Source organism: Uranotaenia lowii, chromosome 3 (genome assembly GCF_029784155.1).
Source record: "Uranotaenia lowii strain MFRU-FL chromosome 3, ASM2978415v1, whole genome shotgun sequence".
Taxonomy (NCBI): Eukaryota; Metazoa; Arthropoda; class Insecta; order Diptera; family Culicidae; genus Uranotaenia; species Uranotaenia lowii.
In genome coordinates this window covers 242196963-242269051 of record NC_073693.1, presented here as the reverse complement: position 1 = coordinate 242269051, position 72089 = coordinate 242196963, and the positions used below count along the sequence as shown (strand labels likewise).

At 38.2% G+C, this 72089-nt stretch overlaps 4 protein-coding genes and 1 long non-coding RNA gene across 6 annotated transcripts; 2 read left to right on the top strand and 3 right to left on the bottom strand.

Moving 5' to 3' along the window:
* Window positions 1–3792: 3792 nt before the first annotated feature.
* Window positions 3793–5973, bottom strand: LOC129753238 (uncharacterized). Its single transcript, XM_055749035.1, has one exon. The coding sequence runs from the start codon at window positions 5971–5973 to the stop codon at window positions 3793–3795; it is 2181 nt and encodes a 726-aa protein (XP_055605010.1).
* Window positions 5974–5991: 18 nt separating this feature from the next.
* On the bottom strand, window positions 5992–6894 carry LOC129753236 (uncharacterized). The gene has a single exon (XM_055749034.1). It carries the CDS (start codon window positions 6892–6894, stop codon window positions 5992–5994), a length of 903 nt encoding a protein of 300 aa, XP_055605009.1.
* A 24960-nt stretch (window positions 6895–31854) lies between these two features.
* Window positions 31855–32433, top strand: LOC129753235 (uncharacterized). The gene has a single exon (XM_055749033.1). It carries the CDS (start codon window positions 31855–31857, stop codon window positions 32431–32433), a length of 579 nt encoding a protein of 192 aa, XP_055605008.1.
* A 2151-nt stretch (window positions 32434–34584) lies between these two features.
* LOC129751177 (probable fatty acid-binding protein) lies at window positions 34585–59355 on the top strand. Of its 2 annotated transcripts, none has more exons than XM_055746530.1 (3): window positions 34585–34730; window positions 34839–34948; window positions 58433–59355. In XM_055746530.1, exons 2-3 carry the CDS (start codon window positions 34876–34878, stop codon window positions 58756–58758), a joined length of 399 nt encoding a protein of 132 aa, XP_055602505.1. In that variant the 5' UTR covers window positions 34585–34730; window positions 34839–34875; the 3' UTR covers window positions 58759–59355. The 2 variants fall into 2 exon arrangements, with proteins under 2 accessions (XP_055602505.1, XP_055602506.1); XM_055746531.1 differs by having other exon boundaries at window positions 34689–34730; window positions 34804–34948.
* Window positions 40233–41052, bottom strand: LOC129751178 (uncharacterized). The gene is made up of 3 exons (XR_008738636.1): window positions 40900–41052; window positions 40529–40842; window positions 40233–40462 (listed from the first exon to the last, which is right to left on the bottom strand). It is a non-coding gene; the product is annotated as an uncharacterized LOC129751178 (long non-coding RNA).
* Window positions 59356–72089: the final 12734 nt, after the last annotated feature.

Below are 72089 nucleotides of genomic sequence, written 5' to 3'. Positions count from 1 at the left end.
GTCCTGATTTTTGACAAAACCACATGGCAACTCTGCTCGCAAGGCCCGCAGCTAACCCCACTATCTCGCAGGAGGACCGTCGTGATGTTGCTGTTTTGGGTCCCAAACACCACCAGGACGTTGTTGCACTCCGCACGCCGCCCCTGACATGGAGAACAGACGCGTACGAAGCCCCCTGACTCAGTCTGCATGCGACCAAAGCATCCACCGGGGTTGGGTACCCGATCTCCGCTAAGGTTGCTCGCACCCCAGCTAGCACCACGGGGAGGTAGAGAATCGGAGTTGCAGACAAGAGGTGATATGACCACTACCCGAGGGTTGGGTGTATGGGGTCTCGAGTTGCACATTGTCTACCGTTCGCTAGCCTTTACCTAGCTTTTACCAAAGTTATTTTTATTAATTCATGCATTGTTTGAGCAAAAAAGAATCAGTATCCAAAATATGGGGTAAAAATCAACACTTCTTGTGAGTGGGTGGAATTTTTTTCCCATCAGAAAATCGTATCAGATCTTATAGAGCATCAACTACTGAACGTAAAACTTTATCAGTGGTAAAACTTTCGAACAACATTTTGTCTCCATTTATATTGACGAGGGAGCCAATTGTTAAGACACGTCTCAAAACGATTTTTGTTTAGGTAACAGAAATATTAGTTTTGTTTATGATTGTTACTACAAAATATATAAAGTTAGGGTTGCAAGTTATTACTGTAACTTATCAATTCAATGATAGACTATCACATTTGATCAGTTTTGAGACCGACGTCTACGGCATTTGTTCGGAATGACGCCTTGTTCATTATTACCCCTCTTAGCCCTACTACTGCATTGTTCACATCAATTGACAGATGAAGGTGAGATGAAAAAATCCTCATAAATCTTCAAAAACAACCCAAATCAGACTGCTAAAATAAACGCCATTTTTCTGGTAATACTGTAGGTATAGCAAAGAAATTCTAATAAATAGGATAAGAAATAAATTTCTGATTGAAAATTCAGAATGAGGAATATGTACATGAGGTTTTCAAAACCATATTCAATGCTAAAAGTTTCTAATTTCAATTTTAAATAAGCCGTTTGGAGCTACAGATGTATAAATGAGGTTTGATCAATCGTACAGGAGGAAAACTTCAATACGCCTTACCTAAAGGTCTTTTATTGCATGGGCACTTAGGTCGCCAAAAACAAATTAATAAAACTAAATTTCTATTTCCGAACTAATAACAAAAAAATATTTCCTAACTGCAATTCGATGTTCATTCCATTCATGCAAATATCAATTATGTGGAATAAATCATCATCATATCAAATCCTCATCAGATACCTACCGGAAATCTACTAGTACCGAATAAATGCCAAAAATATTCTTATATGGGGGATGAGTGAATAGAATCGGAAAACGATGAAGCTCCGCATGACTAACTGACGATGAGCTATCCGAAAATTAGTGAGAAAACAATAATTCCCACGATGGCTATAAAATAAACTTGTCAGGAATCAATTTACTCGCCAATTTGCGATTACATCTCCTGCCAGAGTTCCAACAACAGCAGACAGAATGGAGCCTATGCTCGTAGCTAGGTTGGGAAATAGAGTAGATGTATGTTTATAAGTTCAAGCGCGGGAAAATCAAGTGCATTGCTCGGGTTGCATTTCGAAAGAGAGAGAAAATGCCACTCACGTGCCCATAAACGAGTGCTGCATCTGATAAACGATGTCCCAAGTTCCTCAAACTCTATTTTCGGATTTACTCTCCTTGAATGCATCTCTGAAAGCCGAATTCTTAATAGGGAATGGGAATTCTCCAGCACGTGTCTCCAAAGTTGCAACTCGTGACTCGGAAAAACGGGCACGATGTGGCTCCAGAGAGCGTTTTGCTCTCGCTCGAGTCTGCTTGCGTTTCCTGCCTTCTCAACTTACCTTCCATTTCGAATCCGCTCCCCTTTTGGGACAGGAGGAGTGCAGGACAGTAAACTCTCTCATCCTACCAACCACTCGAATACGGTGAATACGGTACCATTTGCAAAGGCTGCACTTTTGCCCTACATATACAACCGTAGAGCTCCGTCATCTCCGTCGTCTGCTCACTGGCGGCGGCGAATCTGTCTCTCATCCTCCATAAATTTTCCTGTTTACCTACATCCTCAGACTCAGAACGCCTCGACGACCGAAAACGAACGAGTGTGTGGGTTTGAGTTGGGTAGGAAGTGTGTAGTACTACAAGACAGGGCTGAATTTTCCGGGCAAAGGAAATTGGAACGGAAATTTAAAAAAAAAAACTTAAAACTTAGTTCAGAGTCATTCTCTGAATAATAAATCGAGATATTCAACAGTACAATTCACTTCATTCACATCCTTCGTCATCTTTGTTTCTGAGACCGGCATCCCTCTCATAGGTACTATTAGAAATCAGCAATTTCGATTCCAAAAAATCTCCTGTTGCGGGCAATATTATCGTGGACACACTAAAAACACATCACTTGGCACTCTCCAATATCCTGACGGATATCTTTATTGAAATAGTCGGAACCGAACTTTATCCCGACACATTGAAACTAGCCCGAGTATCTCCTATTTTCAAGTCTGGAGACAACTCAGACGTTTCAAATTACCGTCCAATCTCAACGCTCTCGGTCTTGAACAAAATTCTGGAAAAACTTCTCGTCACTAGAATAAGTGAGTACATATCGAGGTACGACGCATAAGGAATTCGAAAGGGATGCAGTACTTTAACAGCAACTACTGATCTCATGGAAGATGTATATGACGCGTAACTACGCTGGTGACCTGTTTTTGGACATGAACCACGCCTCGCTGTTGCAAAAATTGGAATGGTATGGTAAATGAGGTCAGCCTCATCGGTTAATTGAAAGCTACATACAATCTCGACAGTAATTCGTGTCTCTGAATGGATGCTCAAGTAGAAAAAGATTCAATACAACGGGAGTGCCGCAAGGAAGTAACCTAGGCCCGCTGATGTTTCTAGTTTTTATCAACGATCTTCCACAACTACATGACAAAATTCGGCTCTTTGTCGATGACAGCAACCCACTCCAGATAAAGGAATGGATTGGTAACGACCTATCAAAAACTTCGTATATGTTGTTCAATTCCAGTCGTCCCTTCATACCACAGCTGCCATTAATCCGTATAGGCTGTTGGCGGGTAGGGGGTCAACGACCTTTTTGTGGGCACCTTACCTTCTGGTCTTGATAGCTGGTGCCGCCGTTCCTCCTTCCAACATCGAAGGGGGGAGGGTGGGTTGGTGTGGATGATTTCCAATTTGATGGCTGCTCTTGATGGTTGGTCGTTTCCAGGCAGATTGGAGCTTTTCGGTTTGTTGGGCCTCTGGTTATCCAGACAAATAATTTAACACACGACTTTTAGTTAAAAACACACTCTTTCGAATAACTTAATTTATTACAACTTGACTACTTATTCTAGACTTATTCTAACAATTAACGGACTCTACGACACCCGTGATAATAACTCGACGGACTTAGACTAAGACTGATCGACGATCATCGGCTAACAACCAGCCAGCCGGTGTGTGGTGAATATAGCCTTTTGGAGAGGATCGTCTTCGCTTGGCTATTGTTTTCCGATCGTGGAAATCTTCTCCCAATGGCCCACCGCACCGACAATAGGAAGGATTGATGGGCTGAAATCAGTAGCGTGCCTAGGGTCACCATCGTACATCCTCACCCACCCAGAAATAGCTCGATTTCTGAAATTAGAAAAAAAGGAAAATCCTCTTTTTGGAAAGGGAGGGCAAAGGAAAAGGTTGGGATTTCTACTCTACGTTTGACTCAACAACAACATCAATTTCTGGTTGAACGGGTAACAGACAAAGACGTTCTACTGCTCTTGTTTTAAACCCTGTAGCAGTCTTGAGCGTAACGACCCGTATGATCCCATCTTTTCCTGGGTGCACTGCGTGAATCCGGCCCATCTTCCAGTGTATTGGCGGAGAATTATCATCGCAAATCACCACCAGTTTTCCGGCTTCAATATTTACAGGTTTGTTCCACCTCTTCGTTCTGGCCTGTAGTTGACAGAGATATTCATGCTTCCACCGAGACCATATCTGCTGCAGTTTTTGTTGCACAATTTGAGAATTGTTCAACCGGTTTGTGGACACATTTCTCAAATCACGTTCCGGTAGACCTTGCAGAGACGAACCAAGCCAGAAATGTGAAGGAGTGAGTGGCTCGAGATCATTAGGATCGTCTGTGAGCTGTGTAATCGGTCTTGGGTTCAGACAGCTCTCGACCTGGACTAACAAAGTAGACATATCTTCGAATGGTAACGGTTGATCACCTATCACTCTGAGGATGTGATGTTTTGCAGAGCGCACAGCTGCTTCCCAAAGCCAACCGAAATGTGGGGCACGGGGCGGATTCAAATGCCACTGAATTCCATCATCAGCGCAATGTTTGGAAACCTTCTCTTGATGTGGTTTTGAATTAAGCTGTTGGTAGAGTTCGTGTAAATAATTTTTGGCTCCTATAAAATTTGTCCCGTTGTCCGAGAAGATATCGGTGATTTTTCCCCATCTTCCAATAAATCTCCGAAATGCCTGGAGAAAACGATCAGTAGAAAGATCGGAAACCAACTCCAAGTGAACTGCCTTGGTTGAAAAGCAAACAAACAGAGCCACGTATGCCTTTGAAGCTGGTTTTCGAGGTCCGGGCCGAACGTAGATTGGACCAAAATAGTCAACGCCGGTTTTTGTGAATGGCCTAGACTCTGTCACTCTTTCTGCAGGCAGTTCTCCCATAAATTGCTCGATTGGGGTCGACTTCGCCTTGAAGCATTTCAGACAGCGGTGGACAATATGACGAACTCCACTTCTTCCTCCAAGTGCCCAAAATCGTTGCCTGATTGCGCTTAGCATCAAGGTCGGTTCACCATGAAGCAACCGTTCATGGTAATGTTGAAACAACAGTTTAGTGAAACAATGTTGCGCTGGGAGAACGAGAGGGCGTTTGAATGTTTCTGGTTCCATGGAATGTTTCAATCGTCCACCCAATTTTATCAGATCGTTTTCTAAGAATGGGTTGAACCATCGAAGTGGGGATCGACGTGACACGAATTCCTTGTTTGAAAGCGCCTGAAGCTCTTCAGGGAAACATTCCTTCTGAACAAGTCGTACCAAAACGTGTTCAGCTTCCGACAACTCCATTGTGGTAAGAAATCCGGTAGTAATACCCTTATTCGGTTTTTTAAGCACTCGACACAATCTCATCCAAATGGCTGTACAACGTATCAATTTTGTGTAGGAGGAAAAGTGAGAAAAATACCAACGGTTGAATTCTTGCTTCTCTGAACCTATCGCAACAATTGTAGAACGCCTTCGTTCGTTTTCTTCGTCCCCTTCCGGAAATGTTTTCGTAGTATTAGGCCAACTATCTGGATTCTCCGACAACCAACTTGGACCATTCCACCAAAATTGGCTCTCTACTATATCTTCCGGTGTTATTCCGCGGGATATAAGGTCAGCTGGATTTTCCCTTCCGGCAACGTGATTCCATTGACAGCCTTCCGTTAGAGTTTGGATTTTGCTGACTCGGTTTGCGACGAAAGTGGTCCAGGTTGACGGAATCAATTGAAGCCAACGCAGAACACAGGTAGAATCAGTCCAAAACACGGTTCGCAGACTCATTTTAACTGACCTTTTAATCTGCTCATTGAGCTCTGCGGCCACAAGGGCCCCGCAGAGCTCAAGCCTGGGGATACTCTGACATTTGAGTGGTGCTACTCGCGATTTCGAAGTGAGCAAGCTGACATTTACCTGACCCTCACGATTCTGACTGCGCACGTAGGCACACGCACCATAAGCCTTCTCTGACGCATCAGAAAAGAAGTGTAATTCAATCGAGATCGGCTGAGGTATGATGACACAACGGTGGAGTTTGATTTGGTTCAAAAGGGGAAGTTGTTGGTAATATTTCTTCCACTGCTCACCCACCATTTGAGGTACTGGCTGATCTCAATTAAGTTTTTCTCCATTTTCATCTTGCAACGTCCAAAGCAGTTGCATAAAGATCTTCGCGCTTGCAATTGTGGCTCCAAGTAGCCCCAGAGGTTCAAACAATGTAGCAATTATTGCTAGAATTCGACGTTTGGTTATAGGCTCGCTATCGTCTAAGGGTTGCAAGGAAAACTGAACACTAAATTCGTCCGACACAGGCATCCAAGTAAGGCCCAAAGTTTTAATCGATGGATTGGGATCAAGTGATATTCCTTCCGAACAAGGAATCGCCAAGTTTTCTTGGGGTATATTGGCTAAGATCTCCAAGCAATTAGACGCGTATTTCCTCAAGCGAAAGCCTCCGCTTGACATTAAACCATCCAGTTGACTTCGTAAGATTCTGGCTTCTGAGGCGTCATCTGTTCCTGTGATTACGTCATCCATATACGTATCTTCGAGAACAGCCCTTGCTGCTAGTGGAAAATTGACCTTCTCATCCATAGCGAGTTGTCGAAGCGTGCGTGTGGCCAAAAAAGGTGCAGGTTTTGTTCCGTAGGTCACCGTGCAAAGTTCGTAGATCGAAATCTCATCGGTAGGCGAAGATCTCCATAGAATCGACTGAAGAGATTGATCGGATGGGTGAACTTCAATCTGACGAAACATTTTTTTCACATCAGCGACTATTATGAACTGTTTGGTGCGGCAACGTAGGAGATCTTTTTGAACAACCGGACCGACAAGCAAAGAATCGTTAAGGGATATTCCGGAAGATGTTTTGCAAGAAGCATCAAATACCACTCTCACCTTCGTGGTGGTGCTGGCCTCTTTAACCACCGGGTGATGGGGCAAATAACAGCGTCTGACTGATTTATGACCTTCTGACAAACTTCTAGCATTGTTTACTGATGCATTCACTGACATTGATCTTACTGGCTCATCAACTGACTTATGAACTGGCTTCTTAACAGACTCATTTACAGACTCATTCACAAACATTTCAGCAGACCGTCCTGCTGACTCTTCAACAGACTCATAAACTGACTCACTGACTGACTGACAACTGATTTAATGTCTGACTCATGAACCGACTTGGATGCTGACCCGCAATCTGACTCATGAACTTTACGCATATGACCCAAACTGACATATTATTCCATAAATGCGATGTATTGGTTCCTCAGGTTCTCATCTCTGGCTAATCTTCGTTCCGTGGCTAGAAAACGCCGCAATGCGATCTCCTTAGATTCGCCAAGTTGCGCCAAAACGTTTTCATTTTTGGGTAAAGTGACTGTATAACGTCCACCAGGCTGCCGCTGCACGGTATAGGAAAACAGGGTTTCGCAGCGAGCTTCTTCAGGAGAAAATACGACCGGGGACTCGACCTCCTCTAGGGACCAAAATCGAGTCATCAAGGATTCTAGGGATTCTTCTGCCGAAATGGAATTATTTGCCACGGAGATAGAGCTTCTAGATTGAGAAATCCCACCACAAGCCACCCATCCAAATACGGAGTAATTTAATGTCGGTAATCCAGGCCCAAGATGAATTTTCTTGCCACTATCAAAGTACTCAAAGAACGCTTCAATACCCAAAACGATATCTACTTCACCAGAATCCGAAAAGGAAGGATCAGCAAGGTCAATTCCCATTGGAATCTCCCATCCCTTGGTGTTTATAGAAGCGACAGGCAAGTTAGCAGTTGCCTTAGGCAAAACGAGGAAACTCATCAACCGTTCGAACTCAGAAACGCGTGATCTGACCGTTGCTTGAATTCTCTGCTTAACTCTGGTGGATGCTTGCCCCATTCCAATCACCGAAATGTCCACCCTTTCCCTGGAAACCTTCAGGCGTTGGCTCATGCGCTCCGTGAGTAGGTTGCTCTCGGACCCCGAGTCCAAAAGAGCTCGTGCTGGATACCGATTACCGTAATCGTCCTCTAGAACCACCACTGCGGTTGCCAGTAGAATTTGCGCCGAGCATTGAGAAGCATTCGATGATTTCGTGACCGTTGTTGCTGCGTTGATGACTTGTGTGGCGCTGGGTTCAGAATCCGTCCGTGCTGGCTTACTTCTGCGTTGATCTGTACTTGTTGACGCTGTCCTTTCCTGTTTAAAGCAGACCAAACTATGGTGTCGACCCTTGCAATGTCGGCAAGAGTATTTCGATCTGCATTCCACCGCCTTATGACCCTTGTTGAAACAATTTCGACACATTTGGTTTGTTCGCAAAAGCTTTTCCCTATCTGCTACTACCAGCTATTGGAAACTTGCGCATTGGTACAGAGGATGATCTGACGCACAAGCTACACAACGTTTACCGGATGTTTGAACTATATTATAGCTCCTTACGAATGGTTTTGACTTTGTCGAAGGTTGATGCTGAGGAGGTTTTTGTTCAACTGGTTTTGCTGGCAACGATTCCAAAACGCAAACTCGCCTCTGCAGGAATTCCGTTAACAACGCCAGTTGGCGCTAACACTGGACCATTGCCTGGTTTCTAACCCGTGTTTTAAATCTGGCTATGATTGTTCTTTCGTTTATCGGTTCACATCTTATGAGGGTCGCATGGGCTTGATAGGAAACCAACTCATCATTCACGAGTACCGTGTTCTCCTCGTATGGCGGAGTAAAGCACTTCTTAACCGGGCTAGGGTCAAAACATTTCAAGTTCCACTTCTAGTCCGTGTTTTCATGCTAAAAGTCGTTGCCAAAGTTCCAATTCGGTTATTTCTTGTCTCAATTTCCGTAACGATTAATTTATCAAGAGCAGTAGTCCCTACCCCGCGATGGGACTTACATAGTTGGTGGGAGCCACTCGCTGCGAGACAGACGTTGTTTGAGCCGCCCCTGCCCTGGAGAATAGACGCGTGCAGCCACCTTCTCAGCCTGCATGTGACCAAAGCATCCACCGGGGTTGGGTACCCGATCTCCACTTAGGCTACTTGCATCCTCGCCGGAGAGGTTGAGATAGGAGTTGTGAATAAAAGGTGATATGAGCCTTATTTAAATACTAACTGAAAAAACTATGACAAAGTATAGCAAAATTTAGCTCACCTACCTATCGTACACAAAAACTGGATTATTTTCGGTCGATCAGAGCATTAAGATACGTAGGTTGTGATTTCTTCCTACATAATGTAGCTAATCAAGATAAATTAATGATCGTTTTCATAATAATTATTTCTACTTTCCTCTTTCAAGGTAGCAATATAAACCTTATTCAAAAATGATACCATTACCAAATTTTCAAATGCATCGCTATCTAGGCTTAACCTTCCAACCGTACTCTTGCAATAGTGATGTGTTATCTAACCTTTGGAGAAAAAAAAGAACATAAACCTAGGCTGCTGACCACTGAAAACCACTCCTAAACCTTATCAGTTTCGCTATCTAAATCTAGCTTGCCTCTGCTATCTCAAAGAAGCGCCGGCCAGAGCCGATTTGCAAGTTTATAGATTTCGATAACGAACATGCAAGACGATTTAAGAAAACCTTTGACCGGAGTCCTTCCTAGATAAAAATGTTCTCCCAATATGCTTTTGCTTCGTGATGGCCGATTGCAAACTACCTTTGATAAATGAACCGAACTGGATTAATCTAGGCCCCTGCAGCAGCTTATCAGGCGGTGCATCATTTTGCTAGTCGTTTTCCAAGTTTTGGGACCATTTGAATGACGATGGGTCTATCATTCAAACTCTTAACGATGAATATCACGAGACCGTTAAAATCACAGTAAAACAAAAAAAAACATACAACATTTTGCTACAGCGCAAAAATATCTACTTGTGTACAAGGCTATGATCATTTAGTATCCGGGCAGTTAAAAACGATGGTATTTTAAAAACTATTCATTTGATCGAAAAACTTTCTATGGAGGAGATGAAGGTGTTAATATGACATTTAATATAAAAATATAAAAAAAATATATTTATCAATGATTTCAAGAAATATTCTAACTTTTTCATAAAATCTCTTTTTTATCTTTGCACACTTTTTTCAGTCATGTATTGATCCATTATTTTTACCACAGAGGCAAATCATGATGTTTTACACAAACCCACCTGGAAAGAGCAATTGGAATCTGGTTGGAACCTTTTCATTAGTAGGCATCTCGAAGAATGTGATCTCTTGAATCCGGTTTTAACATAAATTTCTTCGTCCATCAGGACACATCTGTCACATTGCGTAAAAACCAGTTGCACATGTTGCAATCTAAGCAACTGTTCACTATTAGTTATTTACTAGGTGTCTACTAGTCGAAAAAACCTTTTGCCTGACGGAAGTGGATTAATTGCATTATTTAAGGCCTGCATTCAGTTATTACCAATAACCATAGACTTTTTACCATATTTAAGATCAAGGGTTCCCTTCCAATGCTTGATTTGAACTTCGTGTGGATTCTAGAGTGGCTCCTTATACTTCTTAACGATTCGGTCCAAAAAAGAATCAGAAAAAAATCAACAGTTTATGAGTTTTCAAGTCAAAAATGAAGAGTTTCTGATGCGCAAAATGCGCAAAAGGCGCAAATTTGTGCAAAATTATTTTTACCATGTCTTTTTGCATCGTAAATATCTCAAACACACATTCACTTAAAAATCTGACAAAATAGGCAAGAAAGTCCTTTTCATAACCAACACAACGCTGCTAAAGTTTTGCATATCCGAGCTCTTTTAACGTAGCTATCACCGAAATAAAGTGCCCGGATACTAAATGATCATAGCCTGAAATCAAACCACTTCCGGCTACAAACCTAAATAATAGTTATTGTCAATACAAAAACTATGAAAAAATTCATCGAACGCCTCAGCAATTGGCAACCCTTTCTTTTGATTGGTTCCGGCATTTCGAAGATGTTTGATAGAGGTTCACGAAAAACTCCGGTTTGGGAATTCAGCGACTATATTTTATTGATGCATTGTTGCAAAAATTGAAGGGAAACATTTTATTATGTCAGAAATTTAAAAAACTTGTTGAAAAGTTAAAGTTAAACTAGTTATTTTTAATGAAATATGAGTGTATTTAATATTAAATCCTTTGGTTAATTGAAGAATAGTTGTACAAATGTGACAAGATTTTGTAAGTGTGTGTTTGTAGAATGATGCTTCTATTTGGCTTTCGACATTAGGTCTTAAGTTTTCAAAATGGCGTCCAAGCAGGAGGAGCTATGAATCAGAATTATGTACATGCGTCCTGAAAATCCAAACTAACGCACGCAGAATCATCTTCAACCGTGCATGAAGCTAAAAAACTATCCGAAACCCACGCCAAGGAAGACTTCAGACAGCTTCCGGGACAAGAGTTTTATACAGCGACCGGATGGGGAAAGGTGGCAGACATTTTCAAGCACATTAAACTAAATATCAATGTTCGCCAAGAAATATCTCGTTTGGGAAGCTATCTGTACTTGAGGCTTGTAAAGCGACATTTTCGTTGCAGCCGGGTCCGTCGATTGTCTGTGCTGTTTTGCTGGATTTGGCATCCTGCCATTATGAAAAAAGGCCATGGAGTGGTATGCCGCTAACAACATTCAGGTTGTGTCCATAGGGCAAGGACCCAAGAAGAGAGAGCAGAGCTTAGGCCAATCTTCACAAGCGCGATATCGGCCCTCCATATGGCCATCAACGCAAGCAAGAGGGCACGTTTCAAACAACTTTGCCGTGGCGCCAATGACTGTCCATGGAGTGATGCCTATCGGATAGTCATGGGCAAAACTAAAAGTGAGGGTACGCCACCTGAAACGTGCCCAGACAAATTTAGCGTCATCATCAACGAACTGTTCCTGTCACAACCATCCCGAGTGAAGCACCTTTCACTAATAACCACCTTGCCACTTGCCGTCAATCAGAATTTGAATCACGAAATGTGATCGAAGAAACCGCAGGTCTTTACAAACGAAAAAATCAAAAGCAGAGCAAGTGTGCTAGTGAATTGTGTGCCAAGGTAAAATTGTGAATCGTTTAAACGAATATTGTTAGTACATCCTAATTTTTCCTAATTTAGTGAGTTAGTAGCTACAAGCAGTTGTGAGTGGTAGGAACATAAAATTTATACAGTAGCATAGATAAATTGTAACCTAACCTAAACCAATCTTCCCAGCTCACGTGCTGCACGAAAGCATACAAAACACGTGCTACCAAAGTTGCGAGCATAGATTAGGCAGAAGGAAACTAAACGTAAGTCATTTATTTCACTTGACTATAAAAACGTTTATAGTGGCGTAATTAATGTAGGATTTTTCTTCGTAATTTTTCTTTGAAGGAATTTATTAACGCCACCGAATAAACGTAGATATTGTCAAATAAAGGTCGTTTTAAAAAATCAGAAAAATCTATTCTTCTGTGTGTCGCTTACGCAACAGTTCCCACAGCACGATGTTAACCGCTGGCCAACAGTCCCATACGACTGAGACACCAGCGTTGAAGAGAGGATAACGGTGGAAGAACTTCGCGAGATCGCCAATTCTCTCCAACCAAGGAAGGCTCACGGACTGGACGGCATTCCGAACGTCGTAATGAAGGCCGCGATCAGGGAGTTCCCCGAAATGTTTCAGATATCGTTACAACGATATGTGACGGAACGGGTGTTCCCCGACACGTGGAAGCGGCAGAAACTCGTCCTTCTGCCAAAACCGGGTAAGCCTCCAGGAGACCTATCAGCGTATCGGCCGGTCTGTCTACTGGACACAGCGGGTAAGGTCCTGGAGAAGGTGATTCAGAACCGACTTCAGAGGTACACTGAAAGTGAGGGCGACTGTTTGATTTCCATAGAGGACGCAGCACCGAGATGCCATCCACTATGTCATTGAGGTAGCGGACAGGGCCAGGCTAACAAAGAGGAGAGGGCTCCGCTTGTGCGCGGTGGTCACTCTGGACGTGAAGAACGCCTCCAACAGCGTCAGTTGGACAGCGATTGCGTCGTCGCTCATCCAAATGAGGATCCCGAAATACCGTCAAACGGGGCAACATGCAACAGCGGGGTTCGATGCAACATTTGTATAACGCTACATTAAATCAATTTTAGATTTATTGTATTGTAATAAAGTTATCTTTTAATGATAACAAAATGATGATGACATAATTTCTCGCATCTTAAGTTAGTTGTCTTAAGTTTTTTATTTTTATGTAAAATTTGAAAAATCGAGCAATAAATGTACAAGTTTTAACATTTTTTGATGCCGAAAAAAACTTTACCCAGTATGACGGATCAGCTTGATAAAATTACCTACAAACTTTTTACAGGTTTCCTCATGTTATACCAACATTGTTGGTGTAAAAATATTTTTCGAACAATCACCAAATTTTTTTACATGAATATTTTTAAAATTCAGTTAGGTGTCTGGGGTAAAATGCAACAAAATGCAAATCAAAGAAATACCTTGTAAATCTCGTTTCCATGTGCTGGAATATGAATGTTTTGCATCACACGTTTGTAAACATTTAAATTTCATTCATCCAAACATTTATTTTCATGATTTCAGCTTGTAGAATTTTTCGTAGTATTATTTAACCCCTAAATGTATGCAGCATCCTTATTTTCAGAAAAAATGTGAAAATTTGTTTTTACAGACCCGAAAACTACTGCAATTGGTATTGTCATGCGTAAAAGTCTTTAAGGCATCGCAAATATATTAAAAACTATGAATTTTCGTACGTGTTCATAAGATTTTTCATTAAAAACAAAGTTTGTTGCAAGTCACCCCATTTTCTAAGGAGTGTGAAAATCGCATGTTTTTAGAAAACTAAAAATAACTGAAGAAACCAATAATTTTTTTTAACTACGCCAATTTGATGCCCCAGCATCCTTAAAACTTTTGATGCATAAAGGATTCGATTAACTGTAAACATAAGTTTTTTAGAGGCCATTGAAGTTGAAAATTGTTGCATGTTGCCCCAGTTGACGGTATCTGTATAGGCTTGTGGAAAGTTACTTCCACATTCGCCACAATGACCGGCGAGGGTTTGCGAACACAAGAGATTTCGGCGAGTGTTCCACAGGGCCGGTTCTGTGGAACATCACTTACGACGAACTCCTACGAACGAGCCTCCCATCGTAGGATTTGCGGATGATATAGTCCTCTTGGCGAGAGGCTTCTCAACAGCGGAGGTACAGCTACTTGCCACAGTAGCTATCCAGGAAGTGGAAAGCTGGATGCACTCCAAGTGCCTGCTTCAAGCCCACCACAAAACCGAGATGGTGCTGATCACCAACCTGATCTCACCCCAAACAGGTACCATTGCAGTTGGATCGTGTGACATCGTGTCCAAACGCGCAATTAAGTACCTAGGGGTGATGATAGATGACAGATGACTCAGCTTTACGAGTCTTATCGACTACGTGTGTAAGAGAGTGGCAATGGCAACGGCCGCACTCATAAGGATGATGTCGAACTCCTCGGCAATCCGCAGTAGTAAAAGGAGGATACTGGCAAGCGTGACCACGTCAATCTTGCGGTACGGAGCAGTTGCCTGGAGGCAGGCCCTGTTTAGACGATGTAACCTGCAGAGACTTAGCAGCGTCAGCGGTTGATGAACCTGCAGGTTATCAGTGGATACCGGACCATGTCGTCCGAAGCTGCCTGCGTAGTGCTGGACGTCATGCACATCTTGATTTTTGCGACAACAGAGACACGCCCAACGTACTAGATCTCGCCAACGAGGACTCGATGTCCAACTGGCAGCAGCTGTGGGACAACTCAGCGAGAGGAATGTGGACCCATCGTCTGATCCCGCACATCGGGAGCTGGATCGGAAGAAGACAAGGTGAAGTGGACTTCATGGACGCTTCCTGAAGTACCACTACGGTTTGGATATGTGGCTTCGCCATATTGCCCACATTGTGGTGTTTACCTGTCCGAAGTTTGCGGCGGTACGTGCCAACATACTTGCCGCCTGCGGGTCCGACACGATAGCAGACAACGTGGTGCAGAGGATGTGTGCGGATTCCAACACTTGGCATGCGGTCAGCGATGGGTTCACCCGGATCATGACTGCCCTGCAGAGCAGCTGGAGTCAACGGCAGTCCGCGAACGGTGTAGGATGACTCTACCGGCGGGGAGCATCTGAGTAGTGTGCGTTCGATCCCTTGATCGAAGCTACAAAGATAAGGCATCATCTTCTGCGTAGGGTCATGGGTGCGCCGCAAATGTGTGTAGGATATCCCAATGTCGGGGGGTATCCATGTAGTGCCGCTGCGGGGATAAGACTTTACCTGCCTCGTAGCGGACTTCGCAGGAAGAGGGTTAACCACTGTCAAGGGATACCCACAGGTAGAGAGGCTCTCGATACCAGGCGAGCCTCTCGAGACGGTGTAAATGTCGTTAAGTCCCGCGCGTGTGCTGTCAGCTGTGACAGGCGCGAGTCTAGGATAAGCTGCTATCGATCGGCACACGACGGGCAAGGTGGCAAACCTCAAATCCTGGAGATAAGATGTCGGGCTTCGAGTCGTTAGAGGAAAAGTCGGGCTTCGAATCTTAAGGAGGAGAGGTTTGTGTGGTCGGTGATAAGGGGTCGGGTTTTGAGTCGTAAGAGGAGAGACCCTTAATCAACAAGAGGAGGGCATAAGTGATCACCTCGAATCATCACGAGGGGAAGTCAGATCTCGAGTCGCAAGAGGAGAGATCGGGCCTTGAATCATGCAAAGGAGAGGTCAACCTCGAGTCGATGCCAGGAGGGGTTGGATCTCGAGTCTTTTGAGGAGAGATCAGGCCTCGAGTCGATGCGAGAAGGGTTTGTGTGGGAATCTTGAGTCAGCGAGGAGATGTCGGTCCTCAAGTCGCTAGAGGAGAGTTCGAACGTCGAGTCGTAAGGATGAGAGGTTTTGCTGAAAGTGATCTCGTCAATGAGTATTGCCTTGGAGTGCACTAGCGCGAATAGACCTCCAACTATTAAAGAATAGTGTGTTAAACAGTTCGAGGTGGGAACCAGGTCTACGGCCCCAGGTGGAGTTTAGGAAGTACGAGGTATACACGGAGTAGATCATGAGTCTTCCCAGGGTAGCAAACTGGGTGGAAGCGGTGACTCGCAGTGCCTTCGAATACAATCTGTAACCGGAATTTACCACCTGTGGTTACCCACTAAAAAAAGGTTGTTCCCAACACACCAGAACTTCTCCCAATCGAAAAATATTGAACTTTAAGAAGACCCAAAAAACTGAAAGCGACGAGATGCAGATCAAAGGAAACTGGCGTTCTGCGCCGAAGAAAGTGGATAACGTGATTGTACAAAATCTGATGGCAAGCGTCAAATGAAAGTCTCGCCAATTTGGACTAGGTTGACCGAAATCTTAACAGATAATTTTTTCCGTCATACATTTCATACAGTTTGAACTTCAAAAAAAAAAAGAAACTTTGATTTTTTTATAAACAAATAATCGATTTTCACGCATTTTAGTTTGACCACTTTTTGATCCGAACACCCTAAGTACTATAAATTTTGTGTAAATCGGTTAAAAAACAAGAGATAAATAAGGACTGTATCCAAAAAAAATGCGAAACTTTAATTTAATAATAACTTTAGAACGGATGGATGAAAATTGATGAAATTTTCAGTGATACTACCTAATAATGAAATGTTTACATTTGCAAACTTTTGTGACGATCTATTGAGTGGTTTTTGAGATGGCGTCTGATTAATAAATTTATTGACCAAAATGTTTGGGTAACATATGCGCTATCTATATTGCACACTATGAAATAGTATTTATTTCTAAATCAAGGCTATTTTTGTTGACCAGGAAATTAATCTTGATCTTCAAAATAACTCAAATTTGCCTATCACTAATCACTAATCACTAATCGTACTTCCATAGCCAGAACTTATGTCTGAGTCCCAAAGAACAATGAATGAGTTATTGTTCTTCTTGTCTTTGTTCATGTTTTCAATCATTTTAACATAAAAACATTAAAATGATCAAAAACACAAAATGGTTGGGCCTACCATGGAGCAGAGAACGCAGAGACAACCGGAACACAGGAACAGGAAGAAACGTGGACCACCAGTACCATACGTTTCAAATGGGCAGTATCGTTGGGAGCATGCTAAGAAAAATGCTCCTTGATGAAGGAACCAATAAATAAGACCATTCTTCAACGGCTGGAAATGATTTATTTTGTACAAAGAAATCACAAAACTCAAGAATACAAAGCATTTTGAAGATGTTGATGTTATAAATAAAAGAAAACTGAAATTTTAAGTTTAATTTTTGATCGTTGAACTGTTTTGGATTTCAGTGTGCAATCATTTCAGGTCATCGACCAAGGATAAAGCGCCTTTACTCGCTCTTGAAAATAAAAAAGAGAGACAGAAAATATTAGAAGAACATAAAACCTTCCGAGGTCTGTTAAGAGCTCGAAAGGTTTTTTCCGAAAAATTTAAACGTATGATCACCCATTAGCGCATATCCAGAGGCTACATTTAATAAGATAAAGTGAATAAATACTTAGCTTTACTTCCAGATCCTGATTCAAATTCGGTAAATCCTACTATCGAAGCAAGCCGAAAAAAGCTGAATATCATGTCATTTCTTCAGCAGGTCAGCCAACATCAACCACTCGCCATGAACCTATCCAGATCACATTTTCTCATTTTTTTTTCTATTCCCCCAATTTTAACTGCATTTCTTCAGCTAATATCATTTGATATCGTTTTCAATCAAATTAGCCAATTTGTCACATAGCTTTGCTCAGTCAGCGCAGCCTTTTCTTTTTCACTCCAATGAACTAAGCTTAGTTGCAAATTTCTCACTGAAACTCTAATCATTGCCGAAACTAAGCCAATAAAGCTTCGAAAATTTCCACACTAAAAAGCTCAGCAAAACGCATGCATTTTTAAATATAAATAAAATTTCAGTAATACACTCGACACCAGCATTAGCACGTACACAACGAAATACACACACCATCCTCCCCCAAGCAATAAACAAATTCAATCAACCATTGAACAAAATACTTTTTCAATTGTTTGTTGCTCAACCGATTCAAGTTTGCTAATTTCCATTAGCGCAAACACCATCACGACCAGCAGGAACACACAAATTTACACCTTCTCTACCAAAAATCCTTATCGAAAAATAACGATGGCCATTTGTAAAAATTTCAATTTTTCAAATCTTCGATTTTTTTTTTTTGCACTGTTAACTTCCCGTTTGCTCTCTTCATATTAAAAGACTTCATCTCCAACTACAACAACGAGCGTTGCAAAAAAAAAGAATTCGACCGTCTTTTTATGAGGAACTTCTCATTCCTCTAAAGGAAAAATAATTTTCGAGGAATAACGAAGCAAAACGCGACCGTGGAAAATTAACGCGACCGCACTCGAGCAAGGCCAACTTAGTTCCCCAAAATAACTCAAATTTGCCTATTTTATCGAAGTTATGACAAGCTAAGAAGATTGTCATCCGTCTGCCAGAACACACATTATTGACTTTTTATCACTGCTCCACTGTTAATGCATGATGGCACGATTCCAGATCCTACAAAAACATGGTATTTAACTTTGAGAAACTTTCAAAGGGCTATGCAAGGAAAATGGTCGATTTTGTAGGCCTGTTTTTGTATATTTTGCCAATAATTGTGCCAAGCGTTATGTACAACTTATCGATTTGCATCTTCCACAGATCGTCAGAAAAATTTAGTATTAGATATACTTTTTTTTTAATTTTTCTTCTCTTTCTTCTCCAGAACATTCAGGGGGAGCTTGCAAATGAAAAATTTCTGACAAGAGATCGTCCAGGTGCCCGGTAGAAAGTTCGTATCGATCTCCTTTACGATTTTTCTTTCAAAATTTCACCCCTCTAAGGGGCCGTTCACATACCACGTGGACAACTTAGGGGGAGGGGGGGTGTATAGAAATGTCCACGCTTGTCCACGGAGAGGGGGGTAGGGGTTTGGGTCATGTCCACGTGGACGTCCACACTTCCAAAACATTTTCTAAAGGTGAATGAATATTCAGATGTTTAAATCAAAATCTTTAAATTGCAAAGCTTTCCAGTTTAAGTTTAAACATTTAGTAGTCACTTGAAAGCAAGTGATAAATATGATGATTAAAAAATTTAAATTATTTCATATCAAGGAATGCTTATTCGTTTTTATTTCTCAAAATTAGCCATTTCAATAACAAAAAGGCAAAAAGTAGTGTTTTCTAACTGTTAAATTAGATTTAGAAAAAATAATCAAATCTGTCCACGTGGACATCCGGGGAGGGGGGTAGGTGTTTGTGAAATGTCCACGCTTGTCCACGGAGGGGGAGGAGGGGGTCAAAAATCTCATTTTTCTGTCCACGTGGTATCTGAACGGCCCCTAACGAGTTTACCATTTGGCGCACCATTTCACCATCGTAGGTATTTTGATTATTTTATCATTAAGACACGATGCTTGATATGTTTTTTTGTCTCTTGGGCGAATCAGACAGAAAAGTTGATCTACTCCTTCTGCACTTCTCCAATTGAAAGGATCAGATTGCCCTTTATTCAACCCCTCGCTTCCCATACCATCATGGAATTGATCATTCTTACTTTCATTGTAGCTCAAGCTCATTGTAAGTCGATAGACTCTTAGAAATATTTTTCATTTCCATTTTTGTTTGGTCGCATAGTCAAATTCCAGCCGTTTTGGGGTCTCTCAATGGGACTTTCCAAATTTTTTTCACGATCGTGCCAAAAATTTCGTTTGATGAATTTATTTATTAGACGATATCTCAGAAACTACTCAACAAATCGCCACAAAATTTTGCACATTTAGACATTACATTACAAGGTAGTATCACTGGAAATTTCATCAATTTTCATCCATCCATTCAAAAGTTATTTACAAATGAAAGTGTTGTATTTTTTTTTTTTTTCGAACACTGTCCTTAGCGTCAGGAGTGTCCTTTCAAATTGACACTCCAGGTACTCTAACGGGTAAAATTTTTTGAGACGGATGAGGGTTGAAATAGGATTTGACGAAAAATAAAATCTTGAGTTTGACAAAAAGTTTATTACTCACTGTAGCTTGAAAATTTCACAGTTACAAATTTTCATCCATTTTCCAATCGAACATAAGGAATAAATGTTTTGATATTTTGAAGCTAAGTTAACACATTAATAATCCCGATATCATCTAAGCGAGAAAATCTAGAGTTAGTTTTGATTAAGTCGTATGAACCAATATAAACAAAATCAAGCTTTTGACTACAAACGATAGACAAACATGAATTCTATGTTAGGGAAAAACTTGGTTTCATTTGATCAATAAATTACTTCATGTCATATCTACCGATTTGGCAGCACGGCCATCTTCATCACTCCTTTTGCAACAACAAACAAGAAAGCCACGTTTATATTTTCACTCCGTTTGTTAGTTTAAAATAAAGTAGTAAATCGTCTTGTAAACCTTCGGATATCTTTACTTCCATCCGGAAACTGTTCTACTGACTCGGTCATAACAGTTTGGCGACGAGGACGGACGAAAACCTGCAGCTTACCGGAACCTTCTCCGAGATTAATAAAGCTAACCTCAAACTTTCGTCATGGGTCCCCCTACTGCCGGTACATCTTCTGCTGCTGCGGTGCCGGCAAGCTTTACATTCGAGCCGTTCAATGCCGCAACATCCAAATTCGATCGATGGTTGGAGCGGCTTGAGATTTCTTTCCGGATTTTCAAGGTGCAAGACAACGACCGGCGCGACTATTTGCTGCATTACATGGGAGCTGCTACCTACGACATCCTTTGTAGCAAGCTCAAAACCGAAGCTGCCGAAACGAAAAGCTACAAGCAGATTGGAGACCTGCTGAAACGCCATTTCAATCCGGAACCATTGGAAATTCTGGAAAATTTCAAGTTCAGCCGTCGGAATCAGCACGACCAGGAATCACTTAGTGACTTCCTGACGGACCTCGAGAAGCTGGCCCAAACTTGCAACTTTGGGGATCATCTGGATACTGCTCTTCGCAACCAGTTCGTTTTCGGGTTGTCCAACCGGGTAATCCAGTCACGTCTTCTGGAAGTCCGTGACCTTACGCTTGCCAAAGCTAAAGACATTGCTTTTGGCATGGAAATGTCCCAACGGGGAACCAACGAGATGAAGGGTTTGGTTCCAACTTCTGCTGTCCAACAAATCGAGCACGGGAAGAGGAAATTTAAAAAGTCAAATGTTCCTCGCCAGCCGGTTTCCCCAACAACATCCAAGGACAAACCGTCAGCCAGCCTAGAAGGAGGTGCCAAATGCTACCGTTGTGGCGATTCGGATCATTTCGCCAACACTTGCAAATATCTGTCCACCAAATGCAGAGCTTGCGGCAAGAAGGGACACTAGGCCAAGGTGTGTCAATCATCGAAGCAAAGTTCCAGTAGAACCAAGACGGATGCACACCACATCGAAGAAACTGTGTTGGTTAAAGATATTCTCCACCTGCGAAGTACTCTGGGTTTCGCTGATAAGTTTCTGCTGGATCTGCTGGTCAACGGGAGGAAGTTGACATTCGAGTTGGACACTGGTTCACCTGTTTCTTTGATTAGTGCCCGGGATAAGAGATGTTATTTCAAGGACGTGACGCTACAACCGACGGATACTAAATTGGTGAGTTATTGCGATTCCGATATTAATATTTTAGGAAAAATTGTTGTAAATACTTTTTCGAACGGTGATGAGCTCACACTACCCCTCCATGTTGCAAAATCAAATCGACATCCACTAATGGGCCGTGATTGGATTCTTAAATTGAATCTAGATTTAAACAGCATTTGCAAGTCCAATTTACATTCTGTATCCTATGCAGGCTTCCGAATAGTACTGCCGAACGACAGTATTCTTGCGAACGTCGCGCATACACCCCGATGAAAGCTTTCCGAATATTTCTTCCCCGACAGTTTTAAAAGGAGCGGTCGTACGATGTACAACGATGGCTTGTTTCTCTTCATGCGAAAGTTTTTTCGTGGGTATGAAAGCTTTTTAAGCTCCGTGACAGTTTTGGGAATATCTTCGTAACAGTTTTCAATGCGTTGAATTTTTCATGACAGTATTGCTTATTTCGTCCGACTGTAGCCGAGATTCGTTTCGGATAGTCATCCACGCTCGGACTGAGTTAATTTCGAATTAACGAACGTATGAGCTTTCCTTCTGCTTGAGCGTAAGCTAGCTACTGCGGCTGGCTATCCTTACGTTATTAGTTGGTCGACGCGCATTGATGCGTGTTGTTTTCCAACCTGAAATTGGGTTTCGTTTAAGAGCATTAAGTTCAAGATTTCAGATTGAAATATGAGATTTCAGATTTCAGATACAAATTCAGATTTCTGATTCCTATTTCAGGTCAAGATTTCAGATTTTAGATTCAAATTTGGATTTCAGATTCAGGTTAAGGCATTAAATTTCAAATTCAAATTCAAATTCAGATTTCAGACTCAGATTTCAGATTGAGATTTCAGATTCTGATTTAGGGATCATATTCGAGTCTCGGATTTCCGAATCAGATTTCTGATTCAGATTTCAGATTCAGACTTCAGATTCAGATTTCAGATTCAGATTTCAGATTCAGATTTCAGATTCAGATTTCAGATTCAGATTTCAGATTCAGATTTCAGATTCAGATTTCAGATTCAGATTTCAGATTCAGATTTCAGATTCAGATTTCAGATTCAGATTTCAGATTCAGATTTCAGATTCAGATTTCAGATTCAGATTTCAGATTCAGATTTCAGATTCAGATTTCAGATTCAGATTTCAGATTCAGATTTCAGATTCAGATTTCAGATTCAGATTTCAGATTCAGATTTCAGATTCAGATTTCAGATTCAGATTTCAGATTCAGATTTCAGATTCAGATTTCAGATTCAGATTTCAGATTCAGATTTCAGATTCAGATTTCAGATTCAGATTTCAGATTCAGATTTCAGATTCAGATTTCAGATTCAGATTTCAGATTCAGATTTCAGATTCAGATTTCAGATTCAGATTTCAGATTCAGATTTCAGATTCAGATTTCAGATTCAGATTTCAGATTCAGATTTCAGATTCAGATTTCAGATTCAGATTTCAGATTCAGATTTCAGATTCAGATTTCAGATTCAGATTTCAGATTCAGATTTCAGATTCAGATTTCAGATTCAGATTTCAGATTCAGATTTCAGATTCAGATTTCAGATTCAGATTTCAGATTCAGATTTCAGATTCAGATTTCAGATTCAGATTTCAGATTCAGATTTCAGATTCAGATTTCAGATTCAGATTTCAGATTCAGATTTCAGATTCAGATTTCAGATTCAGATTTCAGATTCAGATTTCAGATTCAGATTTCAGATTCAGATTCAGATTTCAGATTCAGATTTCAGATTCAGATTTCAGATTCAGATTTCAGATTCAGATTTCAGATTCAGATTTCAGATTCAGATTTCAGATTCAGATTTCAGATTCAGATTTCAGATTCAGATTTCAGATTCAGATTTCAGATTCAGATTTCAGATTCAGATTTCAGATTCAGATTTCAGATTCAGATTTCAGATTCAGATTTCAGATTCAGATTTCAGATTCAGATTTCAGATTCAGATTTCAGATTCAGATTTCAGATTCAGATTTCAGATTCAGATTTCAGATTCAGATTTCAGATTCAGATTTCAGATTCAGATTTCAGATTCAGATTTCAGATTCAGATTTCAGATTCAGATTTCAGATTCAGATTTCAGATTCAGATTTCAGATTCAGATTTCAGATTCAGATTTCAGATTCAGATTTCAGATTCAGATTTCAGATTCAGATTTCAGATTCAGATTTCAGATTCAGATTTCAGATTCAGATTTCAGATTCAGATTTCAGATTCAGATTTCAGATTCAGATTTCAGATTCAGATTTCAGATTCAGATTTCAGATTCAGATTTCAGATTCAGATTTCAGATTCAGATTTCAGATTCAGATTTCAGATTCAGATTTCAGATTCAGATTTCAGATTCAGATTTCAGATTCAGATTTCAGATTCAGATTTCAGATTCAGATTTCAGATTCAGATTTCAGATTCAGATTTCAGATTCAGATTTCAGATTCAGATTTCAGATTCAGATTTCAGATTCAGATTTCAGATTCAGATTTCAGATTCAGATTTCAGATTCAGATTTCAGATTCAGATTTCAGATTCAGATTTCAGATTCAGATTTCAGATTCAGATTTCAGATTCAGATTTAGATTTCAGATTCAGATTTCAAATTGAGATTTTAGATTAAAATCTTAGATGCAGAATTCAGATTCCGATTTCAGATTTTAGATTTCAGATTCTTATTTCAGATTCTGATTTCAGATTCAGGAATAGTTTCAAATTTCTTATCAAGAAATTATTTCTTTTTGAACCCATTTCCTACATGAATTTATTACTATATATTTTGATAAAACTTCAATCTGCGATTCTATAATTTTCCCTGCGAGAAAATTTTAATCAAAAGTTGATTTTCGTCTTTTTCATACCAAGGAGTCAAAAAATCATCGCCTTATGAGCTCAGTAAGAAATATCTTATTTTGAATAAATAAATGAAAGTACATTATACACTTGTTATGAGATTCAAGCTAACATAGGATAGAAATTCATTACATATATTTGAGCAATTATTGAAAAAAGACTGTACCATGTTCTTAATAGATAAATTTGAGCAATTATTGAAAAATGTCTGTACCATGTTCCAAAAAATGTGAGCTATTTGTTTCGTGGGCATAAATTACTGGTGTGATTCAAAAATTTAACTGCTTATTCTTGATCGAAATCTTATGTAGATCGAAACGTATCCTCGACTTGACTTTTAAAGAATTCAAAATGAAACCTTATGGAGAAGCATAATAGTTATATCGACGAATATTGAATACAATTTTTGATATTAAGGAATGTAGTGTTCATAAGCAAATAAAATAAATTACCATTACATACTAGCATCCACACTAAAATTTACCTCTCTGTTATGTGAAAAAATAATAAAAATAATCCATGTATTGCGTTGGTTTCATCTCTAGTGTTAAACTTTTATAAATTCAATCGATTTACATAAATTGTTTTGTTCGTTCAGCATATATTCTCGAAAGTTAATACTTCCATCCAACCAAAAAAAAAAAAAATAATAAATATGAAGATAAAATTCTGACAATCTGAAATTTACACCAGCTTGTTATCTGACCTGATACCTGATAGAAGTGTATCAAGAAATTTAGAATAGAAATTTTTAAAAGGTTATCTTAAAAAAGAAAAAAACAATTGAATCCCACAATTTGATACGTTACGTATATTATTGGAAAAATAATTGAAAAACAACAGTGTACATGTATGTTTTCAATTGGAACTTTATGGAAAGATCAAAAATTTAATTTCTTTTATCCTTTAAAATCCAATTCCGCCTTAAGACGTGGTTTATTAAATTCAGCATAAAACCAAAACCAACCATTAATTTAATTTCTTTTTGCGCAGAATATTTCAAATCATGTTAATTTAACAATCCATACTAATTGCGATTATTTGACAAGCAATGGTCAAAAACTACAGCTAAGTGGAATTCAAAATCATGAAAAACTGGAAATGAACCTATTTTCCGAAAAAACATAATTTTGAAAGCGTCAGAAATCTCTGGCCCACGTGTTTGACGGGGGTGGGGCTTTCCATAGGACCGCGCATGTTTCAGATTCATATTTAAGATTGAGATTTCAGATTCAGATTTCACATCGAGATCCCAGGTTCAAATTTTATGTCCAGGATTCAGATTCAGATTTCGGAGTAGGATTTTATATTCAGATTCAGATTCAAATTCTGCTTTCAGATTTCTTATTTTAGGTATCAGGTTTAGATTTAAATTTCAGATTGAGATTCAATACAGATTTAAGTTCAAATTAGGATTTCACTTTGAGATTTTCACCCTTAAATGATAACCTACCTAATTTTTTTTTTTGAATACTTATACAAATTTTAGAGAAAAATGATAACGATCAAGTCTCTTTTCAAATCGCACAAAAATAGGTTCTATTTAAACCCACGTTTCCCGCGAGTTTAATATTTCTAAGGCTATGATTCTTAGAAAAAAAGTTAAAGTAGTAAATTGTACGATTGGTTAAGACAATAACGATTTTCGCCTAACCTTCACCGGCACCACACATTGCGTTACGCCTAGTCGTATGCGGCTACTCAGTTCGAATAGATGGTTCGTTCGATCTATTCGAAGCGAGCAGCAGCATACGACCGGGCATGGGTACGGTATAAGCATGACAGTCATCCGTGACAGTCATGCCTGAAACTGTCACGCCCTACAGCCGACAGTTAAAATGAAATTATTTTAGAAACAGGAGGCATGAAGGAATAAAAACCGAACTGTCGATTCGGTACGCTACAGCTTTAAGCACAACATTTTCGGCAGCGCAAGCTTTGAGCCGATTGTTCAGATACAGTCTTCGTTCCCGAACGTGTGTGATGATGCCGAAGCTTTTTGATTCGATACCGACTGTACAGCAGCGAACCGAGCGGTTAAAGGAAACCGAGACAGTTTGTTCGGCGAAGAAAAAACTGTCATCGCAATGCAGTACTTTTGGGAAGCCTGATCCTATGCTTCTAGTTTCAAACAGCCATCTCTTACGGCATTGAAAAACTTACTCGAAAAGCACCAAGGTGTGTTCCAGGACGGTATCGGGAAAATAGTCGGAGTTCAAGCGTCGCTTAACATTCGTCCTGATTCGCGTGCAGTCTACATGAAGGCGCGTCCGGTTGCGTTCGCGGTACGTGATGCAATTGATCGAGAAATTGATAGGCTAGTAGCAGATGGGATTTGGGAGAAAGTTGAGCGTTCCGAGTGGGCAACACCTGTTGTACCTGTACTCAAAACAGGTGGTAGAGTTAGACTTTGCGGTGATTATAAAATCACAATTAATCCTTGCTTATTGGTCGACGACCATCCGTTACCAACAGTAGAAGAACTGTTTGCTTCTGTAGCCGGAGGAGAAAAGTTTTCTAAGTTAGATTTATCACAAGTATACTTGCAGTTGGAGGTTCGCCCCGAGGATCGGGAACTTCTTACTCTTTCTACTCATAGGGGTTTATTTCGCCCAACGCGTTTAATGTACGGTGTGGCCTCCGCGCCTGCTGTATTCCAAAGATTAATGGAGCAAATATTGCAAGGAATTCCGGGGGTGACCGTGTTTATTGATGATGTTCGCGTCAGTGGTCCTGATGACAAAACACATCTACTTAGATTGGGAGAAGTTCTTCAGCGTATTGAAAAGCATGGTATGCGTGTCAATCGTGACAAGTGCGATTTCTTTTCAGATAGGATTGAATATTGCGGTTATATGGTGGATAAGCACGGAGTGCATAAATTGCGTAAAAAGGTAGAGGCTATACAAAATATGCCAATTCCTAAGGACAAAGACCAAATTCGTAGTTTCGTAGGCCTAGTGGGATACTATGGCAGATTCTTTCCTAATTTGAGTACGGTTTTGTTTCCTTTAAATAATCTTTTGAAAAATGATGTTCCATTCGTATGGTCGAAGGAGTGCGATAAATCGTTTAATCTCGTGAAAAAAGAAATGCAATCGGATAGATTTCTTGTACACTACGATCCTTCATTACCGCTAGTTTTAGCTACTGATGCATCGCCATACGGGGTCGGTGCGGTTCTCAGTCATCAGTTTCCTGATGGGACTGAGCGACCACTGCAATACGCGTCACAAACACTTACGCAAACACAACAGCGATACTCTCAAGTGGACAAGGAGGCGTATGCTATTATATTTGGCATTCGTAAGTTTTATCAATACGTTTTCGGTCGGAAATTTACCCTTATCACAGACAATAAACCGGTTAGTCAGATATTTTCAGAGAATAAGGGTTTACCAACAATGGCCCTTATTCTGCGCCGCGCATGAGGTGACGATTGTCACCTCACCTCGAGTCACCGTGAGATTTGTCACCTTATTCCCGGAGTCGTTGTGGGTAAAGTGACAGAGGTTCACTCTAGGTGAGTGACCGAATGAACACATCTGTCAAAATGGTAGAATTTTGCTGGTGTTGTTTGGATTTTGCTCTCGCTTCGGATTTTCCGAAGTAAGTTTTTAGGATTTCGGGTTAGAATTTCGGTTCGAAAATGGCCATCCTCGGATGGTACGGTTACAGCAAGCTGCTTGAGGAAGAAAAACGGACGATTTGTGCGACGTAAGTGCAAATTTCGTTCATCAAAGCTAAGTTCGGATCTGGGTCATATTGCCGGGGAAAAAAAATCAGATGCCGACGGCTGCTGCTCCAAAAACCCAGCGCACAAAAAGGCGGTGTTTGTTAAACATTTCCAAAGGTTTATCAGGTATGTAAAATAATTTGTGTTTTGTACCTGAAACTGTTCGATCATCCAAGAGAAGTTAAGTTTTTTTTTTCGTTTTCAGTAATGGCGAATGCTGCCGGTATATATATTTTCCTCAACTGAAGTTACCCCCGTGGCATGCCGGAAGTTGTTATCGCCTGCCAGATAGGAGATCATGGAATGCCGAGCATTTATCGAAACCAACGAAACAGCAGCAGCAGCATCAGATTCAAACGACAAATTTCGGTTACATAAACCTAAATCCGGTTTCTTTGCATAGCATATTATTAAAAAGTGAAAATAAAATTAAAAGTATTGTAATATTTGAATTCCAAAGTTTTCGTTATTTCATCGTTTTGACGGTTCGAAAAACAAACTTCAATTAAATCTGAATTTTGGATTTCATTAGAAGATCATACTTTCCATTCAGTATTCCAATCCAAATTACATATTTGAGATAGCAATGAAAAAGTTTCAATATATTTAAAAATCATATTTGCTAATAAATTTGCTTAATTTTATTTCCAAAACTATCATTCATTAGTATAATTAACCATTTAGAGCCTTACATTGTGATTTACATAAATTCTCGATTAAATTTCTATCTCGTCACCACCTGAAAAGGTACCGACAATTGTCACCTAAAATCGTCACCCGAATGCGACGATTCTCACCCACGGTGACTACGAGAATAGGGTAAGAACTCACAAAGTTCATCCGAAGTGACGTTCCTCACCTAAACCGACTGCTGGAATAGAGTGACTTGGGTGACTCTACTATCGTCACGTCACTCGAGGCGCAGAATAAGGGCCAATGTCTGCCATGCGCATGCAGCATTATGCTGCATTCTTACAGTCGTTCGATTACAATATTCGTCACCGTCGTTCTTCGGATCATTGTAACGCGGATGCTTTATCTCGTTTGCCGGTTAGTATGACAAATCCTGATAATGAAATCGAAAACCAGACGCGGTAGAAGTAAATATGATCCAAACGTTACCCTTGACTGTTGATGAGTTAGGAACCGCTACACTTTCGGATAGTAGTGTTAAAATATTGCTTAACGGTTTAAAAGCTGGAAGAGTTGTCGAACCTAAGTTTCGTTTCGGAATCGGACAAGAAGAATTTACACAGCAAATTATTTTTTGCTGTAAACCAGCAAAATTTTGCTGGTTTTTGTCTCGCTGACTTTTCAGCAAAATTTCCAGCAATTTTAATTGCTGGAAAAAACAGCAAACGTTAATGCTGGTTTCCAGCAATTCAAATTGCTGGAAAATCAGCAATCCAGATTGCTGGAAACCAGCATTTCTTTCAAAACAACCGGCTATATTTAGTACCAAATTTATATTTCAATTTAAAATTAAATATTTAATGCTGGCTGTGTATATAATAAGCAATAAAATCAATATTTTTTTTCAATTTTTTAATAAGGGATTTATTTAATTTCAAGTACATGATTTTTTTTTATTCCAACGCTGGTTCAGGGGTGGCAGTTTTATGCCAAAGTGTTGTTCGTCCGCCACCTGAAAAAAAAGATATGATAAGTATCTTTCATGGAATATCTCCCTGTCCAATATAAACTCACCCCTTGACTTGATGTTTGGTTGCTAGAATATAGAGAAAAAAAAATAATTATATTAATCTAACCAAATTTCGTAAAATAGAGTCTCACCTTGCTTCAGCGTACGAAAACAAACAGATTTCGTCGACCAGAATGACCTGAGCTGTTGAACGATCGTTTAATTAAAATAAACAAACAGATTCCAATTTGACAACTCGATTGCTGATTTTCCAGCAAACTAGATCAATTGCTGGAAAGTCCAGCAATTTGAAAACCGATTGCTGGTTTTTCAGCAAAAATGACAAGAACACAACCGAATGCTGAAAAATCCAGCAATTAGAAAACCGATTGCTGGTTTCCAGCAAAAATTTGCATTGCTGAACGTTTCCAGCAATTTTTTTTGCTGGAAATTGAGTCAAAAATTTACTGTGTACATTACAGAAAGATTGCCTTATGAGGGGAATACGCGTTTACATTCCACCTTCTTTACGTTCGAAGGTAATAGATGAGCTCCATTCAAGCCATTTCGGTGTTTCGCGAATGAAATCTCTCGCAAGATCCTACTGCTGGTGGGAAGGGATTGACAAAGACATCGAACGTCTTGTCAATGATTGCAGCTCGTGTCAGGCGACTAAGGCTAATCCCCCTAAAATATCTTTCCATTGTTGGGAGACTCCATCGGAACCGTTCCAAAGAGTACACGCAGATTATGCTGGTCCGTTTCTTGGACAGTATTTCCTTATTTTGATAGATGCTTATTCAAAGTGGCCCGATGTTCGCGTAAAGCTTAGTTCTTTTAGAAATGGGACAGTTACGAATGCCTGTATCTCAAAAACCATTCTTTTGAACCAAATACTTTCTATGAAGAAAATGAAGGTAATGTTATGATATTTCATGAAAAAATTTGAAAAAAAATATTTACCGTTTTTTGTTAAAGAAATTTCTACTTTATTCTTGGTATCTCCCATTGGCCGGCGCACACTTTTTTCAGTCATGGTATTGATCAGTTTCTCCAACTTATACTTCGTAAAATCTATATTTTAGGTGGCTTCACCCTCCTTCTTCAATTTCTGATAATTTTTGGTCCAATACTTCTCTGGAAACTGGAAACTGGAAGCATTTAAGTGGATACAGTTGTTTCGAAATGAACAAATTTGATTATTTTTGACCACATTTTTGAACGTTTTTTTTTCGGTACCGGTTTTACAGCTTAAGAGCTTTGGAACTATCAAAAAATGGTTGTTTGAGGTTGGATTTCTATGAGTCATCACTAGGCAACACTTTCAGCTTATCGGAGAAAATTGTTTTGGATATTTCAGCGGTCTACCCTTAGTTTTTCGTTTATTGAAAATTAAAAATGCTGGTATGAGACTTGACTTCCCTGATGATCCTTAACCGTTGTTGCCGATCATTTTCTTCACTACAATGCTTGATTTGAACTTTGTGGACATTATTGACAGTGTTTGCATACTTATCCACCACAAAAACTCAGTAATTCTTTGAATAATCAACGGTTTTGTCAGCTATCAATTTGATAATGACGAACTTTAAAGGAAACTGTGCAAAATTATTTTTTTCTTTTTCTCTTACATCGTACATATCTCAAAAACGCGTAAATTTTAAATTTTGAAAAAAATAGGTCGAATAGTACTTTTTACAGGCAACAAAATGCTGTCAAAATTTTTAATATCCAATAACTAGTTAACGAGCTATTAGCAAATGAAAGTGTCCCATTTCTAAAAGAACTAAGCTTTAGTAAATAATATGACCACTGATACCACTATTCGCGTTTGCAGGGAATTTTTTGCTACATACGGAATTCCGTCGGTGTTCGTTACGGATAACGGTACACAGTTTACCTCTGCAGAGTTCGGGAAATTTTTAAAGTTGAATGGAGTCATTCATAAATTTACCGCGCCTTATCACCCTGCTACGAACGGTCAAGCAGAGCGATTCGTACAAACAATGAAGAATAAGTTGAAAGCTTTAAATTGCAATCGTTCAGAAGTCCATGCTGAGTTGTGTTCGATACTACTCTCTTATCGAAAGATGATACATCCTGCGACAGGAAAATCTCCGTCTATGCTAGTCTTTGGAAGGCAGATTCGCTCGCGTTTAGATCTCATGATACCCTCAGACGATCCAAAGGGGAATGAGATTCAAAGGAAAATCAGAGAACTTCAGGTAAATTCGCGTGTTTCAGCTAGGGAATACGTTAACGCGAACAAGTGGGAATTCGGAAGAATTATGCAACGTTTAGGAAAGCTACATTACTTAGTTGAGTTGGACGACGGTCGTCAATGGAAACGTCACATAGATCAGTTACGCAGCGTTGGTTCAGGGGTACAGAGCTCTTCAACGAACGAATTTTTTGATCGCGGTGAAAATGTTGATGATAATGTCGCAATAACAACCCATGCTAGTAAAAATGACCTTTCTGACATTCCTGATCTTGATAATAACGTTGCTCATCCTGGACAATTTAGTAGTTCTGCAGCTGAACCAGTGACCGATCCGGGTGAACATACTGAGTCCAAGCGACTGGTGTTTCCTGCAGGTGCTTCAGCGGGCGAAGGATTGCGACGTTCGGTGAGGACTATCAAACCACCACAGCGACTGGATCTCTAGCGCCGAGGAGCAACTATTTTGAGCGGCGGGAGAGCTGTCATATCTACCGATTTGGCAGCACGGCCATCTTCATCACTCCTTTTGCAACAACAAACAAGAAAGCCACGTTTATATTTTCACTCCGTTTGTTAGTTTAAAATAAAGTAGTAAATCGTCTTGTAAACCTTCGGATATCTTTACTTCCATCCGGAAACTGTTCTACTGACTCGGTCATAACACTTCAAAAACATGATTTGAATTTAAGACGTATGTTGACTTTCTCATTTTCGAGTGTAATTTGGTTTTAACGACGTTTTGCGCAGCACTGGATTGCCGTGATGCAAAAGGACGTTGAAAACATTTCGGCAAGTGCAGTTCATAGGTCCTTTGGCATCTTCGCAGTAAATGCTTATGAAATTAGTGAAAATGATGGAAAATATTAATAGTTTAGAAGAGCATTGTTTGTGAGTGTGACTTAAGGTATTTAAATAGAACAGCTGACTTGAAATGATTGCTGGGTAAGTAGAATTAGTGTTATTTTTGATTCGTTGATACATGCATTACATTTTTATCCTACAACAGATGTATCCAGCATTAAATGTTTCCGCACTCGTTGATCGGTTAACGAAATGAAGGCCCGTGTCATGAGAGTATCAACAAGAATTGTACAGTCCAATTGAAACATTCCCGATGGACAGTCCCGGACAACAGCAATTCAAGAAAATTTTAACAGACTTTCTTTTATAATATGAGTTCGAATTGTTTTGGAATTCATTTCATGCAACATACGGAACGGAACGGAACAGAATATCGAAGTTACGATCATGTTCAAACAATTTTTATGATAAAAACTTGATGATTTGCGCAACGACGTATGAGCAAGATAATCAATGCAATAGGACGTAAGTACATTTAAACCAGTAAGAACTTACTAATGCCCGTATCACATGTTCAAACATATTTGTCGTCTATTTTTTGCATAGGAGAACGAATTTCCGAACAATTCCGACTGTTATTTTTTAAATGGGAATTTAAAAGCTGTTTTAAAACTTCCACACCGATTTTCTCGAAAGTCATTGAATGGCTCATGCGACCTAATCAAAACAAACTCTAGAAATGTCAAAATTCGGCATACTATAACTTACATACCACTGTACCAAATTTGACAAATGTTGTTTCTTTGAAGTACCTATTTAAAGTAGGCTAACCAGATACTTTCTGGAAAAAGCGGGACATTTGATGAAAAAAGCGGGGCATAGCCGAAAAAAGCGGGACATTTCAGAAACTCTTTGAAAAAGCTTAATTCTATAGCAAAACTTTTACGTGTTTCACCATCAGCCAAAGTTGTTAAGAGAAAGTACACTAAGGTTTTTTCACGCGGAATAATTTCGCTCAGTTTTTCCTTACATGACTTCTATTTATACGGGGTTTTGCCATTAGAGTTAAAAATGCTGCTTATTCTGAGGGAAAATACGTATTTCTTGTAGGAAAGATTTTCTGTGTTGAACCCATGAATTCAAATTGCGGGAAATTTTGAGGAAAAAGCGGGACGGCGGGACATTCAACAAAAAAGCGGGACATGTCCCGCTTTTGCGGGACGGATGGCAACCCTAATTTAAAGTGTTGTGAATAATTTTGTTCAACATAGTTTTATTGTTTGTTTTATAACATTCGAGTTATGCTTCTTAGTGTAGCACACTAGCGGCATGCGAAAAAAACGAGAATTCTCGTAAGTGTTGATGCACTTAGAACAAGTTCATTGTTTTTGGGAAAAAGTGGTAGAAATTTTGACACTTGTAGCACATTTTGAAAACTTTGCCATGCAAAAACATTTTCAAGATCTGCGGTTTTCAAGTTTTTTTTACAACACGTGTTCTATTTTCGCATGCTGTGATGCATTTTGAAAACATTTTTGCATGGTGAAATTATCAAACTGTGCTAGAAGTGACATAGTTTCTACCACTTTTTAAAGTTCGGAGAAGTCGAAACTTTTTTTTAGTTTGCCATAGTAGGCCATTTGCTAGGCCAGATGTAAACTTTGAATACCCTTGTAAATTTGTCAACTTCCATGTCAACGCTACCGAAGGCTTTGGAATCAACCAAATACTGAACTACACTTTCCCAGCGTGTATCTTATCACCGACACCCGACGCAGGTCTGTTCTCATTTCAGCGTCGACTGTGAAAAGCGTCGCGACGCCTGAACGCGCACAGGGACGCCGACGCCTCCTATAAAATAAAACCGGCTTTCGGATCGGGGCTTGTGTGTTTTCCAGTCAGTCAGTCATTCGGCAGCAGTCAGCTTCGGTGTTTAGTGAGGTGAGAAAGATTTTCTGGTTGTCGAAGAAACACGCGCCCACCTTTTCTTCCTAAAAATTGGATCTAATTGAAGCTTCATCCTGTTTCTTCCCCCTCTACTATTATCAGTGAATTTCACCTTAATCAAATCAACCAAAAATCAACAATGGCAGCCTGGGTCGGAAAGAAGTACAAGATGGACAAGTCCGAGGGATTCGATGACTACATGAAGGCTCTCGGTGAGTAGATTCCATTGTTTCAATTTTTTGCGGTACACGTGTTAAGGCTTGTTGCATCTTCCTCGGGGAGCCTTTCTGATTCCGGAAATCGATTTTTCTCCTGCTCATTCGGAAAGAAAGTGAAAATTAACAGCAATTTACTGGTGCACACAACGCACAAGGCCATTATGCAATTTGGACAACACAAAACGAAGTGATGTTCCGAAAGCTTCAATTACTCTTCATTGACCCTTTGCTCGGTCGGTCGGATGTTCTCCTTTAGAATTAACCCTCATTTTAGAGTTTATCCAAACTGGAGAAAAAAAAGTCCAAACCTCACATCGTATGATATCTTCGCAAGCTGGATATACATAGAGGACTTTGTTGCGTTTGCGCCAAAAAAAACCGGCCGGCATTTTTGCGTGTTCTTTTCATCTCATTTCTCATTTAAGATGGGTTGAATCGGAAGATGGAACGGCGTTTTATTTTTCGTCTCCTGCTGCTTCTGGCACGTAGTGCTTTTCGATTCCTTTTGCTGGCCTTGTTGTTCTGCAACGCAGTAAGGTGCGGTTTTTGCGTGTTTTCACCTTTTCTGGTATAAGTTTTCAAAACGTTGGATAAATATGTTTAGCTTCATAAAGTGTTCTTTTTTAACACTTCGAAATGTCACGTGTTTTTAACATGTACTCTAACTATTTGAGAAAACAAATTCCAGACACACCGAGAAAAGAAGAAACACATTCGCACTTCTTACAAACATTTCTGGCGTGATGTGCCTTGAGCAGCAAAATCAAAAGAATTCGTTCAGGGTCATTGAACTTTATCACGTTTTTTCGCTGTATCTCTTTCTGGGCGTCCATTCTGCCATACTTCCGAACTATCTAGCTTTGCCATAGATAGAAGAATCGACTGAAGATGGACGTAGAAATGCGTGGTGCATCCGACCCGAGTAGAAATGTTCCTATTGGATAATGTTTTCCAATTAAATAGACTTGTTTGTTTCAGCTGACTTGTTTGGTCTACTGGATAAGTTAATGGCTGGCTGGCCAAACTAAAGCAAATTTTTATCGTCCAAGTGCAGAGAATGTGGATGTAGTGGGGCAGTAGAAACTTCAAGCTTGGTTTAGTAGAATTTACATGTTTGACTAGAAAAGCTGATGATGAGTAACAAATCTAGGGTTAGTCATTTGTTGTTCAATAAACAATTAAAAGTTCTACATCATGCACTACTTTTTGTTAATCATTCTTTTGGTTCGAGTTTAATGATTAATGACAAATAGTTGTAACAAGTTAAATATCACAAGTTTATCAAATTTACTTTTTCTGATGTGCCAATAATTTTAAAGCATGATTTTGACTTGTTTTTAGTCCTGAGCACAAGTATGCGATAATTTTTTAAATAAAATGCTAAAAACCAATTAAAGAAAGGCATACAGACATTTTTGGCAACATTGCAGAAAAATACTAAGTTTCAAAAGTTTACATTTGAAACCGAGCATAAACTGACTTAAAGACAGCAAACAATTTAGTTTTTACGCTAAGAGATTAAAAAGGTATTTTATGGGAATTTGAAGTAAAATGTGGAAATATACAAACAAAAAAATCTGAGTGAATACATTCATAGACAGTCACGTAACCAAACGGTACATAACTTTTTTAAATAGAAGAATTCAAAGTTAACATTCGACTGAGTAAAGTGTATCGGAAGAAACTTAAAACTTTTATTTTTCCTTTCGGAACTAGTGCTGACTCTATACGAGTTTTAAAAGTTCAACATAGACGCTGAGGTTCTGTAACGAAATTCTGTGATTTTTAATGAAGTTAAGGAGAATACAAGGAAAGTATTTGCAAGAGAATCAACGTAATCACAATCCATTTAGACTGGAATATCTGTTATCTGTAATGCTCCATCTGCGCCATCACATGCATTGCAACATTACCGCAGTTCTGGCTGTCAAATTTCAGTAATAGTAGGAATGGTTTTTTTTCGTTTGGAAAATCATTTTGGTATTTTTTTCTTTAACGAAAGTCTACAGAATTCTGCATAACTCTTTAATTATTCATTTTTATTGAAAAATATCGAAAACATTAAAGCTTGCCGCCTGTCATGGCTTAGAGGATATCCTACAAGTCTTCTTAGCCAACGGTCATGAGATCGAATCTCGGCCATGAAATACATAGTCAGAGGACTGGCAATGATACAGGATTTGTCTTTGTATCGTGTGACCAACCTCTATTTGCGAAGTGTTAGTGAATCTCGTTTTTAATCTTTTTTCCTCAGATATAAGCTTTTTTAGCCTTGAGAGCATAGGATATGAAAGCTCAAATCTGAAAAAAATGCTCAAATCTGACAAAAAAAGCTTAAATCTGAGAGATGTACTCACACGGATTCTATATCATTGTAGCCCTGTGTACAGCGCACACTTTTTTTGTGTTGGTGGATTATTATTTGTAATGAATGAAAGTTATGCGCGTAGTGTTAAGTTAATGGATTCTCTTGCAATCGATTCGGCAGATCATATAAATAAGTTGGCGGAAGTTGGTTTTGAATGTATTAAATACTAACCCATTTGTAAATCAATCATTTTTTAGCACAGGAGCTTGAGTTCCATTCCATTAAAAGATAATCCCAGATCGACAATATAGCCTAAAAGTTTAATTCGATTTATTTCTTGTAGATATACATAATGTATTCATAATCATTTCCAAGAAATCAAAGGTTCCATGAGGCAAACACTTCAAAGAACACTATTTCCCAGGAAGCATATAGATTGCTGCTCAGATACAAATTAAACTTCTTCTCGATACTTTCAAATCTTATCATGCTGGTTTGCACATCTTAAAAATATCACCAGCGGGGCCGACTCAAGCCAATTTGAACAAATTCTCAAGGAATTCGATTTTGTTCCTATACATGTCTTAACTTTACCGACGGATTAAAAATAAGTAATAGCTTCCCTGCTGTTTTTTCAGCGAAATAACACCGAGAAAATGAAAAAAAAAGCATTCTTTCGCTGGTTTCCTAACCGAACCTTTTTTGTTGCTATATGCCAATTGTTTAAAACGAGAATATATATTTACATAGATATAGGATCTGAGTGAAACTGTATGTTTCCTTGAAGATTTATAAATAATTTGCTTAACACTAGGGCGCACAATTTATTTTCTTAAACAGAACAAGTATTAATTCGAACAAAGCCAAACCCATCTAAAGTCAGATAAATCAAGTCTGCCTACCTTCTAAAACCTTCAAGATTAAATGATTTAGTCTACAATAAGCAGTTGGCCATGGGAAAAATAGAGATCGGTCGTGTTTGTGACAGCTCCGCAAAAATTTTCTCATTCCATTTTTTTTAAACTGAATTTTTAAAATTAAAAACTCTAAATCGTACCATGTGAACAATGTGGACAGGAAGACTCGGAATAAATTTTAGAAGAAGTTTCTTCAAATTGAACCATGGCGCTATTACATGTTATGGAACTTGCTACCGGTAAACGATGCTCCGCGAAATCGGCCAACAGAAAAGCATCAAAAATTAAGTAGACGGGACTAAACTGGATAGAAGTTCGCTGGAAACGAAACCCGTTATTCTGCCTTGGTGAGTCCGTTCCGATTTTTTTGTTTTTTTTTTTTTATTTGAGTGATCTTACATCTTAGAAGAGCTTATATTCATTGTACAATCACTTTTGCCACTTGAACTGCATCGTGGAATAAAGTAGTCATAAAATTAAGTAATTAGACAAAATTTTGAGCAGGTTCGATCTCTACCGGATTTGTGGATTTTGTCCACAGGAACCCTATCATGTATAATTGTACACTAGACTGAGTCGATTTAGAGTCATTTTTCAATTTCTCAAACCCTGGGGTCTTAAAAGTTTCGTTTAGGTTCAAAACTCGTCCATGTTTTTTTTACAGAATTTTCAAGTAAAGTTAACATGAGTAAATTGAAACTTTTAGGTTTGTTTGGGAAAATTGAATATTTTGTGCTGAAAAATCAACATCATTTTGGTTTTTCTGTGAAACAGAGCCTGTTAATGGTTTTTTTTGCCATGAACTAAGTCATTTGTATCATGCACCTAGATTGAGAGTTTGGAGATCCAAGGTGATCTCCATGCCACATTTCCATTACCCCCGAAATCCAGCATGAGATTTGTGGTGGGATGACGTACAGCTGGTCTCCGCAAAACAAATCATCACATGTGCTTCCCTTTTTTTAATTGACTACACAGACTTGGCCGGCTTCATTATTGATTCGTTTGAAAGCAAGAGATCTTCAAAATTGTACAGTGAGATTGTATTGCTTGTTCCCTGCAATCTTCAATGGGTTCATAGTGCAATATTGATTATCTCGAGCTAATCACAGAGTGCAACAATTATGCAATTGGCCAAGAGGGGCCTCAGGTGGACCGTAGTAGATTGCAAGCTCAAGCTCTATCCATCTCAATCTAAATTTTTAATAAATTTGAACAAATTGGACCAAAGCTTGCATACAATCTTATTGCACAGAACCGAGACGAGTTTTTTCTGAAGATGGCTGTAAATCAGTAGGCGGAATACATAAATCAGTATTCAATTTCAATAATTAAATTGGTGTTTTTTGGGAAACATTAAGTAGTCTCCCCAGCCAACAATTTGGTAGGTATATCAAACGATATACGTACATCTTTTCGACAATAATCATCGTATATGACGTTTGAAAAAAGCATATACCTACCAAAAGTGGAGGCGATATACGTACGTGTTTTCGTTATTTTGAGATTTATGACTTGGACAACGGCATATAGGATCGAATTACGATGTTTGATTTCCTTTGGTACTTTATGTTGCATTGGTGGTATGTTGAACGTTGCATTAAACGAGTCATTTTATACACGTATACGTCACTGAGATGTTTGACTACCTTTATGCGATTTGTGCTTTACTTTTGTACGACTTGAAGCGATCTGACGATGGATTGGCGTTTTAAGTCACCCTCTATGCGAAGTGTGTTGCAGTCTTATACGATGTTCGGAGATTTGAACATCGATTCACAACTTAAGTCAAACTCTATAGGAGGTGTGTTGTACTTATGTACGATATGATGAAATTTGACATTCGAATGATTGTTTGAACGATACTTTATGCGAGGTGTGTTGTAGTCTTGTACGATTTGTACCAGTAAACGATTTTGGGAACCATATTACGTAGCATGTTGTGTGTACAATTGTGATTGAAATACGATTTTTGAGAATAATTTAAAATAGGTTAGGAAATAGCATATAAATATTAAAAACAAAATAAATATTCATTCCGAATACATCTCAAGTGAATTTTTATTGAATATGTTTATCTTCACATCCTTTACACATTTTTTTATCTCTCATTGTTTCGGCAATCTGAGAGGGAAAAGAACCCCAATTCTACTTTTCATGTTTCCCGTTTTTGTTATTCACGGATGACGGGGTAAGCATATAGACTTATCCGGGATTGTCTCCTTGGTGCATGCGTCTTTGCAGTTGGAAGGGCACCAATTTTATCAGGTCCAATCATGATTTCTGAAAAAGAGAAAGTTACATCATTTTTCGAGTAAACAAAATTTTTTATCTTTGTTGTTGAATTACATTTTCAAGAAATTCTTCGTATGTACGGATAATCGGAACTGCTATCATGAGGAGTGCATGAATTAGAAACGTCCATGGAAACCGCAAATTGATCATCATATTAAAGATGGTTAAATCGACACTTTTGGGACCTGCCTTTCTTAGTGGGGTTTCGTTTCACTATAGGATAAAACATAGAATAAATTTTTGAAAGTTATGGCTAAAATCTTGCATCTTCATCCAGCAACCAAACATCCAGCCAAAATCATCAAGCTGTTTTTTTACAATAATAGGTTGAAGTTGACAATTTTTGCAACGTCGGGCACAATCTCTAGCTGAAAAAAAAACCATTAGCCTGAATAGCTTGTCCTGTTTATCCAAGAATTTCTTACCAGATAACATTATAGCCTATCTTATTGCTGAAAAAATTGCCATATTTATTTCCTGCGAGTGGTTGGAATTTTGTCCGGTTGGCCATATCCTTATGATTATTTTCCAGGAACACTATTTTTTCTCAAATCGGCAGATCCAGGCTGCGCTTCCAACACCGCACACCCCACCCCCCTTCCCCCCAAACTTCGGAGATTATGAGGAATTTGAGAAAATTCATCTACAAATAGGAAAAAACAAAATTAAATCACTGGTAATAATCATTTAAAATGTTTTTTCTCCTCTTACCTTCAATTTCGAATCTTCCTCGGCAGCAAACTTCACAATCACCACAATGTCATCACTAGATCTAAAAACAAGAAACAGCTACATTTTTTGGTGCCGAAAAATTGAACGATGAAATTTGCCTTCGGTGATGAATTCTTCTGCTTCGTTGTAGTTTATTTTGAGCCACGCATCATTTTATGCGATGATGGTTGCACGATAAAACGCCGCTACTCATTTTAATACATTTAATACACCATATCATATTGAATTGTCATTTTATGTGATGATCGTTTAAATCTTTAAAGTGACTCACAAAACGACGTTTATGTGAGATACTTAACGAATCTGTCTGTAATCAATTGCGATTTCGATATAGAAATAATTTACGTGCGAATAAAATGCGAAAACTCTTTTGTGATTGATAAAAGATTTCATTTCGCATTGGTCGTACCAAATACGACTCCATCCAACATATCGATACAAAATCGTATATCATTTAGTTTCAACATCTTCTACGATGGAATTACGATATGGTAGAATGTTAAGTATACACAATTACGAATTCGAATTGAGTTGCACCCATATACGAGTTTGACGATGTTTTCTTTTACGATTTCATGTTGGCTGGGTCATCTCTCTAGATTTTTTTATTTATTATGAGGCCGGCTTGCTTAGGTAGTTGAACCCTAAGACCTTCGAATACCCTACACATCCTGCAAATATCAGGCTTACAAAATCTCATTGTACTGAAACCGTTCATTTTCTTCGGTTTCAAGAGATTATTCCTAAAATTTCATTATTCCGGTTTATGGGAAGCATAGATTTTTAGTAATTTTTTCTTTATTTTTTCGTTTTGAAAATAAAAGACAAATGTGGAGAAATAAATCCACTTGTGTAAATTGACTGCCCTATCTCTGAGTCACAGTTATAAATATAAAAGACAAATTTTATTTGTTGGTACTTATCCAAAAAGAATTAAAAATGAGATTGATTTGAGAAACCTGATGTAGGAAAAACGTTGAAGGTTAAAATGAAATTTTCTTTTTCCAAGCGATGTTCTGTGTATCTATTGACCCCTCTTTAACAGAAAAAAGTGACGTCCAATCAGTTATCACCTCTTGTTTGGTTGTATTATAAACCGCTTTGGAAGCTTGTTCCACAATTTCTAAGCAAGTTTACAACATAGGGTGTTTACACTTTACAGAGTAACCCATTTCATTTTTATTTTTTTGTATGAAGGTACTTTGCATCTGGTTTAAGTCCGTTCTGCTTAACGGTTTAGCTCGATGGAATGCCAAAACACACCGTGGACCGGACGTAAGCCGCGGCTAATTTCCATACGCTTGGACTTGAATTATGTATGTGCTAGAATCACGTATTGTGTGATATGGGGAAAAACAAACGTCATCGTTCTAGCTTCGTGCTTAGCGTGTCACCAAGTCATTGAACCTTCCCAAAACAACGAATGGTTTAACACATATTTAGACCTGGTAGGTTCCATTTTGCAATTGGTTTTGCAGGTTGGGATTTTTTAAACTTTCACATTTTTTAACTATTTCTTGATTTCTTTGAAATGAAAGTATGTCTCGATGAAAAAAAATAGGAAAAAATAGATTCTGACCGAAACCCCCGGGTGAAAATGTGCTAGTCTGAAAGACACCAGATAATTACAGTTTACAGTGCTGCACGGCTCATCAACTCAACCCTCGGGGTAAGGTGTGTATAATTTTTATTTACATGCCACTACTGGACCAGATAGCAATCAAAATCCGTAGTGCTGCTGCCCTATCTAATAGCAGCTCTCTCTCTCTCTCTCTTGGCAAAATGTGTAATCAAAATCCCCCAACAGATTCCACGGTTCGTTATCCACGGTCGGAAAGTTCTATAGATATCTACTAATAGACAAGTGGGAGCCATCAAAACCCGTACTTGGAATCGACCTGTGCTCCCGCATGTGTTCTCAGTAGAATCTCGACGGCCCCCATTCATCAAATCTTCAAAAAGGCGCGACGCGCCCGGGAACAACTCTCAGAAGAAAGTGAAAGGTTAATTTGATTAGCTTTCAGAAGCTGCTGGCCAGCAGCGCGTCGAACTGCAACCAAAGCTACCGCGAGCACCATGCGTGATAATTGAATCAAGAATCCATTATAATCCTCTGCCCGGGAGAAGTGACCCGCGCGAAGCTGAATGAAAATCTAACGAACTGCACCCCAACTTCTGCCAGGAAACGTTCCCGGACAATTTGGTTCCTCGGCCAAGCGGCGAACTGCAATGGGAACGGAATTCGATTAATTTATTACAATTGATCAATTGTTGCGTCGAAGCCTGGGAAGAAAGAGTCCAGAGTCCCCCACCTCAATCAAGTGCCGGCTGATAGAGAGACATTCAATTTCTTTTTTTTTTCTCGTCCCGAAGTCTTGCCGGTTCTTGTTAAGAGATGTCATTCAGCTCAGTTTCGGAGCTGTTTAACAGCTCAGCTGCATTTAAACGAGGAAATAAGAGCCCGATTATCATACAACGAGAAACAGGACATACTTCTGCTTATTACTACCGTATCGGTTATCTCACCGCGCCTTGTCCCACTTTGAAAAAAAGTGGGCTATCGCATTGGACACCTCTTGGCATTTGGTCAGGGCACAACGATCCCTCCATCTTGCGATACTGGTTCCATCAGACTAAAACGTGCAAGATGGTTTTTATTACGGATTTCCGCTTCTTTTAGCTTTAATTTCTTTTCCCCTCCCTCATGCTTCCTACCAAGTAACGCATAAGGTGCTAGGATGAACGTCGAGACGCGAGGCGTCGGGCGGGCGCGGCGTCTCGTTATGTATGCGTTTAGCGCGCAAAGTGCATAAAACGTGGTACGACGACGTCTGCAACATCAATTAAGGTTTTTGAGTAATTATTTCTTGCATGCCTATTTAGCCGTGTTGAGCAGGTTCGTGCATAATTGAACTGTCAGCTTCCGAGACGACTCAGCACAGTCGATTGAACTTATTGGGTCGAGTTGTTTAGGGTAATCGATTTCCGGATAAACTTGATTGCTTCCAACCTATTTCCGCGTTCTGAATTCTGATTCTAAATGGGAATTTCGAATTCTTATTATGAATCCAAAATAACTCCAAACTCTGATTCCAAAATGTGATTCTGTTTCTGAATCCTTATTTTCAATACTTTCTCTAATCTGCTGAGTCTCTAGCTTTCGAACATGAATGCAGCACCTCGACTCTAAATTCTGATTCCTAGGTTCATTATTAGCATAGCATAGCATAGCATTGGGTGACTACACACATCTTGCATTGGCTGATACAACTTAATCTTCAAAACCAGATACAGGAAATTCTACTATCTGATAAAATAAGTAAAGCATTAAATTTCCAAAAAAAAACGATTTCATCAAATTCCATTAAAATTACTATACAGTTTAGGCCGGTGCTGTCTCCCCATTCTTCCTGATTGGAGTCAACTCAAACGAGTTGCTACCAAATATTTTTGAAAATATTCGTCGCCTACAAGCAACACGCATCGCAGCAATCAGAAAAAAAATTACCGCATTTTCCGCCCATCGCAGTCTTGTACCTTTTTCTCTTGCTGTGGCCTAAAAATTGGGCTGCCCCACTGCATTGCTGTTTTTCCTTATTCTTCAGATCACTTTGTTTTTTCCTAAATTCATCAGCAATCGGCACTACGAAAGTGAAAATCAGATCACACCGGCAGCCATTTTTCTTTCCCTTCCTTCCAAGAACTATTTTTAAACCACCAATGACCCGAAAAGCTAGTTTTCCAAACTTCATTGATTACACTTTACATCAACGTTATCCTATGCAATGTGAAGAAATTTTAAGTACCTATCTATAATCAATAATTAAATATTTAAAGTAAGAAAGCGTTGACGGAACGCGCTACAGAAAAAAAACACAACCGTTCTCGTCCAAGGCCAACTGCGAATCTTCTCTTATTCTTAAATTCCTTATTACTCAAATATTTGCTTTCAAATAAAGAATTCAAAAGAGAATAATTAAACCATTAAAGTAACGAATTTAAAATATGTACTGAATATCGAACATGATAAAATGATAAGAACGTAACTTCTGAATTAAAGTTAAGAGGAATTTCCCAAAACATTATGGTGGCTTTTTCATGAGTCTTAAATTTCCTTCATGATTTTTGTATTGGAACTTAAAAGTATAAACAAGAACTTTATTTTTGAGATACACATTCCAGTGCATTGAATGAGTTTTTGATTTCACATAGGTAATCGACAAAGCTGTTCCACGTATTTGAACAATATAATCAGTTGTGATCTAAGTAAGAATCTAGAAAACGGAACTAAACTGATTACAAGATTAAAAATGTCCAACTCTCAATTTTAACTTTGACTTGGATTATCTAAATGCTCAATGATGCTGCTAAATCCAAGATACAAATTTAGCGAAAATAATCAAAATATGAAGTGACAAAACTCAATAATGCCTAGAGAAGACTACATTCAACAACAAACCTCGATTGCTAAATTATCAGCAAAACAAAAGAATGTTCAAATGTGTCGAACAAGTTTTTCAGCATAAGAAATTTTACTTCAAATATGATTTTCTCAGTAACTAACGTTTTTTAAAGTTTATTTAAGTAATTTAAACTTTTAAAAATCTTGCTCTTACCATAATCCAGAAGAATGCTATTCCAAATGAAAGCTGATTATAATTATCAGTTTATTGTTTATTGTCATGCGATTCTATAGATTTTGTTACACATCACCTCAAAAGAGATGGTGGTACCATTTAAATAAAACTGTAATTTCATAAAACGGAGAGTTGCTGAGTAGCGTCAACATGCGAATGTGAATGCAGAAATTTGTAGAGAGTGTTTCTGATTAACTGGATGTTTCTTGTTTTACTTGTTAAACAAAATTACTTGCCTGCTGGTCCAAAAGTTTCCAGCTACTTTTGACGTTTCGCTCCTCCTTAATGGACCTAAAATTTAATTTATTAAAAAGTTGATGAAGAATGGGAAATTGCACAATTACTAAATTTAATCTATGATCCCCTGAGGAGGAGCGAAACGCCGATAGTAGCTCGAAACGTTTAGACCAACTAACTGGAAGTTATTTTGTATTATTTTTCGTCGAAAAAAGTCGAGAGAAACAACAAACAAGAGAAAGTTTCTGCAATTGAGTAATTTGGAATGAGAACTCTCCTTTACAAAAATTCTAGAGGGTTGTATAATTTGATTTATAATTTTGATTTAATTCACTAAAAAAAATCCGATTTGTGGAATGCGAGCTGCCCTTTACAAAAATGAAATTTGTTTTCAACACAATAAATCATATTATAAATTCATAACTTTTCTCAACATTTTTTTAAGGATTTATGTATTAAAAAATAAATGTTCCATTAGGTCAAATCTGGATTCTGTGCCAAACTAAATGAAAAATACTTAAAATCGAGATTATATGGCCGGGGTTCGACCAGACCGAACTGAACGCCAAGTTGAAAAAAATTGAGTTATCTTTTGCAGCGGATGCGAAACATGATAAACTACCTGTCCAATGAAAATCAGAACATTTTTCCTATTTTTTCTGACTTTATTAGAAAATTTCAATGTTGCAGACAGTGGAAATGGCAAAAATGCGTTGCGCCAAAGTGAACTGAGAGCCACCTTAGAGGTTAAAAACAAAAGTCTGTTTCGGTAATGAAAACTGATTTTGTGCGAAACAATCTTATGTGTGTTGGTTTTTTTTCGATTCAAAACAGTTCTTCGGCTCGTCACGAATTAAAATCTGATAAATTAAATGATAAAAAACGTTCCCGTGGCCAAAATCTTAATATTTCGGATTGTAAGCAATTGTTAAAATTTCGCTCCGCCAGACTGAACCGAATCCCTTGAATTTTGTTTTCAAATTTACTCAAGGGGATGTTTGAGTTTTTAACATTTAACGATAAAAAATACTTTAATTTATTGCTTACTTTCGTTCAGAACGGAACCGGTAAGTAACAATCAAAGATATTCCGGATTTAAAAAGTGTGAAATTTGTATGGCTCGGTTCGCTCTGGCTCAACGAAAAAAAACATTTTCCAAGCATCAGCCATACTCGTTGGGTGCTCCTTGTAAAGCGCCTATTAGTAGGCTCTTACTTTTAGAACGAATTGCCCAGTCAAATGATAACGCATGGCAATTTTTTAAACATTTTTGTTCGACCAGAGTGAACTGGGTGCAAACATATTGCTATTAAAATTCAGTTTTCGGCTTAATGTGTAATCAGAAATCGACCAGTATAGCCTCAAAGGCTTTAAAAGGGTCTAAATGTGATGATAAAATGATTAAATGAGATATCTAATAGAATGGTATTAATTGGTAGGGCTGTGAACTTTGAACTCGATTTTCTCGAAATCAAGTTTATGGCGTTCAGTTCGGTCTGGTCGAATTGCGACCATATGTTACATTTGTTCACAGTTTGAGTACATTTAAAAAAATGTAAGTGAATCATCTTGTGTTCTTAAATTTTATTTGCGTATCATTATCGATTGATAAATCAATAAATCCTCTGAACATTTCAAAACTCTGAAATTTTTTAAAATGAAACCATTTGTTCAAGTATTGTCATTTTTTTGTAGATTTTGTATGGGAGCTCCACTTGGTAGAAACTATAAACGATTTATAAGGGACCATTCAAATATAACGTAGCGCTTTCGTGGAGGGGGGGGGGGTATAGCAGTTTGTTACACTGTGGATTTTGCTTACGTAGGGGAGAGGGGGTGTTGGAAATGCTCGAAAATTGCGTAACGTAATATTTGAACAGCCGCTAACCGGAGTGATACTGATTTTTGATACTCGCTACTAACACTTTTTACCGTGTTTTTTTTTCACCGACGCCTAAATTTTGAAAACGCTGCACTTCACTACCACCAGTTGCTCAAGAAAAGTCAGCATAAAAATTCTACCAATGCTTTTCTAACCACTCAGAACCGAGTCCTCCGTGACGTACTGAAGCCGTGCACAACAAATCACTAAGGATCAGATGGATCCACAGCTTCAGCAGACTTGGAACTAGACGAATTCCGCAAAATCGATCATCGCCATCTGCCAAAAGCTGTATTTTTCGCTTTTGGGGCTTTGGAGTAAAGAATACTAGCCTATCAAACTCACAAGCCTATACCTAAAGGGTGATACGGCCAAAATTTGGTCAAGGGAAAACGCGTGTAAATCGATGAAATCTTTTATTTAAAAAATCAAATTAAATTTCTTTTTCAAGTTTAATTAGTATAAAATTCAGTTAGGCTTCCGCTTTTCCAAATCTGAATTGCCGGGCCTTACGCTTAACCCCTGCCATCAGATTTTGTACAGCCACCTTGTCCACCTTCTTCGACGCAGAAAGCCAGTTTGCCTTGAACTGCTGCTCGTCCTTAGCAGTTTTTTGGTATTCTTTAGGTTCCGCTTGACAATAGCCCAGTATTTCTCAATTGGGCGGAGCTCTGGCGTGTTGGGAGGGTTCTTGTTCTTGGGAACCACCTGCACGTTGTTCGCGGCGTACCACTCCATGGCCTTTTCACCGTAATGGCAAGATGCCAAATCTTGCCAAAACAGTACGGAACAACAGCGTTTCTTCAGGAAAGGCAGCAGACGTTTATTCAAACACTCTTTCAAGTAAATTTCTTGGTTGACAGTCCCGGAAGCTATGAAAATGCTGCTTTTCAAGCCACAGGTACAGATGGCTTGCCAAACCAGATATTTCTTCGCGAGCTTTGACAATTTCATGTGCTTGAAAATATCTGCTACCTTTCCCCTTCCTTTTGCCGTATAAAACTCCTGTCCCGGAAGCTGCTTGTAATCGGCTTTGACGTAGGTTTCGTCGTCCATTACCACGCAGTCAAACTTCGTCAGCATCGTCGTGTACAGCCTCCGGGATCGCGCTTCGGCCGTCGTATTTTGTTTATCATCGCGATTTGGAGTCACTACCTTCTTGTAAGTCGATAGTCCGGCTCGTTTTTTGGCTCGATGCACGATTGTACAGGATACACCCAGCTTATTTACGGCATCTCGGAGAGAGAGGTTAGATTTTCGCTTGAAACTTCCGGCAACTCTCTTTGTCGTCTCAGCGGCTTCCGGTTTTCGATTTCCCCCCGATCGAGACTTCCTGACTGTCGACAAACATTCCCCAAACACTTTAATTACATTTGTAACGGTTGATTTGGCAACTTTTAGCGATTTTGCCAATTTTGCGTGCGAGTAGCTCGGATTTTCGCGATGCGCGAGCAAAATTTTGATACGCTGCTCTTCTTCCTTGGGCAGTATTTTGACAACTGAAGAGTGAATTCGAAAATCAAAATAGGAGCAACATTCTACACTCACACACCTTCAAAATGAGGGGTGTTCAGGTTTTTTAAATGCAAAATTGAAAGAAATACGTCAAGTTGACATTGACCAAATTTTGACCGTATCACCCTTTAAAGGGCCACCCGGAGTAGGTCATTTTGTAGGAAAAACTCTCATTCTCAAGATAAGGTACCGGAGATGACCCAAAAATGGCACTGATATAGGTCTGGAACGACATTAAATGGAAAAAGTGCCAGCGAGCATCGTCGGAGGAATCCACACCTGACTGAAGGAATGTAAATAGTGAGGTCGTGAGAGGCAAGTTTGAGCCAATCTTGATTTTTTATGGTTTGCCAATCCACTTAGTTATGTATTGTTTACGTGTGCAAATTTTTGTGACGTTTTGTCAAGTGTTTTTGAGATAGCGTCATATAAATAAGTTTTTCGAATTTTATTTTTCGCGCGCCGTCTATCAACCACCCTTTTTCAAAATCAAGGCCTTTTTTGATAACGTTTTCTGTTTTCTAAAGCTTTACCTTTGAAAAAACTCAAAGTTTTAAATTTGATTGAAGTTATGACAAATTTATCCCAAGTTATGGAAACCTACCAGGTACCCGCTAAATAGTTCATTTTGCTGTCCATTACGTTTTTTAGAGAGGGAGATCACTAGCAGTTCAAATATTTTGCGCACGGTTTGATCACCGTATTTTGTTTATTTTTCCGGTGGGCAGCTTTTCGACCTTCTTGAAATGGAATCTGATCTGTTAATTACTCAGCTATTGCTTACATCTCATTTTTTGCATCAATAAAAAATAAGGTGTGGAACAAAAGTTTTGATAAAGCCTAACCTTAGTCAATTCATCGGCATTATTGGTTGCATGATGCCGGATATACCTACATACGATATGACTTACCAGAATTAAATTTATTCACTTAATTCGCAAAGTCAAGCATTTGAAAAAAGTTTAGATTGACAAGAAAAGCAATTTTTGGCGATGAAATTTCGTCGAAGTGAAATTCTAGTTTAAAACTTCAATATTCGTAGGAGTTGCTACTGGAAAAAGGTTATAATTGCTATTTATTTTATATTTTTTATATTTACTCGTAAAACAAAAAGCATTTGGGAGTTTCTTATTCATAACTTTTATCAAAAGGGAAATTCAAAGAAAAAAAAAAGAATACCAAGGTTTCGACTAATAAACTTAAAAGTGTTCACTTACAATTATGGGAGAGAAAAGCAATCCTAAAGCAATTATAAACCGGCGACCATTAGTCGCACTCAAACCCCCAACCATAAAGGTTACCCCCGTCTGGACGTCTACAGAGACGACATGTTTAAATTGTAAACAAGTCAAAAATAGACGAAATTTTTCAAACGGTCACACGTGTCAATTGAGGTTGCAAAAGTGCTCACCTTTTCGGAAACACCTGTCTGGTCATAAGTGATGCATTTGTGATTTAAAATCAATATTTGAGTGTTTGTCCGCAGAAAAAAAAGGTATGACGCTTTCGACTTTTGGAAAAATCCAGCCTCAAAACATTTGCCCATACCCCGTGTGTAAAGTGACACTGCATCAACAACGACAACAAAACCCGGCAGCAGATGATGGCAGGAAGGCGATTGCATAATTGATTAAGCCCTCGGTACGCCATCTCGGGTTTAGTATTACCTACAAGGTACCTACTCGGAATGCAGTTGTTGTGATGAAGGAACCGAGCCGTAAGTGATTTCTCCTTTTTTATCTCGGGCTGCACAGCAAGTGCATATTATGTATGTACAACCAGATATACTTACAGTACCGTTCAGAATTATAAATAAATGCATTGTTCTGCGTTATATAGACCAACTTTCACACCACTATGGCCCGAAGACACAGTAATTCCACGAAAATCGGACTTTTTTAGCATTTACAATTCAAACTGCAATATCTCGAAAACTACGTTGAAATTTAAAGCAAGCATGTTTGAAGTTCTTGAAAGTTCTATCGCGGGTAATAAAAAAAACATCGCGAAGTTCCAGGGTTTGACCGTGCTATGGGATTTCTATAGACTTTTGGACGGTTTATGAACACACTATTAATGCAAAAAGTTTAAAAAAAAATATCATCAGAGTAAAAAGTTATGTGGATTCAAAGTCGCAATAAAAGTGCGCGTGCTTCCCATTTCTATAGAAATATGAAAGGCAGGTACTGTCTGTATACCTCGTCGAGAAAAGTACCTTTTTTTTTAAATATCCAACAACAGAAACGACACGTCGAAGGCAAACTCACTTCAAGTTACGAGGAGCGGTTGAGTTCTTATCAGCAACTTGGATAAAAAATAAACCGTATGCTAATCAACGCAACGGTAGCGCTTAGCTATCGATAAAAGCGTAATCAGAAATTAGGATTTGTCGGGTTATGAGAGAATTGGAGAACAAGCGTTCAGTATTTGTCACCACGGCTGTGTTACGTTATTTATGACCCTGCAAACTCACGGGAGGTGACATATTTTTGGCTGACGGATTTATTAAGGTTTAACCAATAACGAAACGCACACAGAAAGCGAACGAAGCCGCTCGCTTGCCCTTGCACTTGGAAGCCTTATCAATTTGTTTTGCCTTTGCTTTATCTCTGTTGATGGTGTTCGATTACGACGGGCATTAGTGCTGAATTTTGGTCTGTGTACCTACAACATCGATGAGCGATTGAAAGATAGGTAGCTGAAGGAAGGGGCCTTACTGTGAGAACTGATTTTGTTTGTTTTGTAAAATTTATATTACACTTTTAAGGATTTTTACTAATTAATGATTACCTTTATGAAGAGATTAATTCCCGTAATGTATGTTTGTTATGACATCTTAAGATTATTAAAATTTATAAATGGATACCAAGTTAGAAGGAATGAAAGATGGTGAAAACGAGCGGGTAGAATTTTATTTAGAAGCATTATCATCACATATCAAATGTTTTGTTCCGCACGGGTCAACTACTATGCAGTGATAGATAAAGATAGAGTTGCATCTACAACCACACATTAGTAGGCCTTGCAGTGCGAGCGAACTAAAACCGTTTTTGAAATATTTGAGAAAAACGAAGCGGCAAATCGACTGCCTAGTGTATCTGATAGAACAATTTTATTTATAAAAAATTAGCATCCATTTATTAAGATTTTTTAACTATATCAATGCATTTTTCTCAAAGACAAAATCATACCAATAACTGCTTAAAATTACTGATGCTTAAGGAACGTTCAAATCAAGAAAACATATTTCTTGTAAAACTTTTCTGTGAGAGAAAACCTTGATTGAAATTTATAGCCTCAATAGTTCTCGTCTACGGTTATTTAAAGTGACGTCATATCAGTTACATCTTTGAGTCAAGACGGAAATTCCCTACTCCCTATACGTTTCATTGTTATAAATAATGAAATACGTTTCATTGTTATAAACAATGAAACGTATGAACGACCCCCTATCCTCCTATCTTCCTAATCGAAGGGAGAGGGGTCTCAAACCATCAAATCTCGCGTGAACTTTCATTACGTCGTATGAAACATCTTAAGAGTTCACAGAAAACTGCTGCAAAATTGATCAAAGCAATTCATAAATTTGTATTTCATGTATAGAATATGTTATCGGGACTACAAATATTCTAAAATATAAACAAAAACAGTTGATCTCTCAATTACAGCAAAAAAAAACGATTATATTCGAAATTAACATCCTTTTGTCCCTGAAAAATCTTCTCAAAGGCTTACAAAAGGTTTAACCGAAGATTAATCAGCCCCTTTTTTCGAGCGCGAGACATCATTGTCAGTCATAATACGTATCCGTTTAGCAATTAATATGGTTGACTCGTTCTGAGACGTAAATACGGTTGAATCAAACAACAAGTCCCGGGAAAAAAAAAAGAAAAATTTTTAACACTTTACTGCATACAAAACTTTATTTAAAAAAAAAAAATGTAACTTTTTTTTAACCTCAACAGAAAAACTGAAATTCATTAAAACGTCAATTTCACACACCCTAGTGAGAATGCTGTGATATAGCGTGTTTTTTTTTTATTCTTAATTTGCTTTCGTCCAAATAAAAAAAAACGATTTTCGAGTTATTTCATACGTACATAGTTGTGCGCAATGTTTACATGCAGCTGTCATTTTGTTATCCCTTCTGGATTGGCTTCACTCGGATCTTTACATCCGGATTGCCTTTTTTCGTGTCCGGATTGCACTGGCCAGCAGATAGTGGGATTTTGCTTGGCTGAGAGATTCGAAATCGCAGCAACAATAATTTTTCCAATAACTTCGACTGTTTTGATTTCAGCCACAGGCAGCTGTTCGTTGTTTTGACCACATCGGTAACAGTATTGGTGAACTTCTTCCAACACTAACTTTATTCTCAAGGCGTATCCGTCTGTTTTCGTGCGCAACTAGTTTGCCACTAGAACAATAAATGAGCCACTGGGTGAAAAATAAACACGCTAATAGATAGTAGGTTAGTATGTTATGAGGACCAAACCGAATAGCGACAGTTTTACTAGCGACATTTGTTACTAGCGAGATTCCTGTCATTCGCAGGTTTGATATTCAAATTTTCGAAGGTGATGGAAAGAATTAGAGAAACATGAGGTATCAAAGAATCAGAGCGGAGATTGCAGGTTCAAGTCCTGCCCGTGAGCCTTTGTATCTTTTTCGAAAAATTCATGATATTTACGGCTTATGTTCTTTCGTTCTTTGATACCTCATGCAAGGTTGCCGTAATACCAGAAAAATCTATAATTTCAAAGAATTTTGAGCTAATTTTTGTTGTTGGGAAAAAGTGGTAGAAATATTGACATTTTGAAAATTTCATCAATGCAAAATGTTTTCAAGATTTTCTATTTCAGCCGTCGTGTTGTTAAAAAACTTGTTTTTGCGATTGTATCCCATTTACCCGAAAATCATTGCCCAGAATGAATTTTTCTCAGAATGGAAAATACCCGAAATCAAACCCCAGAATGAACCATTTCCCAGAAAAAAATTCCCCAGAATGCACCATTTACCAAAATTTTTTTTCCCAGAATGGACCATTTCTCAGAATTTTTTTCCCCAGAATGGAACATTTACCAGAATGGCACTAATCCCAGATTTTTCCCCTAGTATTTTTATTTGTTTTTTTTTTCTAATGAATTCTTGTATATTTCATATGATTCGAAATTATTTTTTTCAAAATTATTTTTTAAATGAAACTACGACTTTGAAATTTTCCAACTAAATTTATTTTAGAACCAATATTGTGATTTGTTTATGGTTAGGGTACTTTGATTGATTCAATGCTTACCATGGTCCTTTAAAAATCCGTTTTGGTATCCGACTCCTCACGCTGCGCGTTCGAACTTGAAAGACGTTTTGTCCTTCACGCTGTCGCGTGGCGGACGGGGCTAAGGGATCACCCCTAGCTTTCACGCAGACCTAGGAAGCCCCGGCAGACCTAGACCCATGTCTTAGGGCCACCGCTTCCGACGGCGGGTCGGCGGCCTCCTCGGATTTGGGAGCTTCGGCGGCTTTGTGCCGCCTCAGCCCCTTCATCCTCGTTGGTTGCGGCTTTGCCGCAAAAGAATAAAATTATAAAACCCCATTTTTTTGAAGCAATTCCTATTTTTTTAAATAATTTCTAGTAAGGATAAATGTTTTCAATTTTCTGGGAAATGGTTCTCCTGGCGTTAAAATTTCTGGTACATGGTTCATTCTGGTGAAAAAATTTCTGGGAAATGGTACATTCTGACGAAAATTTTTCTGGGGAATGGTTCGTCTGGTAAAAAAAATTCTGGGGAATGGTTCTTTCTGGCGATTGGAATTCTGGGGATTTTTCATTCTGGGCAATGGTTTTCGGGTAAATGGAGTACAACCGTTTTTGCATGGCAAAATTTTCAAAAAAGCACAAAGCAGTGACGAAATTTCTACCACTTTTTCCCAACACCAGTGAACTTGCTCTCAGGTACAAAGATGTACCAAGATATAGTATTAATTTGTTATTCTTTTTTTAGTCCAGTAGGCAATTTCAATGTAGTACACAAACATTGGTCACGTTATTTACCTACTGTTGGTTTTGCCAAGGTTCTTAGATACACTAGGTTCTCCGACTTTCACAGTAAGTAGGAGAGGAGTGAGCGGGGCTCTCAATGAGTTTGTTTATTTTTTGCTCAGCTTTTCTGTGGTTTGTTGGTAAACAAACTTCATGAGTTCCGCATAGTTGCATAGCCTACATAGCCAAAATGGCTGAATCGGGAATTCGTTATTCGGGAACACCTCCTGAATATATACCCACCTTGGGTTTTGCTTAGACCAGCAACCAGGAAGGTTCCTATTATGGTTTGGGACCCCTCCCCCTAACTGGGGGGAGGGGCCTCCCAAACAAAAGACAATTTTTTGCATAACTCGAGAACCAATCAAGCAAATGGTATCAAATTTGGCATGGGATGGTATTTGGGAACGAAGAATATTTCAATGAATATAAGGTACTCCTCCCTCCTTTCAGTGGGGTGATAGGAAGGGGGGAGGGGGGCTACCTTACAATTTTTTTATAACTTGAAAGCTAATCAAGATATTGGAACCAAATTTGGCATGGGAAGGTATTTTGATACTAAAAATATTTCAATGATTATTTGAGACCCCTCCCTCTTTGCAGTTGAAAGGGGGGGGGGGCCTCTTTCATATTTTTTACATAACTCAAAAACTTATAAAGCTAATGGAACCAAATTTGGCATGGGAAGGTATTTGGATACGAAAAATATTTCTATGATTTTTTGAGACCCCTCCCTCTTTCCAGTAGGGAGATATAAAGGGGGGAGGGGCCCTCTTTAATAATTTTTTACATAACTCAAATACTAATCAAGCAAATGGAACCAAATTTGGCAAGGGCGGATATTTGGGAACGTGACATGTTCTAATGATTCTTTGAGACCCCTTCCTTCTTCCAGCGGTGAGAAAGGAAAGAGGGAGAAAAGTTTCATAGAATTTTCATTGCATAACTCAAGAACTACAACAGCAAATGGAACCAAATTTGGCATGGAACGATATTTGGGTACAAGAAATGCTTCTAAGAATATTTGGTATCCCTCACTATTTCAAAAAGGTGGATGAAAAGGGGGGAAGAGTACACTTTCAGTTTAACTGGAGAGCTGATCGAGAAAATTGAACTATATTTGGTATGTGAGGGTATTTGGAAACGAGAAATGTTTCTATTATAAGTTGAAGCCCCACTTTTTTCAGCGGAAAGATATTAAGAGGGCAAGGGGGGCTACCATACAATTTTTTTGCATAACTTAAGAAATATTAGAGCAAACAGAGCTGACACACCATCCTCCTCCAGTGAGTATGTATATAGGAGGAGGGAGGTAAACCCAATACAATTTTGTTAGCGTAAGTTCTCAATTTATGCTAACGAAGCCAACCAATGGAAACAAATATGGCATAAAAAGGTACTTGGTTACGAGATATGTTTCTACGATTGTTATAGACCCTTAACAGTGTAGAGAGGAGAAAACAGGAAGGGATTCCATATAAATTTTGTTGTAAAGCTTGAAAAATTATCAACCAACGGAACAATATTTGATACAAGAAAATTTTTGGGAACGAAAAAAATGGGTATGATTATTAAAGATCACGATCTCCATTCAGCAGGGGGAAGGGAAGGCCAGGGGGGGCGGGTGGTTTCTCTTAACAGTTTTTTAGCATAAATCCAGAACATATCAAGCAAAAACAACCATATTTTATCAGTTGGATTGTTTGCGTACGATTTTTTTGGAACTCTCCTTTTTTAGAGCGAAGCCCAAAGAAACAGATTAAAATTATTAGATCTTCAACACAAATCAAGATTCAGAATATTAGTATAAGTTATTTTTGTGTAGCAATCCGAAAATCCAGCTGCAGCTCTCATTTTATAGCGGTTACTTATGAATTATGTTATATTTTGATTTCAAATAATGCCAACAAAACAATGAAAAATTTGAATAAATTCTGAATCAAAGCAATCGAAAGATTCCTTTTAATTCAACCACGGTAAATGAAAAGTTCATATACCAGTATTTCGATAGCAACTTACTACCACAGACTAATAATAATAATTAGTCTGTGTTACTACCTTCTTTAATAAATTCTGAAAATATCATTCGATTTTGAAGGGTGTAGCAAAGCACACCGGGTCAGCTAGTAGAAAATATTTGAGAAGTATTTGAATGAAAATTCTTAACATGAGACCAATGTGGATTATCTGTGAGCTAGGATACTGGTACTGAATCAAGCAGAGGTTTGCCACGACCACTTCATAAATTTGACTCTACTGATACTGATTCTAAGTTCTGATTTGAATTCTTGTTCTGATTCTGAATTAAACTGAGCATTTAATTATATTATGGATTATTATTCCAAATTCTAAGTATGACTTCAGTTTCTGAGTTCAGATTGCAAATGCGTATTCAATTTATTTATTTTAAATTCCATTTTGATTTCCGGCTTCAATAATCTTGAAACGAGTCGGGTTTTGAATTTGATCGTCTTGAACTTGAAGATTCACAGGTGACCTGTTCAGTTTTAATAACAAAGTGAACTGATTAAGTGAGCACAAAACTAGTTTTTTTCCCAATGATGGGATCAAAAGATAATTTAATCAATTCGGGGTGTATCTTACTTAGAAACATGCATTACAACAAAATTACTTAACTGATTCTGACAGCACCGGTTTAAATGAATTCCGATTTAATCGACAAAAAAGTCAGCAAATTTGACCTTTCCTCCGGAGCAGGATTTAAAAGTTCCGTAATCAGCGATAAGTGCTATCAGCACAACAGCAAACCGCCCGCTTCTTGTTGTTATGGTTTTTCTTTGCTTCGAATGTTCGATAAGGTTAAGCTACTGCATCGCGCTTCGACTAACCCCCGCTGGATTAATTTGTGCTAATGCGCTATTTTTGTTCGGTTTCCTCTTATCATCCATCCACAGGTGTCGGAATGGTGCTCCGCAAGCTGGGCAACAGCATCTCGCCAACGGTCGAGCTGATCAAGGAGGGAGATGAATTCACATTCAACACGTCCTCAACCTTCAAGAACACCACCATCAAATTCAAGCTGGGTGAGGAATTCGAGGAGGAAACCGTCGATGGTCGCAAGGTCAAGTCGGTGTGCACCCTCGAGGGCGACAACAAGCTGATCCACGAACAGAAGGGCGAAAAGCCAACCACGATCATCCGCGAGTTCACCGACACCGAATTGACTGCCACCATGACCGCCGGAAGCGCCAAGTGCGTGCGACACTACGTTGCCTGCTAAATGTCCTCCGACCTGATGATGTTGATCCGTTACTCTGAGTTCCGAAAACCGCGCATGCCTTCACAAATGTCAGCGTGATCGCGCCGAAAACATAAACGACACAACAATCCAACTTCCCCCTAGTCACACATCTCGTCGTTGCACCACCCGATAGAGCAATCGATGTCGATCGATCGGCGTAGTCCTCGCGGCAGTCCAAACAACAACAACAAACCTCGCGTGTTGACCACGAAGAACAAGAACTCACGGGGCAACGGATCGCCAATTTCTTCCGAGAGCCAGCAAGCATGCAAGCAAGCAACCAATCCAGACTCACACAAACAGTCGTGTAACACAATTCCATTCGATATATTAGATTAACATATATATCATTGTAACCTCCCTTCATTTAATTACATACATACTCTCAACGTATAAGAAGAAGACATCACTCAAACAAACAAACAAAAATTTCCTTTATTAATTTTTTTCTTTCGGTTTTTTCTTTGATTAGAAAAATTTCCATATGATAAGCGTTGTTGAACAAACTTTGGAATTGTTTTAAAAATCCAGCATTTTGTAAAGAATAATAATAAACGATAAAAACTTTGAACTATATGATTTGTTTTTGTTTTTTTATTTCCCTTTCATACTTAGTTTATTTTTTATATTTTAATACATCAACTACCATTTCAACCATCCGGATCGCTTACCTACCACCAATGTGTGTTTTGACAATTTTGTGAACAGGTTTCCTAATACACTAATCAAAATAATGCAAACGTACAAAAAACAAGCCCAGCTTATACATAACTAGACGGTTATGTGCATGTGGCGGGACGCAAATACACAACAGCGCTCTATTGCTTATTTGAAAGAAAGAATTTCAATAAATCGGGATTTGAAGTGGAGAAGGGTTTTTGTGTTTGATTTGAACTGACGACTAAACCAATAATATGTTAGACTGCGAGACGAATCCTTGAACACTTTTGAAAAAACAGGGTGTGCTCCCGCCGCTGAAATTGAAACCGTGTTCATCGTTGCAAGGTTACCTAAGGCCATCACAGTTCCGATCTCACTCTCAACAATTTACCCCCTAGAAGAAGGGAAAGATTTCAGCGATCAAAATGTCTTAGAAGTTTCTTGATATTGTAGCATCCTTGCTATCTCCCATCAATTCCAAATTCCCAATCATAAAAGTCTTATGAGTAAAAAAAAACCCATGAGTCTGTTAAACGGATTTCACGGTCATAAAACAATTAAGTATTTTGCTTCACGACGCGCGGAGGTAAGCATAGTTTGTTTTCCTTTACGTCGACCCACCGATGAGTCTGTTATGCTTTCTTAGCAACCTTCTGTGGGGCGTCGTTTATTGTTGTTTTATACATGGGCTTTCCAAAGCGCTGCATTATGTCTGACTGACTGACTACCATTGTAATCATAGTATTTAAGAAACTCGGAAATAAAGATTGACGTTCATTTACCCAACTAGTAATCGAGGCACAAAGAGGTGCTGCCGGTTGTTCATTCAGCTTTCATCCGAAATCCTTAAAACGCCAAAAAGGTGGAAATACTAAATGGCGACCAGACAGTGAACTCACCAAGGAAAAGAAGTCTTGAAACAAAGTAAAAGTTCTTGAAACAAAGTAAAAGTGGAAAAGTGCAACTAAGAGTAAATTAGTGAAACATGGGCTGGTTCAGCACAGAAAATTTTATCACAAATCAAGTGGCATCAAAGGAAACAGAACTTATCGCCACAGTGCTCATAATAATCACGTGTTTGCTGGTAGCCTATGCTGTGTTTAAAGCATACAACAGTCATCTTAAAACACACGTAAAAAATGTGGAGTTAAAGGATGCTGGCCAGTGCGAGTAAAGTTGGCAAGTGAAACAACAACGGTACCATCAGCAGAAATAATGGCGGTTCACCCACTACAAGATCTAATCAGTGAAGTTATGGCGTGTGGTATACTCCTTGTATATCTAGTGATCCTGTTAGCAGTGTACATCCGACTGGGAGGCGTACAGCGAGCGCTACAGAGAGCGCAGGAACCGCATCCGGCGTAAACAACACATCAACACTTCAAGATAAGTAAATACTATTCACTACATATTATCAAAAAAAAAAACCCAACACATTGTTTAGTATAATTTAAGATTGAGTCGAAAAATAAATATTATCTATGAATCGTCTCGAAGAAATCGAGAACTACATTGCAAAAGAACACGATAACTTAAAGAAAAGCGTCAATAATGTTAAAAAGTTTGAACTTGTAAAAGCCAAAGAAGAAAAACTGAAAGCTAGTTTTAACGAGTATAAAGAATTAGTCCAATCAATTAAACATTATTCCATTGAAACAGGAACTTGGGAAAAACAAGTGGAAAAATACCATTTACTAAAAGCTCGTTTTAATCAATCTTTACAATTATTGGCTACTTCGATATTAAGTACCAAAAACACCAAACCTTCAAAAATAAAACTAAAAACTATTTCAAAGATTGCGATAATACTCAGTCGGTATATAAAAATGCCAGATTTCGATATCAAAACAGCCACGGCGCTGGTGCACCCCTATGACGGTGCCGCCGCTGGGCTGGAGTCATTCATCGACTCAGCAAACTTGTTGAATGAGATAGTATCGGCAGCTCACAAAGAGATTGCCGGAAAATTTTTGAGAACCAGACTTACTGGTAAAGCTAGGTTGGGTTTACCCGACTCGGCTAAATCTATCGAAACAATAGTAGCAAATGTCAAAGAACGTTGTCAGGATAGAATTACTCCCGACAGCATTTTGTCAAAAATGAAAAACGTACGTCAAAATCAGTCACCACAAACACTGTGCGACGAAGTGGAAGGTTTAACTGCACAACTAAAAGCAGTTTATCTGGGAAGCAAAATACCTGACGATGTTGCGTCGACAATGGCAAATAAAGCTGGCGTCGATGCTTTGATAAACGTTGTAACAAACAACGACACCAAACTCATCTTGAAGGCTGGGACTTTTAACAACGTCAAAGAGGCTGTTGTTAAAGTGCTCGAAAATTCGACACCCGGCACTTCAACCAACCAGGTACTATCTTACTCTAGTAGAGGCAGATACAAATCAAACAGAGGTAATAGAGATAGCCAAAGATTTAACAATCGATATCATGGTAATAATGGTCGACAATACGACAATCAACGAAATTACGCCAGTAATCGCTACAACGATAACCGTCGCGATCACAGAAATTACGGCGACAATCATAACAATAACCAAAGATACTACAACGAGATCCGAAATAATAACAACTATAGAAATCGTAACGGTTCAAATGATCGAAATAGAAGGCGTAATGTATATTACGTGGAAAACGATCAGCCGTCGACGGTTCGACCCCAACCAGAGACGGACAGGCATCAGCCTCAAGGGGTTATACTAGCCAGAACGTAAAAATTTTCACTTTTAACATGCATTACACGAATTTCCTAACGTTAAGATTGGAAATGTGTGACAAGCCGTGCACTTTAATTGTAGATACAGGCGCGGACATCTCGATTATCAAAGAACACATTCTTCAACCATCAACTAAAATCTATACAAAAAACAAATGTGTTATTAATGGCGTAACAAACGGACGTATAGAAACTATAGGTATAGCTTATTCCTATATTCTTTTAGATCAAATGAAAATCCCGGCAAACTTTCAAGTAGTTGGGAAAGACTTTCCCATAATTACCGACGGAATTTTGGGACGAGATTTCTTAGCACATTATGGTACAAACATTTGTTTAAGATCATGGTTATTATCTTTCGATTACCAAGGTCAAAACTTCGAAATTCCGATCGAAGACAATTTTGAAGATAAGATTATTATACCACCAAGGTGCCAAATTGTCAAAGAGGTGAAGTTAGAAGGAGTGTCTGAAGACAGTGTAATTATTGGGGACCAAATAGGTCGTGGAATTTTTTATTCCAACACAATAGTCAGTCCATCTGCAAAATTTGTTCAAATTATTAACACTAATGAACAGCCTGTTACAATTTTTAAAAATTTTAAACCAAAGGTACTCCCACTAAGGAAATTCGATTTCAAAGCTCAAGGAAAACAGTCGAAGTATATTAAGCAAAGGTTGGAAAAACTGGAAAGAGAAATCAAATTAGATTACTATCCAGAGGCTGAAGATAAATTAAGAGAACTTTGTTTCAAATATAATGATATCTTTTCCTTGGAAGGAGATACCTTAACTGCAAACAACTTCTACAAACAAAAAATCTCGATGCAAGAGGGACATCCAGTTTACATTAAAAATTATCGTACCCCGGAAGCTCATCTCCAGGAAATCGATAGACAAGTTAATAAAATGTTGTCAGATAAAATTATTCAGCCGTCGATAAGTCCATTCAATTCACCGATATTATTAGTTCCCAAGAAGTCGGAAAAAGAGAAAAAATGGCGACTAGTAGTGGATTTCCGTCAGCTGAACAAAAAAGTGATTCCTGACAAATTCCCGTTGCCAAGGATTGATGAAATCTTAGATCATTTAGGCAGAGCGAAATTCTTTTCGACTCTAGACTTAATGTCAGGATTTCATCAAATCGAATTAGAGGAAGATTAAAAAAGGACAACAGCATTTTCAACGGTCTCAGGGCATTACGAGTTCAACCGTTTGCCCTTTGGACTAAACATTTCCCCAAACAGCTTCCAACGAATGATGCAAATAGCACTAAGTGGATTACCCCCAGAATGTGCATTTTTATACATCGACGACATAATTGTTGTCGGATGTTCAATAAACCATCACCTCTCCAACTTGGAGAAGGTATTTGAAAAATTGCGTTTATATAATTTAAAATTAAACCCATCTAAATGCAATTTCTTCAAAAATGAAGTTACATATTTGGGTCATCACATTTCTGAAGCTGGAATACAACCCGATAAATCTAAATATTCGGTAATTCAAAACTATCCTAAACCCACTAACGTCGATGATGTAAGACGATTTGTAGCTTTCTGTAATTATTACAGAAGGTTTATTAAAAATTTTGCAAATATTGCATACCCATTAAATAAAATGCTGCGGAAAAATGCCATTTTCGAATGGAAACCAGAATGCCAAGAAGCGTTCGACACACTCAGAGGTAGTTTAACCTCTCCCCAAATTTTACAATTTCCAGATTTTAAGAAACAGTTTATTTTAACAACTGACGCGTCCAAAACCGCTTGTGGAGCAGTACTTGCTCAACAACACGGAAATTTTGAACTCCCTATCGCTTTTGCTAGTAAAGCATTCACAAAAGGCGAGTCTAATAAATCAACAATTGAACAGGAGCTAATTGCTATTCATTGGGCAATTATGCACTTCAGACCATATTTATATGGCCGAAAATTTTTGGTCAAGACAGACCATAGACCGTTAGTGTATTTATTCTCAATGAAGAACCCCTCATCAAGATTAACCAGAATGAGAGTAGATCTTGAGGAGTTCGTATTTGACGTTGAATACGTCCAAGGAAAGTTAAATGTGGGAGCAGATGCGTTATCTCGAATAAGCATGGACTCCGACATTTTACAAAACATAAATGTTATTATGGCTCAAACAAGATCCATGAAAAAAATTAAGGAAACAAATCAAGAATCAATACAAGTGACCAACGATACATTTGAGCCTGATCAACTCAAATCGTATGAGGCGTTGAACACGTACGAAATCTTTGATTTACCTAAATTGATTTTAGAAGTTGATCGCGACAACTCTAATTTCGGAAACATATTAATACAAATTACCAATAAAACTAAGAAACGTCAGCTAGCGACGTCAAAAGGTAAGCTCATACCTGAAAATTATGAATTAAAAACTATCCTGCAGGAAATCGAAAAAATGGCCACTTATCTCAATATCAATACTCTAGCTCTAGCGCTAGATAGCGATATATTTCAGCTTGTGAGACCACAATTCTTTAAGGAGAAATGTGGACAAGAACTGAAATCAGTTAAAATAATACTTTATCAACCGAAAAGGTTGATACTTGATGAAAATGAGCAATTGGAAATTATCAAAGCAAATCATGACTCCCCACTAGGAGGTCATATTGGAGCAAATAGACTATATAAGAAATTAAACAATCTTTACAGTTGGCCCAACATGCGAAGAAAAATCGAAAAGTACATTAAATCCTGCATAAAATGCAAAGAAAATAAACATGGCGTAAAGACGAACGAAAATTTTGTCGTATCGCCAACGACATCTAAGACTTTCGATACCATCTCCATGGATACAATTGGACCTTTTAACAAATCCAATTCCGGAAATAGGTACGCGCTGACAGTCCAATGTGATTTGTCAAAGTATGTCGTGATTAGACCAATTATAGACAAATCCGCTGAGGCGGTAGCCAAAGCCTTTGTAGAAAGTGTCATTCTGATTTACGGAGCCCCTTCTGTCATTCGGACAGATCAAGGTACCGAATATAAGAATGAACTTTTTGACCGAATATCCAATTTACTTGATTTTAAACATAGACTGAGTGCTCCATATCACCCACAAACGATTGGAGGTTTAGAGCGAAACCACCGTTGTTTAAACGAATATGTAAGGCAATTCGTAAATGAATCTCAAACAGACTGGGACGAATGGTTGCCATACTATGCGTTTTGCTATAACACCACACCAAACACCGATGTAAATTATACACCTTTCGAATTAGTTTTTGGTAGAATTTGTAGTTTACCACAAAATTTGAAAACACCAACACAAATAGACCCACTCTATAACATAGATTCGTATTATCATGAATTAAAACTGAAATTACAAAAAGCTACTTTGATGGCTCAGCAAATAATTGGTAAAATGAAAGATAAACGAGCAATTGACCAACAGAATAAAGCAAACCCAATCCAAGTAAAAATAGGAGACAAAGTCATGCTGACAAACGAAAACAGAAGAAAATTGGATAAGGTATTCAAAGGACCTTATCGTGTTAGTGAAATTACACATCCTAATGTGATTTTAATCGATAACCAGAACAACAAAACCACTGTACATAAAAATAGGTTAATCAAAGTATAACTCACAGACAAACTTATATTTCTTTAGGGGAAAGGGATTGTGTTAGGTAATATTTTCTTATAATAAATCCTTAGAAAAAAAAAAATATCATTACCATTATGCAAAAAAAAAAAAAATAAATAAATAAATAAATAAATAAATCTAAAGAAAACATATGTAAGAAAAAAAATTATATGTAAAAGAAAAACACAGTCAGACGTAACTCAGACTTTGAGAATGACTACGTCATGCTTTCTAAAAGGGGTAGGTGTAGCATCCTTGCTATCTCCCATCAATTCCAAATTCCCAATCATAAAAGTCTTATGAGTAAAAAAAAACCCATGAGTCTGTTAAACGGATTTCACGGTCATAAAACAATTAAGTATTTTGCTTCACGACGCGCGGAGGTAAGCATAGTTTGTTTTCCTTTACGTCGACCCACCGATGAGTCTGTTATGCTTTCTTAGCAACCTTCTGTGGGGCGTCGTTTATTGTTGTTTTATACATGGGCTTTCCAAAGCGCTGCATTATGTCTGACTGACTGACTACCATTGTAATCATAGTATTTAAGAAACTCGGAAATAAAGATTGACGTTCATTTACCCAACTAGTAATCGAGGCACAAAGAGGTGCTGCCGGTTGTTCATTCAGCTTTCATCCGAAATCCTTAAAACGCCAAAAAGGTGGAAATACTAAAATATCCTTTCTTCAGAAAACTTCCAGAAACTATCTTATATTTAGGACAAAATCACTATTCCTCTGCGTTCGCAAACTGCGACGCTGTCGCGCACCCATGTAGGAAGCATATACATATTCAAGAACGTACACTCAAAAACTTTCCACATGATCGCTACGTGAAAATGTACATAGATTTTTGTCACCCCGAAAATCATGTGAATTTCAATAATCTTAAGCGGAACTAGTCGAAATCTGATCTTGAGCGGAACCATTTACTTTTCCTAAGATCTAGGCAATGATTGTTTATGAATCTTATCGAAATGTTGAAAAAAAAAACACTTTTTCAAGATCTTTTCATACAAGCATTGTTGTTTTTGTTAAAATTTATGAAATGAAATAATGTTATTAAGAAGATATAAAAACATACGAACACACACATATAGGATCTCAGTGAAACTTCATGTTTCTTTGAAGAGATCTAATTTTTTACTTAACCCTAAGGCGTACATCTTTCAAAGATATTATGGCTAGCATCTTACAAATGCTAAAACCACCAGACCACAGAAAGAGTACTATATGTGCCGTGATCGGGATTCGATCTCATGGACTCTGGCTTAGAAGACTGGAACGCTATCCTCTAGGCCACGACCGGCGGTAGTTAATATACGCATACGCATACGCATACGCATTTGTGCTGCAATTTTCACCAATCTACGCTGACTTTGAACGTCAATTTATGTTATCTTTGACCGTTATACACTGATTCTTAATGAATAAAATGGTAGAAAAGCTCATAAAAAAGCATTATTCGGGTTTTTGTAAAAAGCTTTCCATGAAAATATCAATTAATGGCGTACTATTTAAAAGTAAAATATGATCTTGAGTGGAACCATCTTTGTTCTTGAGCGGAACTACTAGCTTCCGAAATAAACCACTAGGTGCGCTGCCTTATGCCTTATGTCTCACACGCGGTTTTTACCCCTGAATGTATACAGCTCCTTTGTATTTTTCTTATTATATCAGCTTTAGGGACAGAAAAGATGTAAAATTAAGTTCTAATAGAACCGAAAATTACTTTAATTGGTGTCACAGCGTACTAAACCAGGCACACAAAAAGTTTTATTTTTTGGGGTACAAGAAATGTTTTTTTGATTCTTTCTTTCAGAAGGAAGACGGGAAGGAGGAGGAAAGCTATCAAACATATTTTTGGCATAATTTGAGAATAATTGGAGTAATTATTTCAGAATAAAAATCAATCTGCTATTACCATGCGAACTATGAGAAGCAGCATTCATTTAAAGAGGTTGTTTTAGATGTTTAAATTCCAATTGAAAACAACATACTAATAAACGAAAATTCAAATTGTTTTTGACACTAAATTACTTCAGTTTTACAAAGTGTAGCAAATCTTTTTAACGAATAGTCACCGTTGGTAAATTATTGATATGCTAGTTTAATGGCATTGCGGTGAACGTTACATGAAGAATTCTTGATAGAAGAATTAAAGATCGGAAAGAAATGACGGATAGATAAAGCAGACGCTTAGTAGAAGAAAATTTTACAGGTGTTGAAATTGAGCCAAGAGCATATTTTATGGAAAGTTTCTATGGTGCGTTCTAGACCCTTTGTCCCACATCAGTTGAATGGCTGAGAGAAGTAATAGCGAGAGGCGCAATTACGAGTGAGCCAAGGGCATAAAATATGCTCTTGGCTCAATTTCAACACCTGTAAAATTTTCTTCTACTAAGCGTCTGCTTTATCTATCCGTCATTTCTTTCCGATCTTTAATTCTTCTATCAAGAATTCTTCATGTAACGTTCACCGCAATGCCATTAAACTAGCATATCAATAAAGTGTAGCAAAGTACAACGGGTTAACTATTTTATAAAACTTAACGATTCAATTGGTGGCCTGGTATTGAAAACCTATCCGATTCCCTGTGTTGGATTTTACATTTGAGCTCGAACTGGAAATCGGTTTGAGAAATAATTGTTTTATCAATTGAGCTAAATACCTAGTAAATAGCTAAATACTTAATGTTTCCATGAATTTTCAATATAAATAAATGTTATTGTGATTCATAAGAAACTGGAAAATATTTTGAACTTTATTCTATGAATGAGTTGCTTAGAGCAAGCTAGCCAAAATCACAGAAAAATCTGTAAATTCACAGAATTTTTTGCAAATTTTCATCACAGAATCTGTGTCGCAGAACACAGAATTTTGAAATATTTACAGATTTCTCAAAATTTCGAATGGATTTCCATATTTATAATTTTTTTGGTCAATATGAAATTTAGGTTTCTTACTTTGAACTAGAAAAGTATGATAAGATTTTCAATTTCAACTAATTTTTCCCAACTAACTTTTCAATGTAAATTTAAAGCATCTTCTTTTGTATTACTGACTTTATCGTTACCTACAAAAGTTGTTTGGGGCAATATGACCCTAAACACGCACATTCAAATAATCAATCGAATATACTAACGACTTTAATTTTTGAGATAAAAAAGAACTAAAATTTGAGTTTGGAGAATCGATTCTTTCAAAATAAGATACAGTGAATCAAAGTGAAATTTGATTTTTTTAAAGTAAGGAACAAATTTGAACGGATATTTTGAGAACAACTTTGGAACGCTAAGTTTCTTTTATTTACGTAAAAACATTAATTTTTGTACTTCAAAATCTTCAAAGATGAAATTAAATGGGCGATGGAATCGAAAAGTTATTCTTTCTCTCCTTAAGAAAAACCCGAAAGATCTGTCAAAAGTTAGGTGAAATTTTAGCTGCATCCCTCTTACACTAATGCAAAACCATCACCCAAATTCGGCAGCGCTTCCATCGCCTATTGAACTTTTCATAATTTCAGAAAGATTGGGAACGAGAGCCACTAAAGATGATGACAATACAAAATGGTTCCCCTCAAGATCATATTTTATTTCCGCTCAAGATCAGAATTCTTACTTCAGTAAAACAGCTCTAGAGTTAATCGAATTAAATTCTGAAAATCATCATTAGAAAGCAGAGACCAAAATGTATCCGCTGAACTGAAAAAAGATTCGTTCGGATATAACCCATATCCTTACCGCTTGATTAACTGTTCCGAGTTGCGTCGAATTGAGCCATTTAGTTCCGCTCAAGATCATTTACCCTAGCAAACAGAGCTCGCACAGCCAGCAGAATCCGCGATGCCAGGTTTTTTTTTCCTTTTTTTACTGGAGAGAAATGTATGTATGTACGAGATGTACCAAAAGATCTGGAACAACTCTAGGAGGAACAATCTTTGAGCTTCCCGATTCCATATTGACCACTTCAGAATGGTTAACTAGGTTGGAAATGATTAATGTACAGTAGACTGCCCCAAATTTGTATGGGAAATTTAAAACCTGTGAAATGTTATACGCTGCAGGCTAAAATTAATCCTGGGCCTAGTACAAGATCTCATGCCAAATTTGGGCCAGATCGGATCACGGGAAGGGGTCGCTCAACGAGCCTGAAGTTTGTATGGAATTTCGAGACATTTTGTTCGAGAGGAACATGAAAAACCAGTTTTTCATCAATAACTATTGTCTCCTTCCACCGATTTCTTTCAAAAACGGTTTTTCTTAAAGCCTAAATTATGACAAATATTTCATTTGAAGGTTTTATTTCAATTAAAGTTAGGATAAAAAAGTTATTAAGTTTCAAAAATTAATTAACTTTTTTAAGGGTGATATTCATCACTGTTTTAATTAGGCGACCAAATTTCCGACCAGGACACTCAATGCATTTCACATGCCGTTTCATCAAATAATGACCAATTTTAACCATTTTTGTGTGCTCGATTGCAATTTTTATGTTTTTCTAGTATTTGAGTTTGGATGATATTCACTTGATAGTTCGGAAAGAAGTAAGGGCGGAAAAATGCTTGACAATTTAAAAAAAATTGCATAACCACAGGGGCTTAGGAACATGACTGGACGATTTGTGATGCCAATAAAAAAAAAACAGTTTTTCATCAATAACTTAGGTCGGCTGATTTCTTTCAAAAACAATTTTTCTGAAAGCCTAAATTATGATAAATATTTCATCCGAAGACTGCATTTCGATAAGAGTTAAGATAAAAAAAAGTTATAAGGCTTCAAAAATGGGCTAACATTTTTACGGTGCTATTCATTACTGTTAATGAGGCGTCAATATGTTCGACTCATTGACAGTGATAAATATCACCCTTTAAGAAAAACCGTTTTTGAAATAAATCGACCAACGGGAACCAAAGTTATTGATGATAAACAGGTTTTTCATGTTTCTTCCGAGCAAAATGTCTCGAAACCCCATACAAATTTCAAGCTCGTTGAGCGACCCTTTCCCGTGATCCGATCTGGCCCAAATTTGGCATGAGATCTTGTACTAGGACTAGGATCAATTTTAGCCTGCAGCGCAAAACATTGCACAGTTTTTGAATTTCCCATACAAATTTAGGGCAGTTTATTGTACATATTGCCGCCTTTGGGCGGGGTTTATGTTTCATCTTTTTTACCTAACTCAGGATCATTTTTTTTTCTCAAAAAATCTATTCAGAATAGTTGTTACTCTCAGACTCAACCGCCAACAATTTTTTTAGATCGAAAAACAATAAGATGATAATTTTTCGAAAAGAGGTCCTTTTACATTTTTCTCACGTTTTTATTATATAAGCTGTATCCAAGGAATATTTAAATAAGGTAGTGTCGAGAGCCATATTGGATTTTTTTTGTGACGTCACAAAAACGAATGTATCGAAAATTTATATGCGAATGGCAGAAATTTCAAAGAAAAACATGTTTTAGAATGAAAATGAATTCCAATTTCATTTTGATTGTGTTGTAAGACCTCTATTTCACTATGTTATGAAATTTTCTGGTCCTTTAAAGATTGCATTATGTTTTATTTCTCGTTTTAACAATGAACGCAATGTCATCTTGAAGCTAAAACGTTCAAAAACGAAGATAAAATCTACTTTAAAAAGGTCTAGCTGGTGGTTATTGAGTGTTCAATTGATTGTCATGATTTTTATCCAATCGGTTTACCATATTCAATTCTTATGTAGAACAATTAACATCAATTGATTATTGTTAACTCGATTTACTAAAACGCAAATAAATAATTGTGTTTTTAAAAAAAAGTTTGTTTTTTGATAATTTTTTTGTAATAAGGAACTTAAACTGCACTGACTTGATCATTTTCATGGAAGAATTTGAACTAATTTTAAAGTTTTGCAAATTTGAGTAGGGAAAATCCACCATTTTTTCGAACTTCGATGGTCTATTTCATACAAAAATTACTTGAAAATCCAACTTTTTTCGTACCAAGCTTGAAGAGCAAGAATCCTTCTAGAATAACAGGTATTAAAAGTGGAACATTTCCAGCAAATTCTTCAAATTATCAACAAAAAGACAAATTTCCTAGTAAATTAACAGATTTTTCGTGATTGTGACGTCGCAGTGTGTACTAATACTAAAGCAGGGCTGCCTCGACACTACCTTCTTTAAATATTCCTTGAGCTGTATCTTTCTTTTGATAGAGAATGAGGGTGAATCTTTTTATTGGCATCACAAATCGTCCAGTCATGTTCCTAAGCCCCTGTGGTTATGCAATTTTTTTTAAATCGTCAAGTATTTTCCGC

Bases quoted from the DNA above. Each gene is read 5' to 3' on its own strand.
- LOC129751177 (XM_055746530.1), top strand. From the start codon at position 34,876: ATGGCAGCCTGGGTCGGAAAGAAGTACAAGATGGACAAGTCCGAGGGA. The intron at 34,949-58,432 runs GTGAGTAGATTC...ATCCATCCACAG, and splicing joins TGACTACATGAAGGCTCTCG to GTGTCGGAATGGTGCTCCGC.
- LOC129753238 (XM_055749035.1), bottom strand. From the start codon at position 5,973: ATGGTGGGTGAGCAGTGGAAGAAATATTACCAACAACTTCCCCTTTTG.
- LOC129753235 (XM_055749033.1), top strand. From the start codon at position 31,855: ATGATACATCCTGCGACAGGAAAATCTCCGTCTATGCTAGTCTTTGGA.
- LOC129753236 (XM_055749034.1), bottom strand. From the start codon at position 6,894: ATGTCAGTGAATGCATCAGTAAACAATGCTAGAAGTTTGTCAGAAGGT.